The 72,089-nt window shown below is 36.4% G+C and overlaps 2 protein-coding genes and 1 pseudogene across 9 annotated transcripts; all 3 read left to right on the top strand.

Moving 5' to 3' along the window:
- Positions 1-5,589: 5,589 nt before the first annotated feature.
- On the top strand, positions 5,590-33,700 carry LOC6030959. Of its 8 annotated transcripts, none has more exons than XM_038263032.1 (8): positions 5,590-6,046; positions 7,047-7,226; positions 23,829-24,059; positions 26,709-26,827; positions 27,183-27,263; positions 31,588-31,754; positions 31,822-31,995; positions 32,053-33,700. In XM_038263032.1, the coding sequence occupies exons 4-8, from the start codon at positions 26,753-26,755 to the stop codon at positions 33,461-33,463; spliced, it is 1,908 nt and encodes a 635-aa protein (XP_038118960.1). In that variant the 5' UTR covers positions 5,590-6,046; positions 7,047-7,226; positions 23,829-24,059; positions 26,709-26,752; the 3' UTR covers positions 33,464-33,700. The 8 variants fall into 8 exon arrangements, with proteins under 8 accessions (XP_038118960.1, XP_038118959.1, XP_038118958.1 ...); XM_038263031.1 differs by lacking the exon at positions 23,829-24,059 and having other exon boundaries at positions 5,590-5,761; positions 5,857-6,046; XM_038263030.1 differs by lacking the exon at positions 23,829-24,059 and having other exon boundaries at positions 7,062-7,226.
- An 18,373-nt stretch (positions 33,701-52,073) lies between these two features.
- On the top strand, positions 52,074-61,902 carry LOC6030958 (superoxide dismutase [Cu-Zn], chloroplastic). The gene is made up of 3 exons (XM_001841764.2): positions 52,074-52,292; positions 61,182-61,391; positions 61,471-61,902. The coding sequence occupies exons 1-3, from the start codon at positions 52,236-52,238 to the stop codon at positions 61,723-61,725; spliced, it is 522 nt and encodes a 173-aa protein (XP_001841816.1). The 5' UTR covers positions 52,074-52,235; the 3' UTR covers positions 61,726-61,902.
- Positions 61,903-71,214: 9,312 nt separating this feature from the next.
- The window catches only part of LOC119769178, a 1,501-nt pseudogene continuing 626 nt past the window's right edge, over positions 71,215-72,089 (top strand).

The raw sequence follows: 72,089 nt of genomic DNA on the forward strand, positions 1-72,089 counted from the left end.
GAATTTACTAATCACTTAATACTTAATCCGTAGCCTTAAGCGTGGGAAATCTTGTGTGTGTGTGTGTGTGTGTGTGTGTGTGTGTGTGTGTGTGTGTGTGTGTGTGTGTGTGTGTGTGTGTGTGTGTGTGTGTGTGTGTGTGTGTGTGTGTGTGTGTGTGTGTGTGTGTGTGTGTGTGTGTGTGTGTGTGTGTGTGTGTGTGTGTGTGTGTGTGTGTGTGTGTATGTGTGTGTGTGTGTGTGTGTGTGTGTGTGTGTGTGTGTGTGTGTGTGTGTGTGTGTGTGTGTGTGTGTGTGTTTTTTTTTTTTTTTTTTTTTTTTACAAGGTCGGAATCTGCTACCAGACACCTGAGAATTCATTCCTCAGGTAGTGTGGGGTTGGGAAAACAAAAAAAGAGTTTTCCCGACCCACTAAACCAGTCCTTGAACGCCGTGCCCTTGTCCCCCGGGACCACCTTTCAGTATAACTTCGGGGAGGCGTTGCATTTTCTGCACTAGTCTACTTACAGGATCCATGCCGGGTGCTAGAACCATTTCCTGTCCTACATACATATGAGTCCATGCGAGGTTTAACCGCGCCCAAGAATCGCGTTGCTTTTGATCGGCTAGTCATATGCAGCCCTCTCCTTGGACCATCGAGACGTGTACCGATTTGGTAGAGCCAACCGTCATAACGTGCTCTCCTTCACAGCCACACTCGTGGGTTCTCGACTCCTGTGACCATCGAGACGTGTACCGATTTGGTAGAGCCGACCATCATAACGTGCTCTCCTTCACAGCCACACTCGTGGGTTTTCGACTAGGCTCCTAGTCGTTCCTCCTCTGATCGTCTCTCCATTTCCGCTGGAGAGCCGAAGTGATCTGCGTCACCGCTCCGACGACCGCATTCCACTTGGCGATGTCGCTGCACATTCTTCGCACCACATTATCCGGGCTGGTGTCCGCTCCGATAATGGCCAGCATTTCGCTTCGCGCTGCCTCGAAGCGAGGGCAGGCGAACACCACGTGCTCCGGTGTTTCCTCGCAATCGACGCAGTCCGGACAGAGAGGAGACTCTGCATGTCCAAACCTGTGCAGGTACTTCCTGAAGCAGCCATGGCCCGACAGGAACTGTGTGAGGTGGAAGGTGACCTCTCCATGCCTTCTGCTCACCCACGTGGATACGGACGGGATAAGCCGATGCGTCCATCTGCCTTTCTCCGTGGTGTCCCACTCACGTTGCCACCTTGCCAGCGATTCGGCTCTCGCAGCTTCCCGGATACCTCTCGTGCCTCTCCGGGTGTAGCGCACGGTGTCCTCCTCCAGTGTGATGCCGATGGGGATCATTCCGGCTATGACGCCAACTGCTTCCGACGAAATGGTCCTGTACGCGCTTGCAACCCGCATGGCCATCAGTCTCTGCGTTCTGTCGAGCAGCGCTCGATTTCGCTTCGTCCCCAGCGCCGTCCACCATACCGGTCCGCCGTACCTAAGTATGGACGTCGCGACACTTGCCAAGAGGCGGCGCCTACTGCTCCTGGGTCCAGCGTTGTTCGGCATCATCCTCGACAGTGCCATGATCGCCTTAGCCGCCTTCTCGCAGGCGTAATCGACGTGGCTGTTGAAGTTCAGCCGGTCATCCACCATCACCCCGAGGTACTTGAGCGCTCTCTTCGAGTGCACGACGTGTTCTCCAACGTGAATTTGGGCCTGCTGCACCTTCTTGTGGTTACTAACCAGCACCATCTCCGTCTTGTGGTGAGCGATCCGCAGCTTCACCTCGAGCATCCAGTTCTCGATCATTGCGATTGCCTCCATAGCCAGCACTTCGACCTCCTCGACATTTTCGCCGGTTACCGTCAGCACTATGTCGTCTGCAAAGCCCACAATCTCTACGCCGTTGGGTAGTCCCAGTGTCAACACTCCGTCATACATTCCATTCCACAGTGCTGAACCCAGAATGGATCCCTGTGGAACTCCCGCGGTAACAACAACGGTTTTTGTCCATCGGCAGTGTCGTAGACCAGCACGCGGTTCTCGAAGTAGCTCTTCAAGATCATGCACAAATAGTCAGGCACCTTCATTTTGTGCAGCGCTGCTGCTATGGCCGCCCAGCTCGCACTGTTGAACGCGTTCTTGACGTCAATCGTGACTATTGCGCAGCAACGGTTCCCCCTGCGTTTTTCCTCCGCGCTTCGTCGGCTTTCTCGACCACTTTCCGGATGGCGTCCACCGTGGATCTCCCTTTACGGAAGCCGAACTGCCTCGCTGCTAAGCCATGCTCGCTCTCCGTGTACTTGGTCAGCCGGTTAAGGATGATCCGTTCCAGAAGCTTTCCGAGGGTGTCCAGCAAACATATAGGCCTATACGATGATGGGTCCCCCGGTGGTTTGCCTGGCTTCGGCAGCAACACGAGCTTTTGAATCTTCCACGGGTCGGGGAAGTGTCCTTCGTCCAGGCATTCCTGCAGGACTGTTCGAAACCTGTCCGGGAATGCTAGAACCGCCGATTTCAGGGCGAAATTCGGGATTCCATCCGGACCGGGAGCTTTCTTCACCTTCAATCTCTTCGCTACTGCCACAAGTTCCTCGTTGGTGATCAGATGACCTTCGGCGTTGCTACCCCCTTCGTCGTTGTACGGTGTAGGAGGCCATGTCGTTGGGTCATGTCTTGGGAAGAGCCCTTCCACAATGACCTTCAGCTTGTCGGGACACGTTTCAGCCACCATCGATGGGCCTCTGATCTTCGCCATCGCTACACGATATGCGCTCCCCCAAGGGTTTGCATCAGCGTCTTGGCATAACTCCTTGAAGCAGTTTGTCTTGCTGCATTTGATCGCTTTCTTGAGCGCGGCCTTTGCAGACCGGTACTCCTCTCTGCACTCCTCTCTAGTTGCTTCGGATCTTGCTCTCTGGACTCGTCTTCTGGCGCTGAGGCAACTTGCCCGAAGGGTACCGAGTTCTTCATTCCACCAGTAGGCTGGACGACGTGTGTGTGTGTGTGTGTGTGTGTGTGTGTGTGTGTGTGTGTGTAATCCAATCCAATACCCGCTAACCGGTAGCGATATTATGGGAAAGTATAGTTTGTATCAGGCTTTGTATATGCCGAATGCTGATACAACTTATCTCAGTCCCGGGTATTAGGTGGTGATAGCCCTCGCGCTGCTTCCAACGACCCGTTTCAGAATGACAGAGCTCCTTGCGGTCCAATTCCGAGATCGCTGGGCATAGTTCGGCACCGCCTAAACATAGAAGCAAGCATCTGAAGGAAACTCGATCTATATTTAGACTTCCAATCCCGTCAGGCAAATCAGGGATCAGCGCGTATTTAATATGAGAAGATAACATGTTTCAACACTACGGATAAATTCACTGCTAGAGTGTAAACCTTCTGATGGCCGATTGCTTAGCGTCCCAGACCACCAATCCAGAGGTGCGAGTTCGAATCCCACCTGATTCATTTCCGTTTTTGTTCTAATCTAATCTAATCTAATCTAACACAAACGCAGCCAGTCCGATGAAAGCATGCTGGAAAGTCTTGTGATTAGATTACGCCCCAAGCACTTTTCTTGTCATTATTAATAATTACAGTACATCCGAGAACACCCGAAAATGTATTGCAAAAATTAAAGCGGCCAGCCCTACTACGTTGTGTTTACCGCAGAGAGGATTCTGAGAACGGATCACATTTCACAGAATCTACAGGGGAGGAAGGATGCGTGGACATACCGTACCAAACGCTCCTGTTTACAGTTTCATATGTGTTTTGTAAAATGTGTTAAGTGTAAAGTATAGTGTGCTTATATAATCAAATAATTATAATAATGCAATATAATGATCATTTAATATAATCCCTTCACCTATATATATAATAACCACGTACCCAAGCACACAAACAGCGACACAAAAGAAATGAAAATGAACATGCAAAAACAAGACAGCGCGTCCCCGTGGTCAGCGCACTAATGATGCCATTATTTAATTATAATAACTACTCACCCAAGCACACAAACATCGACACAAAAGAAATGAAAATAAGCATGCGAAAACAAGACAGCGCGTCCCCGTGGTCAGCGCACTAATGATGCCATTATTTAATTATAATAACTACTCACCCAAGCACACAAACATCGACACAAAAGAAATGAAAATAAGCATGCAAAAACAAGACAGCGCGTCCCCGTGGTCAGCGCACTAATGATGCCATTATTTAATAATAATAACCACTCACCCAAGCACACAAACATCGACACAAAAGAAATGAAAATAAGCATGCAAAAACAAGACAGCGCGTCCCCGTGGTCAGCGCACTAATGATGCCATTATTTAATTATAATAACTACTCACCCAAGCACACAAACATCGACACAAAAGAAATGAAAATAAGCATGCAAAAACAAGACAGCGCGTCCCCGTTGTCAGCGCACTAATGATACCATTATTTAATTATAATAACCACTCACCCAAGCACACAAACATCGACACAAAAGAAATGAAAATGAGCATGCAAAAACAAAACAGCGCGTCCCCGTGGTCAGCGCACTAATGATGCCATTATTTAATTATAATAACTACTCACCCAAGCACACAAACATCGACACAAAAGAAATGAAAATAAGCATGCAAAAACAAGACAGCGCGTCCCCGTTGTCAGCGCACTAATGATACCATTATTTAATTATAATAACCACTCACCCAAGCACACAAACATCGACACAAAAGAAATGAAAATGAGCATGCAAAAACAAAACAGCGCGTCCCCGTGGTCAGCGCACTAATGATGCCATTATTTAATTATAATAACTACTCACCCAAGCACACAAACATCGACACAAAAGAAATGAAAATAAGCATGCAAAAACAAGACAGCGCGTCCCCGTGGTCAGCGCACTAATGATGCCATTATTTAATCCTGATTCATTTCCGTTTTTGTTCATATTTAAAGTTCAAATTCCTGATTTCAAATTTCAAAGGTACCGGCCGGGATTTGATCCCTGAACCTTCTGCTTATGAGGCAGAATCCGTAACCATTAAGCCACGGAGCCGGTACTCCTATTCACCCGATATGTCCCTATTCTCTTACCTCTTATTTATCTTACCATATATTTTAATCACACATACGATGCTTAAACCATTCCACCCTATACTATGTTTACAAGAAGGAGGAGAGTTTAAATTTCCGTTAAAAATTCGACCTTCTGGGTTGCACCGATGTCGTTCCTCTCAAACTTCTTTTGTTACTAGAATCACGTTTTGAATTTGCTCATTGTCAGTTTTAGTTGTTTATTGCTTCCCATTTTATTAATTACCTTTCCAATTCATCTCTCCCTCTATGAGGAACAACAAAAAATCATCCAAAATTTATGAAGATCAATACAAAAACGAAGACACTTGTCGTAAATCCTGCTCCTCCTAATGAGTTATATTCTCATCCGCGCACGTCAAACGAAAATTTTACCCCTAAAGTCAAACCACCATGACAATCAGTTGAAGCTGAAACTCTGAATCGCCTTTTTCCAGTCCCCTAAAAATATGTACGCCACCACACCACACCACACATTGAGCATTAGAGCAGCTGCAAAGTAGAACCACAATACAAGCAACGCGCCGCTCGAATCGTCAGTTCGTCAGTGGACTTGAATGAGTGCGGTTCGTCGTCGGCGACGTCGTTGCGCGTCCGTTTTGTATCAGTTGTTTATCCCTTCTCGTGCTTGCTTGCTTGCTCGCTTGCTTTATTTCTTTTCTCCGACATCAACGGCAACGGCAGTAACGGTCACAATAATGGTACGGTGTGAGAAAATGCTTCTTACATAAATTTAAGTGTTTACGTGTTTGGATCGCTGCTTGAATCTAGACTGCATACTATACTATTTGCACAGGAGATAAAGAGATACCATCATCATCTTATCGTGTGTTGTTGGGGCTTGGCTTTGTGAATTATTACTATTGTCAGTACAAAGCACGAAAAATGTAATTACGCAACGTCATCAGATCAGTGCAGAGCATAGTGTGATAGTTGGATTTGGTGTTTGTGATGTAATTGAGGCAAAGTATCTAAAACAGCATCTGGTGCGCGCTCGCATATTCGTAGGGGAGAGTGGGGAGACTTGATCCCCTTTTTTTGTATCACACATAACTCTGTCAATTTCTCACAAAACTATGATCTTTTTGCATGAATTGAAAGCTTAAACATTCAACTATGTTTGGCTGATAAGGGTATTTCATCAGATAAACTCTTCGAATAATGCCAAGCCTTTTAAAAAAATATTTTAAACCGGCATTTTCAAAATGTTGGGGGTAATTTGATCCCCCTTTCAACATTTTGAAAAAATCTTAAGCAAAATGTTTCTAATTCATCCAAACTTTTAATTTTCTATAAGATACAGCAATTTCACATTAAACCTGTACGTTTGTGTTCAAAATATAACAAGTTTAGCATGTAAAATATTTAAAAACTTAAAATTTTCTTTTTTAGACCAAAATTGAGCATGTTTACAAAAGCTGGTAATTTTTGTTTACAAAACTTTTGAAAAATGGTTCAAACTGCAGTTAGTTATGTACAACTATACTAAAGGAAACTATGTACGAAAACCAAGCCAAATTATTTATTCTTGAGGCTGATTCCAGTGACTGTAAAAATGCAGGGATCAAGTCTCCCTTAACGCACTTTTTTAAACAATTGATTGTAAAAATAGTATGACGATAAATTTAACGTCAAATGCGTAAGGGTTTTGGAGTTGATATGTTTATCAAACAATTCATGTATAAAAAATATTTTTTTGAATAATTTTTGAGTGTTTTCTATACTTATCAAAACAAAGAAAAAAGATCTGTTGGAAGTTTTTAGCAGCACTTCTTAGAAAAATGTGTGTAACTTAATCCAAACATTTTTTAATTTTTTACTTTGTTTTCTACAATGAGTTTTAGTCAATTTCGCACAACTTTCTAGAACAAAGCTAATTGTTTTACCCATATGCTGACGAGATACAGGCTTGGGATCAAGTGTCCCCGGGGATCAAGTCTCCCCACTCTCCCCTATAGTTTTATGTTGATGATAACGAATTATTAGAAGCGCTCGTCGTAGGTGCAGCAGATGTGCGTTGTAGTGGTGGTGGTGCAAAACCAGTCCCTTCTGTTGCTGCTGTTGCTGGTAGGAAGAGGAACAACATTCTTGAATCGGAGAGAGATGCGGCGGCTATAGAATGACAACAACGATTGTTATCCGTCGTTATGGTGATTAATCTAATAGGTAGGATAACAATCTAATAATACAGTGAGGCAGTTAGTGAAAGCTGGAACCGATCGGTTCATCCGTCGTTTTAATATTTTGATATTTTGTCACCCCCTTCTATTTGTCAAGAAATCCTGGACAGATACGTAGGTTGGGTTTAGAGCCTCCATATCAATGTACAATTTCGAGATTCTTGAACTGAATCATTGTCATTAGGCCGATGCATTTTACTAACAGATTGTGTTATTTCACTTCAATATTTTGCAAAAAAAATATGCAAAATAACTTTTAAAAATAGATGTTGATTTATTTTTATTTGCTAAAAATTAAATTAAATACCAAAAACTAAAAAAAAAACATTAAAATTTAATTGGTCGTTGCATGTTTCTTAAAGTTTAATTTCCTTAACACAAAAATGCAAAAAAATCAATGAGGTATGATAAAATTTATTGAAGCGAAATTTGGATGAAAATCTTTTTAACAAAAATTAACAGTTTTGTGTTGTTGTGCACCTTTATGTGATGCTCCCTGATTTCTTGACTCATTTTCTTAATTTTTTGTTAACAAATTTTTGCAGCAATCTTCATTTTAAAGTAAATCAATTTGCTTTTTTACCCTTTTCTCAAACGAAACTATATCGCTGAAAACTTGTTTTGAAAAAATACATAATTGCTTGCTCAATCATTAATTTAAAAAAAAAAACAATTTTAATCATGTTCCTCAAGTAAAAACTGATTAAAATTTAAATTAATTGTCAGTTCCAGACATTAATCCAAGTTTTTTCATATAGATATTTCAAATTTTTTTTTTTTACTTTTTTTCTTTTGCCATTTTTTTAGTTTACTAAGATAAGAATTACGGTTAGGTCCAGGTGCAGAAGTCATCTCCCTGGGTCCTGCCTCAATGGAGGCGCTAGTAGGCAGTTGGACTAACAATCCAAAGTGCGTCAGTTTTAATCCCAGGGTAGATGGAAGCTAAAGTGTAAAAAGAGGTTTGTAATTCAAGAGTTTTTATCAGATAAAGTTTTTAATACGGATCTGAATGAAATAAAATCTATTATCAAAAAAATTAAAAATATGAAAGCCCCTGGTGAGGATAGATTTTTTTATTTTAATTAAAAATTACCAAAAGCAACTTTAAGTAGCTTGGTCAAAATTTTCAACAAATGTTTTTATTTGGCATATTGTCCCAGTAGTTGGAAAAATGCCGATCTTGAAACCGGACAAAAATCCTGCTGAAGCTTCAAGCTATCGGCCCATTAGTTTGCTTTCATCTATTAGTAAATTATTCGAAAGAATAATTCATATTAGAATGATGACGCATATTAATGAAAATTCAATTTTCGCTGATGAGCAGTTTGGATTTCACCTTGTGCATTCAATTACTCATCAGTTGTTGAGAGTATCAATTTATTTCGAAGCAACAAATCTGAGAGCTATTCTACTGGCACTGCTCTTCTAGACATAAAAAAGCATTTGACAGTGTTTGGCATAAAGCAGGGGTGCTCAACCTTTTGGCCCTGCGGGCCAGATCTGATTTTTCTGAAGCAGTGGCGGGCCGGAATTAATATTTGATAAAAGTTGAAAAAGTAAACACATTTTTTCAATTATCATATGTGTTCGGTCGGGACCGAACTACGGAGCGTGTGGACTGTAATTTTGGCGACGGCGGACTCTCGGGTGCGGTCACCCTTGGCGGACAACGGAGGAACCACTTTTCGGAGGCGGAATCGGATGGAGGGCGGATCAAACGTATGAATTACTAAACTAAACTTCTATTTCTCTACATAGTTCACAAACGATTCGCGGTCGGGGGTTTGCTTCCTCGGAAGCCGGTTCGGGGTTCGCGTCGGATCGCGTCGAGGTTGGGCGAAACTTGTCCTCGCGTGTCGTACACCTCCTTCTCGGATGGGAGGTGGATCAAGAATGCTGCTGACGTCGTGGTGTGGAGCAAAACTAGCGGTACTTTCTGTTGTCGTTGCACGCGCCGTTTTCCCTCCACTTTGTGTGTGTGGTTTGTTTTGGTTAGCGCTCCCTTCAGCAACGCTCGAGTGCACGCTAAACTCTTTCCGGACGGAACATACTCCCCCCGTTGAAGCATCGATTCAACATTTTTGCTGATCAGGTTGGCGTTGATGTCGAAACGGAGTGTTGAGTTGTTGATCAGATGCGTAGCAACGGGAAGAAGTAGCGGATCGATGTTCTTCGTGGGCGGTCTCCATCGTGAAGGCATGGTTTGAGCATTTCCAGCTGCTTCGGGTGAACCTTCGGTGTTCCCAGGCAATCTGCTGTAGTCGCATTGGCAGATCGATGGTGCGTGTGGAACCATTATCGGGCAGTTCGCACTGCGGTAACTCGGCACAAACCGTACAGGCTTGTTTGATCCAGTGACGATGGTCTCGGTGGAACAGCTTGGTGTGGTCATCGTGTTGAGCGGTTGGCCGCTTTTTGTTCTCCAGCGTGCGTTCGCCAACGGAGCACTTTCGATGGGCTGGTTCGGAATCGTTCATCAGGCTTCGTCCACTGACGTCTTGGATAATCGGTTTGCGGGGGTGGCATCCTCGTGTGTAGTTGGAATCGTCATTGTAGCGCCGATTGCAGCTTCGGAACATCCGCACTGTGGAGTAACTGTACGGCGGGTTGCTCGAAATCTTGCTCCGCTGCCAGCCTTCAAGCAATCGTAGTAGGCGAACTTTTTGGCTGCTCACAACGTGTCGGTTGACCTTGACGGACTGCGGAGCGACGATCTGTTCGCATGGCCCACGGCTGTTCTTCAGGAAACTGGTTTCACGACCGACGAAGTCGTTCTCGTAGTACTTGGCGTGTATGTTGTGGCAAAAAGCAAGCAAAATTGGGAGCATACTCACAAGTGCAGCAACGGTGGTGCTTGAAGTTGTCCAAAGTGATCTGCTTCGTGGGGTTTTGGGTTTCGTTCTGGACTCGACGATGGTGGCTTTCAAGTTGGATGTTAGCTTGGAGCAGCAGAGACTGCCGTTTGTTCGATTAAGCTTCAGGCAGGTCCAGAAAACTACGGCGATAGTGCGCTGTTTCTGCGGCAGGCCGAGTGGTTCGTTCAGGAGTGGTCGATGGTTGAGCGCTTCGCTTGTTGGGGTGCTCTTCTTCGGTGCTGCTCGATGCTGAAGCCGTTTGAGGGCGTGCTTGGAACCACCTTTGCGTTCAGACCGCACGCACGTCTTCGTCAGTTGCTCGGTCTCGGACTTTCGCATCTGTGGAGGTTTCTCTTGGTGGTGTTGGTGTGTCACGTTCACGCGATTGGGTTCCGGAGCTCCTGTGTCTCGCAGATCACCAAAAGTCGAGCTGGTGGGTCGTTGTTCGTGTGGTGTGCCTCGGCAAAGCACTGGGTGTAACGGGTCCGGGAACTTTGGAGAAACGCCGTCCGTCTTTCGTGAACTGGGCTTTGCGGGTTTGTTGACAGCGTGCTTCTTCCGGGTTCCGTGGGTGTCGTTGAGCGGCGGGTTGGGACAGGCTATCGCTAGGCTTCGTTTATCGGGCGCTTTCGCAGCGGTTGGCAGCGGCGGATTTAGTTCTGCTCTGGTCTGGAGGGTTACAGCGTCCCGTTGGATGGTCGTCAGGGAGCTGCCGTGCTCGACACGGAGAGAATTAACCTTTTCGTTCCGTAGGATCACCGCTGGTAGCTGCTCGCGTTCTTTCGTTCGCGCGTCACCGTCCGTGAGCGAACGTTTGGAGTTGAACAGGTTGGGTTCAGGAAAGCTTGGCAGCACTGTTGACATCATCTCGGCTTCGGGTCGGGATCGGCTGTCCTCTGAGCAGCGGTCAGTGTTGAGGAGCGATGTCACCGTCGGCATTGCGTGTACCCTTCTCTCGTCGGTTTCGACTTGTGGTTCGATGCCGTTGTCTGTTGCGATCAGACTTGCTTCGTGGTTCAGGACACTGTCGGGAGTTGGCGCACCAGTCATGTGGGTACCGTCGTCCGGGAGGACACGGCCGGTTCCGGATTCGTTGGGCTTTCCTTGTGCCGCTTCGAGAGGCACGCATTTGACACTGGTTTCGGTGGCTTTGCTGGAGATTGCGGACACTGGGAGGTCCGTTGGATTGGCATCGGTTGCCGGTTGAAGCTGGTCACGCATGACCACTTCGGTGTCCAAGACATCGCTCGCGGATGTGGGCTTGGATGGGCGGATTGGATCGATCTTTGGCGGCATACGACTTCGCAAAGCCGTATCCGCTTCCAGGGTTTGGGACCTGGACTGGGTTTCGGGTGGTGAGCTTGTGTAGCTCGTCGACGGAGAGTGATTTCGCAAAATCACTTCCGTGTCCAGGTTTTCGGGCCTGGATCGTAGGTTCGAGTTGGCGGTTTGTCCTGAGAGCTCCGGATGGGCGGACTCACAGGCCATCATCGGGGTGTCCCAGTAGTTGCTTTCGTAGATCGTCGGCGTTGACATCGTCCAGAGCTTCTGCTGGTGTGCAACGTAGTCCATTGCACTCGTTTTCGGGTTGGCGTTCGTCAGCGCAATGAACTTCTCCTCCAATGGCACGCTGACTGCATCGAAGAGTTGATCGAAGGCGTCGTATTCCACTTCTTGCTGGGCGAGGTCGTCATCCGGAACATTGCCGACGATGCAGCTGTGTGCTCGGCCGTACTCGTCGTACAACGCCCAAAGGGTTTTACGCAGCTTTGTCAGCTGCGCTAGCGTCGGATTCTGCAGATCGAGGACGACATCCCGGAGCTTCGCGATCTTCTGCATGGCATGTACTCGCTGTTGGAACGCATCCTCCAGCTTTATCGTAAACATTGCCTTCCACATGATGAAATTGGGAATCAGGGGGCAACAGGATCGAGGCGGAACGCTGCAGCTCGCCTACAGCGTTGGCAGCGGAATGTGGTTTCCGCGAGAGGGATGTTTGTCTTCTCAAACGACGGGTTTGTTTCACTTTTCGCACTGTTCTGCCGCAACAGGAAGGATCTTCTTGTTCTTCTGTTTTGCACTGTACTGCCGCAGCAGGAAGGTTCTTTTTCTGGGTTCACTTAAGGACCCCACTCAGCAAGCAGCCAAAGGTTCCGGAGCGTTTTGGTGATGGTACGGCTCAGGGAGCTCAATCCCAGAGCTTTTCTTCTTGCGCACTTTGTCGGAACTTTCCTTCCGGATGTCCCCGGGTGGCGCGCACACGGAAGTCCAATCCGGGTCGGTAGGACCATATGTTCGGTCGGGACCGAACTACGGAGCGTGTGGACTGTAATTTTGGCGACGGCGGACTCTCGGGTGCGGTCACCCTTGGCGGACAACGGAGGAACCACTTTTCGGAGGCGGAATCAGATGGAGGGCGGATCAAACGTATGAATTACTAAACTAAACTTCTATTTCTCTACATAGTTCACAAACGATTCGCGGTCGGGGGTTTGCTTCCTCGGAAGCCGGTTCGGGGTTCGCGTCGGATCGCGTCGAGGTTGGGCGAAACTTGTCCTCGCGTGTCGTACACCTCCTTCTCGGATGGGAGGTGGATCAAGAATGCTGCTGACGTCGTGGTGTGGAGCAAAACTAGCGGTACTTTCTGTTGTCGTTGCACGCGCCGTTTTCCCTCCACTTTGTGTGTGTGGTTTGTTTTGGTTAGCGCTCCCTTCAGCAACGCTCGAGTGCACGCTAAACTCTTTCCGGACGGAACAATATGATTGGGCTCTTTTAAAGCAAATACATAAAAGAACTAGTGTTGCAAATATGATTCAAAAAGCAAAGCAATCCACTTTAACGACCCCCGGGTCTTTTGTGGGCTCTGTTGCAAGTTTCTGCTCATTTCTAGGCGTCCGAAGGTTAGGGGAAGGTGGGGCAAGACAACCATATGGGGCAAGAGGAACAATCACTCCTACGGCCGTAATTTTTACAATTTCGATTATTTCCAGTATGAGGAATTGTTGCTAGCAATGCACTTAGCTGATTCTACTACCACATAACCGCCAAAATGACGTAAACGCCACGGGGCATAAGATTTAATGAAGTTTTTTTCAAAACCTTTGTTTTCTTATAATATTTGGAAAGTACAAAATAAGGCTTAGGGTTCGTTTTAAGGCTCATTTTATCAAAATGCTATTTTTCCTAGATCAGTAGTGTCCCTACAAATGACATGCCACTATTACAAAGTATGATTTAACTTTTGGTTATTTTTGGACCTGACAACCCTATCAAAGGTTATAACCACTTAAGTGCTATTTATACACTTTCTGGAAGAAGAAATTTTCTTCTTCTTTTCTTCCTCTTCCCTCTCTCTCATATGTCTTCCAGAAAATTTGGGGGAGGGCTTCAGCCCGAAGTCCACCCCCTGGCTACGGGCCTGGCATTGAACCAGGCCTGCCCAACGTCCGGCCCGCGGGCCGGGTCCGGCCCGTGAAGCTATTTCATCCGGCCCGCGACGGCTTTTTAAAATATTTCTATGACCGGTTCTTAAGGCTGTTCATGAGGTATTAAAAAAATAAAATTATTGTATGAATTAAAAAAAAAATAAGCATGAGATCGAATTTTAACATATTTTAAGAACATTCTTCATGTTTGAATTTGAATCTTATAATTTTTATATTGATATTTTCTAACTGAAAAAAATGTGCAGGAAAACAATATTATCCATTTCGTAAAATTGTGAAATTAATGAAAAAAACTAACTTAATCCACCTATGTGGTTGGTGCCTTCCTCACTCTTTTCCAACAATGGGTGATATGTAATATGATGGATTTGGACACAAATTTGATCAAAAAAAAAACACACATATCACTCAAGGGCTCATAAGTGGTCAGAACTCGAGGCAGGGTTGCCAGATATTCAATGTTGTGGACTCGTTGGAAAGGTATCTCGATTACCTAATCAACGATGGGTCGGATGCCCGAGCAGGGGTAAATAACACGGGAATACCAAATTTTGGTATTACTTGGGCAAATAACAGCGACCAAAATGTGCCCTTGGTTGCCCAGTAATAGATGGTAAAATACCATGAAATCATACCAAAGTCTTGTATGTGGAAAGGCACAACAATACCAAACCATGTTATTCCAAGGGTAAAATAATACCTCAAAATAGAACCATTTCAATACCAAGTTGAGGTCTTCTGGATTTTTGAACATTGCTTGAATACCAAAACTTGGTATTGCCATGGTTTTATTTTTAGGTATTCCCGCGCCCTTGGAAAATCAGATTTTGGTATTCCTGTGGTCTTCCAAATACATGATTTTGGTATGATTTCATGGTATTTTACCATCTATTACTGGGCAACCAAGAGCACATTTTGGTCGCTGGTATTTGCACAAGTAATACCAAAATTTGGTATTTTCATACCATTTTTAGTGCAGCAGTTGCAGTTAGTGAAAAAACGGAAATGATCCATATGCAACAGCCAAATCTACTCACATGATGATTCCATGTTGTTATTAGTGATATTCTTCACCACACCGAATGCATTTGTCATTGATGAACGGCCTGTGCTTGAAGTTCTTGAAGCTTCTGAAAAATAACAAGATTGAAAAATAAGTATTATTAAAATGAAACTGAATTGAAATTCACCAAAATTCAATAATCTGTCGATTGACTCGTTTTTCAAAGTATTTGGTTATCCCGACTTAGAGATATTTCAACGTTTTTGAAAAAAATATTAGTGGGTATATCACACTTTTTTTAAAAATCATCTTTAACATTTTTGGGTTTCAAGTCATTTTAGCGCAAAATTAATTAACTCGTAAATTTTTTTTAACAAATTTCCCATAGTTTCAGAGAAAATTGATGAAACCTTTCAATATTCAAATAATACCAAAATGTGTCATCCTGACTTAGAAAATTTTCCACAATTTCAAGTCATTTCTGTAGGGGGTATATCAAAAATGTTTAAAATCAAGTTTGAAATTTCCGGTTTTGAATGAAGGCATTCGCTTTGAGACATCATTTTAGCGCAAAATTAATTATTTTGTCAAAACTGGTCAAAATTTTCCCATAGTTTCAGAGGAATTTGATAAAACACTTAAATACCAAAATAATACCAAAATGTGCCATCCTGACTTAGAAAATTTTCCACAATTTCAAGTCATTTCTATAGGGGGTATATCAAAAATGTTAAAAATAAAGTTTGAAATTTCCGGTTTTGAATGAAAGCATTCGCTTTGAGACATGATTTTAGCGCAAAATTAATTATTTTGTCAAAACTGGTCAAAATTTTCCCATAGTTTCAGAGGAATTTGATAAAACACTTTAATACCAAAATAATACCAAAATGTGCCATCCTGACTTAGAAAATTTTCCACAATTTCAAGTCATTTTTGTAGGGGGTATATCAAAAATGTTAAAAATAAAGTTTGAAATTTCCGGTTTTGAATGAAGTCATTCGCTTTGAGACATCATTTTAGCGCAAAATTAATTATTTTGTCAAAATTGGTCAAAATTTTCCCATAGTTGCAGAGGAATTTGATAAAACACTGTAATACCAAAAGAATACCAAAATGTGGTGTTCGATCATTGACAAATTCTGCAATTTTGCAATATCAAAACAATACTTTAAATTGGTATGATACCACATTTTGCTCTTGCATAATCCTTAAGACAAATTTTAAAGGGTCCAGGAATACCAAAATTTGGTATTGATACCAGAGAAAGGTATTATTAAGCATTTCCCTTGTTATTTACCCATGCTCGGGTGATGGATCCGGACATTGTTTACATACATTTAAGTGAGATCCGGCTGCAAAAAAAGTACATAAATATCACTTAAGTGGTCAGAACTCGAGACAGGGTTGCCAGATCTTTAATGTTTAAGACTCGTTGGAAAGGTCATTTAATTACCTAACCAAAGATGGGTCGGATGATGGATCCGGACATTGTTTACATACATTTAAGTGAGATCCGGCTACAAAAAAGTACATGAATATCACTTAAGTGGTCATAACTCGAGACAGGGTTGCCAGATCTTCAATGTTGAGGACTCGTTGGAAAGGTCTTTGATTACCTAACCAACGATGGGTCGGATGATGGATCCGGACATTGTTTACATACATTTAAGTGAGATCCGGCTACAAAAAAGTACATAAATATCACTTCAGTGGTCAGAACTCGAGACAGGGTTGCCAGATCTTAAATGTTTTGGACTCGTTGGAAAGGTCTTTCAATTACCTAACCAACGATGGGTCGGATGATGGATCCGGACATCGTTTACATACATTTAAGTGAGATCCGGCTTCTAAAAAGTACATAAATATCACTTAAGTGGTCAGAACTCGAGACAGGGTTGCCAGATCTTCAATGTTGTGGACTCGTTGGAAAGGTCTCTCGATTACCTAATCAACGATGGGTCGGATGATGGATACGGACATTGTTTACATACATTTAAATGAAATCCGGCTACAAAAAAAGTACATAAATATCACTTAAGTGGTTATAACTCGAGACAGCGTTGCCAGATCTTCAATGTTGTAGATTCGTTGGAAAGTTCTTTTGATTACCTAACCAACGATGGGTCGGATGATGGATCCGGACATTGTTTACATACATTTAAATGAGATCCGGCTACAAAAAAGTACATAAATATCACTTAAGTGGTCAGAACTCGAGACAGGGTTGCCAGATCTTTAATGTTTAAGACTCGTTGGAAAGGTCATTTAATTACCTAACCAAAGATGGGTCGGATGATGGATCCGGACATTGTTTACATACATTTAAGTGAGATCCGGCTACAAAAAAGTACATGAATATCACTTAAGTGGTCATAACTCGAGACAGGGTTGCCAGATCTTCAATGTTGAGGACTCGTTGGAAAGGTCTTTTGATTACCTAACCAACGATGGGTCGGATGATGGATCCGGACATTGTTTACATACATTTAAGTGAGATCCGGCTACAAAAAAGTACATAAATATCACTTCAGTGGTCAGAACTCGAGACAGGGTTGCCAGATCTTAAATGTTTTGGACTCGTTGGAAAGGTCTTTCAATTACCTAACCAACGATGGGTCGGATGATGGATCCGGACATCGTTTACATACATTTAAGTGAGATCCGGCTTCTAAAAAGTACATAAATATCACTTAAGTGGTCAGAACTCGAGACAGGGTTGCCAGATCTTCAATGTTGTGGACTCGTTGGAAAGGTCTCTCGATTACCTAATCAACGATGGGTCGGATGATGGATACGGACATTGTTTACATACATTTAAATGAAATCCGGCTACAAAAAAAGTACATAAATATCACTTAAGTGGTTATAACTCGAGACAGCGTTGCCAGATCTTCAATGTTGTAGATTCGTTGGAAAGTTCTTTTGATTACCTAACCAACGATGGGTCGGATGATGGATCCGGACATTGTTTACATACATTTAAATGAGATCCGGCTACAAAAAAGTACATAAATATCACTTAAGTGGTTATAACTCTAGACAGGGTTGCCAGATCTTCAATGTTGTGGACTCGTTGGAAAGGTCTTTCAATTACCTAAATAACGATGTATAACATGATGATGTTTGGTTCAGTTTACTGCCATTTATTCATCTTCCGAAAATATGCGAAAACACATTTTTATACATAACTTTTGAACTACTTATCGAAACTTCAAACAATTCAATAGCACCGTATGGGACCCTAAACCAAGTCGAATGCGACTAGTTTGGTCAAAATCGGTTCAGCCAGTGCTGAGAAAACTGAGTGACATTATTGGTCACATACACACACACATACACACACACATACACACACACATACACACAGACATTTGTTCAGTTTTCGATTCTGAGTCGATATGTATACATCAAGGTGGGTTTTCGAGCTTTTAATAAAAAGTTCAATTTTAGAGCAGGATTATAGCCTTACCTCAGTGAGGAAGGCAAAATTGGATTGCTGTCTTAAAATTTACAAAAATAGACTAAATGTTATTTCTTTCAGTTTTGACTGTGTTTACTTCAATTTGAAGTTATTTCTATTTTCTTTTTTTTAATAAATAAGCAAGCAAAACCAATGTCTTGTTCCAGAACAACTTTTTAGTGATAAAGTTTTTTTTTTTAAAAAAAAAGCTTAAAAATCAAATTATTCATGGGTAATTCTCTACCAACTCACACGAAATCGGGAAAAGTTGCCCCGACCCCTCTTCGATTTGCGTGAAACTTTGTCCTAAGGGGTAACTTTTGTCCCTGATCACGAATCCGAGGTCCGTTTTTTTGATATCTCGTGACGGAGGGGCGATACGACCCCTTCCATTTTTGAACATGAGAAAAAAGAGGTGTTTTTCAATAATTTGCAGCCTGAAACGGTGATGAGATAGAAATTTGGTGTCAAAGGGACTTTTATGTAAAAATTCTCCCATTTTCCGTTACTCGACTGTAAAAAATTTTGCAACATGTCATTTTATGGGAAATTTATTTTTTTTTTTCAAAACTACATTGATGCAGAAGGGTCATTTTTTTATTTAGAACAAAATTTTGTGTTTTTTTCTAACTTTGCAGGGTTATTTTTTAGACTGTAACAATGTTCTTCAAAGTTGTAGAGCAGACAATTACAAAAATTTTGATATATAGACATAAGGGGTTTGCTCATAAACATCACGAGTTATCGCGATTTTACGAAAAAAAAGTTTTGAAAAAGTTACTTTTTGCGTTTCTCTTTGTTTCGTCGTCCGTGTCTGTCGCGAGTGACCATGAACGGCCATGATCGATGACGACCAACTTTTTCAAAACTTTTTTTCGTAAAATCGCGACAACTCGTGATGTTTATGAGCAAACCCCTTATGTCTATGTATCAAAATTTTTGTAATTGTCTGCTCTACAACATTGTTACACTCTAAAAAATAACCCTACAAAGTTAGAAAAAAACACGAAATTTTAAAATGAAAAATTTTGTTCTAAATGAAAAAATGACCCTTCTGGATCAATGTAGATTCAAAAAAAAACATTAAATTTCCCATAAAATGACATGTTCCAATTTTTTTTTACAGTCGAGTAACGGAAAATGGGAGAATTTTTAAAACTTTTTTAGTGTTTTTTTCGATGAAAAATACGTTTTTTCGGAATTCTGAGTACGCCATCAAATGGGGCGTCTAAATTTACATAAAAGTCCCTTTAACACCAAATTTCTATCTCATCACCGTTTCAGGCTGCAAAATCGCATGTTCAAAAATGGAAGGGGTCGTACCGCCCCTCCGTCACGAGATATCAAAAAACGGACCTCGGATTTGTGATCAGGGACAAAAGTTACCCCTTAGGACAAAGTTTCACGCAAATCGAAGAGGGGTCGGGGCAACTGCTGTGTGAGTTGGCGGAGAATTACCCTCATACTGAAAATAGATCGCTGAATATTGAAAAATTTAACAAAAACTTCAAAAGTTGCAACGATCATTGAAATTTGAATGTTTTTTTTTTTTAATAAAAAAAAGTACAATTTTAAACAAGCAAAAATAAAAATAAGTCAAATAAACACATTTTTGAATATAATCTTTGTTTTTCATTTTTTAAATCAAGGTATATGAATCATATTTGCAACACTAGTTCTTTTACAGTATGTAAAAAAAGTATTTACACCCCTTGAGCACTATGCACATATTGTGATGAAACATCTAAACAATTTAATGTTGACAGAAACCTAGTACTACGTTTTGTTCAGAAACTCATGCCAGACATTTTGCTACAAAAAGCTCATGAAAAGATGATTTCTATAAAAAGTTATATAACAAATACTATTACGAAACTAAAAAAGGTGCAAAAAAAGTTTGTACACCTTTCGAAAAATTAACATAAATAATGTTATTTGTTGACAAATCACCATAAATCCAGTCTTCCAACTTCAAATAGGCATCCTTGACTGATTTATAAAATAATTTGGATTGAATATAAAGTTTACTAACAACTTAGTATAAAAGTTTATATAACTCTGGAAATTCTATATAAAACTTATCTAAACTTAATTTTGCAAACTTTTAATTCAACTAAATGTCAATATATTACCATATAATTGCTAAATAAACATTTTGGAGTGGGTATAACACCGTTTTGGGGGTATTTGTATCGATAGAATAGATTTTTCGTTGGAATTTCGTACCAACCCGGAATTACGTCGTCGGAAAATCGGCCGGCATCCGAACCGGTCCACAATTCTTAAGTCAACCTATGTGGCATCGAAAAGGGCATAAAATTTCCGATCTTTTGATACCCATACATCTAGGTTTTCTATAAAACCCACGATTTTAAATACCTAGGTAAAAACGTTGTTATGGTTTTGTTTGAGCAATCTGCCAAAAATGTATGGAATTTCGTAATTTTTGTTCTCGTGGATCAAACTTACTTTTTGCCCAGGTATTTAAAAACGTGGGTTTTATAGAAAACCTAGATGTATGGGTATCAAAAGATCGGAAATTTTATGCCCTTTTCGATGCCACATAGGTTGACTTAAGAATTATGGACCGGTTCGAATGCCGGCGGATTTTCCGACGACGTAATTCCGGGTTGGTACGAAATTCCAACGAAAAATCTATTCTATCGATACAAATACCCCCAAAACGGTGTTATACCCACTCCAAAATGTTTATTTAGCAATTCTATGGTAATATATTGACATTTAGTTGAATTAAAAGTTTGCAAAATTAAGTTTAGATAAGTTTTATATAGAATTTCCAGAGTTATATAAACTTTTATACTAAGTAGTTAGTAAACTTTATATTCAATCCAAATCATTTTTAATCAGTCAAGGATGCCTATTTGGAGTTGGGAGACTGGATTTATGGTGATTTGTCAACAAATAACATTATTTATGTTAATTTTTCGAAAGGTGTACAAACTTTTTTTGCACCTTTTTATTTTCGTAATAGTATTTGTTATATAACTTTTTATAGAAATCATCTTTTCATGAGCTGTTTGTAGCAAAATGTTTGGCATGAGTTTCTGAACAAAACGTAGTACTAGGTTCCTGTCAAACTTAAAATTCTTTACATGTTTCATCACAAAATGTGCATAGTGCTCAAGGGGTGTAAATACTTTTTTTACATACTGTATGTATTTGCTTTAAAAGAGCCCAATCATATGATAATTGAAAAAATGTGTTTACTTTTTCAACTTTTATCAAATATTAATTCCGGCCCGCCACTGCTTCAGAAAAATCAGATCTGGCCCGCAGGGTCAAAAGGTTGAGCACCCCTGCATTAAACAATGGTAAACTTAGAGTATTTCGTTTAAAAACTGTTTATTACCCAAAATTATTCATTCAATCCTCTCCATATTGAATCATTATAGTTTAGAACAATTTTGGAATCAATCAAATTTTACAGAACAGTTTCCTTAGAAAAAAATTTATGTTTTGGTCCAATATAGGCAGAGATATGCCCAATTTCTTAAAATAGAAAATTACTTTCTCCAACATTTCTGCATTTAATTCCCTTTCACATTATGAAAATTTTGATGGCAACTTTTCGAGTTCATAATATTAAGAGCGAGTCCACGAGCAAATCATTCCCATCTCGTATTGACCTTACCAATCTGAACGCTTTGGGTAAGGCAGTTTAACGAATTAAATAGACACTTTAACTCTTAGTGAATTTTTTGATTGTAAATTATTGCTCGGGGACCCCTTAGATCTAATTTTCTCATATTCGTATTCCTGAGACAATTCCACAATAGAAACATTCATAATAATGATTGTTTTCATCCATTTTAACCCTTTAAAAAATTAAAGTTAAAAAAATCTTCGATTAACAATTATTGAAAATCAAGTTCGTTTCCAAGGATACTAGATGACACCAGAAAAAGCAGCTTCTTAATTTTTTTAACTTTCATTTTTTAAAGGGGTAATTCTCCGCCAACTCACACAGCAGTTGCCCCGACCCCTCTTCGATTTGCGTGAAACTTTGTCCTAAGGGGTAACTTTTGTCCCTGATCACGAATCCGAGGTCCGTTTTTTGATATCTCGTGACGGAGGGGCGGTACGACCCCTTCCATTTTTGAACATGTGAAAAAAGAGGTGTTTTTCAATAATTTGCAGCCTGAAACGGTGATGAGATAGAAATTTGGTGTCAAAGGGACTTTATGTAAAATTAGACGCCCGATTTGATGGCGTACTCAGAATTCCGAAAAAAAAACGTATTTTTCATCGAAAAAAACACTAAAAAAGTTTTAAAAATTCTCCCATTTTCCGTTACTCGACTGTAAAAATTTTGGAACATGTCATTTTATGGGAAATTTAATGTACTTTTCGAATCTACATTGTCCCAGAAGGGTCATTTTTCATCTAGAACAAAATTTTTCATTTTAAAATTTCGTGTTTTTCTAACTTTGCAGGGTTATTTTTAGAGTGTAACAATGTTCTACAAAGTTGTAGAGCAGACAATTACAAAAATTTTGATGTATAGACATAAGGGGTTTGCTAATAAACATCACGAGTTATCGCGATTCTACGAAAAAAAGTTTTGAAAAAGTTGGTCGTCATCGATCATGGCCGTTCATGGTCACCCGCGACAGACACGGACGACGAAACAAAGAGAAACGCAAAAAGTAACTTTTTCAAAACTTTTTTTCGTAAAATCGCGATAACTCGTGATGTTTATTAGCAAACCCCTTATGTCTATATATCAAAATTTTTGTAATTGTCTGCTCTATAACTTTGTAAAACATTGTTACACTCTAAAAAATAACCCTGCAAAGTTAGAAAAAACACGAAATTTTAAAATGAAAAATTTTGTTCTAAATGAAAAAATGACCCTTCTGGGACAATGTAGATTCGAAAAGTACATTAAATTTCCCATAAAATGACATGTTCCAAAATTTTTTACAGTCGAGTAACGGAAAATGGGAGAATTTTAAAACTTTTTAGTGTTTTTTCGATGAAAATACGTTTTTCGAATTCTGAGTACGCCATCAAATCGGGCGTCTAATTTTACATAAAGTCCCTTTGACACCAAATTTCTATCTCATCACCGTTTCAGGCTGCAAATTATTGAAAAACACCTCTTTTTCGCATGTTCAAAAATGGAAGGGTCGTACCGCCCCTCCGTCACGAGATATCAAAAACGGACCTCGGATTCGTGATCAGGGACAAAAGTTACCCCTTAGGACAAAGTTTCACGCAAATCGAAGAGGGGTCGGGGCAACTTTTCCCGATTTCGTGTGAGTTGGTAGAGAATTACCCAAAGGGTTAAACGGATGAAAATAAACATTTGTATGCATGTTTCTATTGTGAAATTGTCTCAGAAACACGAATGTGATAAAATTGTCATCAGAAAATGGGATCTAAGGAGACCCCGAGCAAAAATTGACATTCAAAAAATTCACTAAAAGTAAAAGTGTCTGTTTAATATGTTAAACTGCCTTACCCAAAGCGTTCTCAGTCGCGGATGGTAGTCCCAGATGTCCCCTACAAGCTGCAGGTCGAACCGAGTTGATAACGACGTCTCATACAAAGGGGTATCCCGTGTTCGTGGACTCGCTCTTAAACTTTTTCTTAAATCAGACGACCGTTTTCAAGGTTTCTGTCTAATGTCTTAAAAAGTCAAGCATTATATTTTCTGTCTTCAGATTGAATGCAAGTCACAAGTTATAATGTATTACATAACTGTAAGCCCATTTTCATTCCACAGTAAATTTGTTTATTTTTGTCATGGAAACACTCACTTTGAAATAAAATTCATATACCTACTTTATATCTCCGCTAGGTGCCAACCCTCAGGTACGCCCCTGTAATATCCCATCCAGCAGTATATCTTACCCAAAACCTATCGTCACCCGCTAGTTCACACAAGAAAATGAAACGCGCGGCAAAACTGAAACCGGAAAAAAATCAACTGGATTGACAGAAACCAAAAACATACGCGTCCCATTTGTTCGACGGAGTGGCGGACTGTTGGGTTGTGGCTGCGCTGAGCTCACGGAGCGATTTTTGAGATGTATGTTTGTATGTATTCGACCATAATTATCATTTGATTTTCTCATCACCCATGGATGGTGGACCAATTTCGATGCTTTTGGAACGATTCGATCCGGTTTGGTTTCACATATATGAAATCATTCCGAAATAGTTTTTTAATTGTATCATTTGTTCAAACAGCCATGCAACGCTACACAGAAAAAAATAATGTAAATTTGGAAGCTGTAATTTTGGAAGGTTGAATATTACCTCTTTTATGATGTAATTTTACCTCAATTTAGACTGAAAAAATGACATTACACCAGAATAGTGGTAAAATTACACATTTCCAGAGGTAAAATTACACCTTTTTTCTGACATAAAAGATGTACCCCTTCCCAGATGTAATATTACCATGATTTTTTTATTCTGTGTACGTACTTTTTTGCATAAAACCGGAAGTGGCTAAACGGTAGAAGAGTATTTAAGAGAGAGCTTATGAGGTGACTAAAGTGGTTCTAAATCATTTGTTTACTGACCCGCAAAACCCTTTTAGCCCAGTGACTGACTGAATGCCAAAAGTCATAGTTTCATGGCTTCGTTTCGATTAACAATTATAGTATGTTTTCTATGTCGAAAGATATCAAGAGCGCATCATGTTGTTCGTTTGTTTTTCTTGTTTCTTCTGATTCCTAAAAACAATTCTAGAACCAATGACCAGAAACCAAATTGTAATATGTAATGGTTAAAATTGTTCGTTTGTATGGAAAATCGTGTCTCTTTTAAACTATATTTTTCAATGTTTCCAGCAAAAAACGTTTTACAAAAATATAGATAGTGGCCAGGCAATAGGTGGACTAAGCTCATTTTTACAAATGTTTGCGAGATGAAGCTTTTGTTTGTTTGGTCTGGTTGTTTTCCAAACACTACTGAAAAGGCGTAGGGTCAAGTCTCTCCTTACTATTTTTGTAGGTTTTGCAGCAATTATGAGCGCTGAGAAAAGCGAAAAAAAAGAAGCTGAATGAAACAAGAGAACGAACGCATCAAAATCGCGGCAATTGTTCGATTTATTGCCACAAGATGAAAAGCTTGAAGCAGATTGCTCCAGTTATCAACTTGAACGACGGCGAAAAAGCGCGGCCACTTCAGCAATGTGCAACCATTGAATGAGCGAATTTTGCGGCAAACCAGTGTAGCTTTAGGTTAGTGTATTTGTACCACAGAATGATGCTCCAAATTTTATCAGACAACCTCTAATTCGCTGAGGTTTTTTTTTTTTTGCAAAATGCATGTCATTTTACTTTTTTATGTTGAAATTAATATTGATGCAATTGGCATGACATTTTTGAGTCATTTTTGAAGACAATAAACGCTTAATTTCATTGCTTTAAGTTTTGGTATTTCGTTACCATTTGGATGAAATGGTAAGACTTTGACAACATGTGTTTACATTGGCAAACCTTGAAAATGCCTAGAAACGATAAGGCAATCTTCCAGTTCACTTAGTAAACGTAAACCTGCACCATTCTTTTATGGTCCCAAATGATAGACCACTTGAGAAAAATGCTTGAGCAGAATAATTGAGCCTAGTATATAGAGGAGTCTCCATGGTTCGCTGGCTGCGGTCTCAGACAATATTTTCCGAACTGGCCTTGCTATGCTCGCCTGCCTGTGCAAAGACCCGTATAACGTATTTTTTAATCCACCCAACAACCGGGAACAATGGGTTGAGCTGTCTGTGCCCACCGGTGCGTATCGCCAACGACGCTGTTCTTTCGAAGTTCGTCTTATGTACTCTTACAGAAATTTGTAGTTGCAATTTTTATCTTCTGATGTGTACGTCCTGTTTTAAGCAGGGGCCTTTGATATGGAACAAGGTGTTTGTAGCTGTATTGGCTCAACCATGTAGATATTAGGATGGCTCGATACTTCAGAACATGTTTTTTCGGTTGCTAAACAACTGCCCAATAGGGTGCCCAGAATATGGGACTTTTTTCAAAACCTCGCTCCACAAGCTGAATATTGTTCCTTGAGCTATTTTAGGACTCTGGGCCAAACATGAGCAAAATCGTTCAACCTTATCCATTGATACTCGAAGATTTGTATGGGAAAAATTTAAAAAATGTATGGAAAGTCCAACTTTCTTACGGTTTGGTCTCTACGGCGCGCTACTTCTATCAAAATATTCCCAAACGTGAGATTCTCATTGAAAATTAAATAATCTACAAATTTGTAGAACATACCAAAGCTGTAAAACTTGAACCTGAAAAGTTATTAGCGATTTAAAAAAAAGTCATTTTTGTATGAAAAACATTTTTTTCAGCAACTTTAGGCTCGGGTATCAATGGGTTAATCTTATCCAATTTCGCTCAAAATTTGCACAGATGCTTAAAATAACCCAAAAAACTGTTTTCCGCTTTTGGAGCAGGGGGTCATTTTTACTGTGCACACTAATACCCATACGGTTTTTTTGAATTGCAAAAAAAGCTTCGCAGGATCTTAAGCTTAAAAAACATAATTTTATAACTAGTAGCATAAACTACTACTTTTAAACTAGGTCTCGTGTGTTAGGGAGTAAAAATCAAATATATTTATAGTACAATCTATATTTATTGTTTAAACATATCTCAATCCAAAAAATCATGGAATGGTCAATTCAACAAAATTGTACTTTTTAAACTTATTGCAGGTTCATTAGGCGCAAGATTTTCTGTGATGCATCATGATTAAGTAATGGAAAAGGAAACTACCGCCAGCGAGTCACCCTACGGTACAAGAGGGTTTTCCTCTGAAAGATCTGCCTCGATGGTAAGAATACAATATCAGAATGAACTGATCAATTTTAGCCTCAACTAAGATGCACCCATATTTAGATCATTGTGCAAAATTTCAAGCAAGTTTATTGCTCAGCTGCGCACATTCGCTTGTTTTAATTGGTCTTTCTCACAAGAACTTATGCAAGACCGTGACGATGAAGCACTCACAGCACTGTTTCTGTTTCCAGTTCGATGGATTTTAAGATAACATAGCAGCAGAAGTTACGATTCTTCCTATTTACCTTGCTGAAGGTTTTTATAAAATCCTTCCCCGAGTCATTTACAATTCTACGATAAACAATAAACGTTACGAGCATTGTTACTCACTGAATCATTCTTGTTTTTAGACTGTTCTATCGCCTCAAGGAAAAGTGCACCAAAGGCAACATAAACCGAGAGTGTCTCAGTTGGAGACATTGGAAGCAAAGGTAAGACAATTTAATGTAATAAAGATCGTCAACTTCTAATGATTCTAATGATATCTTAGGCTAAATAAGTTACTTTGAGCCACTTTTTGCAAAACAACAAGTGATTTGTAAATAATATGTTGATAAGTAAGAAAAATTGGTCGTAATTACCAGTGTGCAGAATATACATACACATTTAGGGGCATATTAATAAAAGCTTTTCATTTCACAGTCATGATGATAATGTCCTTTACAGTATCAGATCGACGTCGTCGTGCTATCATGTCGCACCTGCCATTTTAACGTTCCGAGAAAAACGCGTTCCCGTTTTAATGTTTGACCTAGAATATACAAAAACGAAAGCACGCAATGTAAACAATAACAAACACGTTTTGTTTGGCTGACCATTCTGTGCATTGTCCCGATGTTTGGTTGAAGTTGGTTGCTGGAGTCCCGAGTTATAATTAAAAATGTTTACGGTACCCAAGTAACAATTCAAATGCTGTATATTCTTATATGGTTTTAAAACAGTTTTATTGGATGCAACAATGTTTTTTAAAAACGTTTATCAAAGCCAACAGGTTATCATCTAGCGCAGGGGTGACCAAAGTAAGGCCCGCGGGCCAAACGTGGCCCGCGAGGTTATTTTTTGTGGCCCGCGGACCCATTTTGGATGATCATGTAAAATGGCCCTTTGACGCATCTTTAAGGTGAAGCCGTTGATCATTTTCAAAGAAAATTGATCATCACTCTAAAATGCTCTGTATTGAATTCAATTTTACGAATTTCTGCACCAAAATAAATCAGCATGTGCCGGTTGTTACCTTCTTGAAGCTACTGAAAGAACTTTTGATCAAAATAAAATTATTATTATTAGTTTTATTAAAGACACTTTACCATTGCAATGGCATTAATATATTGCATAATATATTGTTGTGCTACAATCACTGACGTCCTCGTTGGCAATCATTGATTAATGACGATTTCCATAACTTTGCAAGGATAAACGTTACCAAAAGGAATCAGCAAGTGTAGCGCACTATTCTAAACAACTTGTAGAAGGAATTTTGTCAAAATATTGATAGGGACGCAAAATTTATATCTTTGGACAAAAAATCATGGCAATGAAGGAAGTCTTCACGGTAAAAAAATATATTTAAAAAATAAATAAAAAAAATCAATTTAAATACAACTTTCAAATTTTGATTATATTTGTAAAATCACGATTTCAACAATCGTGATTTCACAAATATAACGAAAGTTGCAAAGAAAAGCAGATGAATAATGTTTATGTTGGTATTATTTTTTAAATTTCTAATTTTAATAAAAAAAAAAACAAATTTATTGGAATTGTTTGTTTTTTTTTTTGTTTTCTAATATTTTGTTTTTAGTTTTATAGAATTAAATTTAAAAAAATCATTTTTTCTCATATGGCCCGCAAGCTCATGCGAGCATCAAATTTGGCCCGCCATTGAACAACTTTGAGCACCCCTGATCTAGCGTAACCTTCAACATACTTACAAGGTTTCTTCCAGACTTGATTAGGAATTCTACTTGGGTAATTCTCTACCAACTCACACGAAATCGGGAAAAGTTGCCCTGACCCCTCTTCGATTTGCGTGAAACTTTGTCCTAAGGGGTAACTTTTGTCCCTGATCACGAAAAACGGTGATGAGATAGAAATTTGGTGTCAAAGGGACTTTTATGTAAAATTAGACGCCCGATTTGATGGCGTACTCAGAATTCCGAAAAAACGTATTTTTCAACGAAAAAAACACTAAAAACGTTTTAAAAATTCTCCCATTTTCCGTTACTCGACTGTAAAAAAATTTGGAACGTGTCATTTTATGGGAAATTTAATGTTCTGTAACCGTAATAAATCACTATTAAAACAAGTTATTCCTAGTCAGTTTTGAGAAAGAGCATTTAAAGAAGAAATGAATTTAAAACAGTTTCAAACAAGAATAAGTACATTTAATAAATTTCGCCATTATGCCTAAAGAATAATGTTACTGAAAAGCGTAGCCATGTTGAATTCTTGAGCAATGACCTTGCTCAAATTATTTTTTTAGGTAAAATTACAAACTCTTTCTAATGATTTCAGAAGGCGCGTGCCATTTTTTCGAACTATCTCAAAAAAATGTTCGATGATTTTTTTCGGCATTACCGTTACAGTGAATTACATGAGAGATTTGATCACTGATATTTATGGCTTTAATATTATTGACTTGTGAATTATTGTCAACCAGAAGTATTTTCTGATTCCATTTAGAAGAAGAATCATTGCCTTCAATAAAATAATTATGCATGCTTTTCAGTCTACGATACAGGCTTTAGGTTTCCTTGCAGAGTAATTGAAAATGCATTATGTTCTGTTATTAGAATTTAAGAATTCTTTCAGGCTACAACAAAACTTATTTCCCAGCTAGACAGCATTATTCGTATCTTGTAGAGCTCTTTAAAGCATCAATAAAGCATACAATAAAATTATTCTGTCTTATGAAACTCTTCATTTTTGCTCTGGCTAACCTCCTAAAATGGTCTATTTTGGCTTTATTGCTTATTTAACTCGTATTTAACTCAGCATGTGGGACTAAAAAGCATCTCTCAAACATTTTCCGAAGTATTCTGTACAACCTCTTCAAATCTACAACAAAACTAAAATTGTTACCTGGGGTAGTCTAACTTGTACGTGCGTCAAACGCATTCTGACCTGAAATCCCTTTGCCCTTTGTCGCACATACATCGATTTTCAGGGAGTGACAAGATAGCACGACAGGATTGAAACTTCTTTTGAGTGACAAAAATTTTCGGAGCTTTTTTGGTTTTCATTGAATATCTCAGGATTGAAATCAAATTTTGGGTATCTGTGAAGGTCAAAAGATGAGGCATTATGAGCTGCACAAAATGGCGTTCTTAACTCAATTTGGCCAAAAATGCACGTACGACAAGTTAGCACGGCGGCGACGAGATACAAATATTGGGGTTTTGTGTATTTTTATTTTATCCATCTGAATGCAAAAACCGATGGCCGTCTAACCCCCGCGAGAGGAGGAAGGGTTTTTGAAATGTATAAAAAGTAAAAGAAGTTTATTTTAAAGATACCAAGTTCTGCCATTTCTTTGAAGGAGAAGTCCAACTAGGGTCTGTACAAAGTTGGAGTTTATAATAACAATTGGGTCCTAAAATGAAGCTCAGATTGCTGATATTATTGTTTACAACGATAAAGCTTATTTTTCTGAGTACAATGACCCTTTGTGCGACCACAAAGAGTTTAAAATGATTTTTCAAATCAATTTAAAAAAATTAACCTTGCGGTCCTTCTTGACATAAAAGGTCCTACTTGACAGCTCTTTCCAAGGGGACAATAGTTGATCCATAGAAAAAATGTTGTCTGGTCAACTTTTTTTTTTTGCATTAAAATAAAAAAAAAAAGAGATCGGAAATGGTTTGAAACGTGTTTTTATAGTTGTACATCAAAATTTACAGAGGGCTTTAGGACCCTATTTATTTTTCGTCGCTTGAGAAACGTCTGCTGTTGAAACGATAGAACGGATTACAAGATAGCACACAAGTGACGATATTACTTGACGCAATGCAGTTGTGTTGTTGTTGTTGTTGTTTTTGTGAGAAATTTAATACGTTCAGTGGAGGTGACTATGGGCCAAAAAACGATACACCTGTCGTTATTTCTTAATAACAAAAACAATTTAAATAACATCGAACATTTTTTATCGTAAATTATTCTTAGATAGTTTACTAACATTTTCCCAAAATATGGTGTAATTTGATGGACTCTACCTTAAAAGGCAATCGTTTGTAAATTGACCGAATCTCACCCCTAAGAGGGAGTGACATTGGGTCAAATGAAACTAAGATGATGCTCAAATACAAATATATGGTAAAAACAAGTCATCCAACAATGTTTCTTGTTCGAGGGAATCGTATTGACATGCTAAAATGTTTGAAACGTACCTCAACTTTAGACAACTGCTAAAACGACAGAATTTTGTTTCATTGAGAACTAACTGAGAAATGCTAAAATCCGTAAAAAAATAGTTTGACCCAATCTCACCCCCAGACCCAATGTCACCCCCACTGACGGTATTCTAAACTACGGGGATTAGAATCGTTTCAGAAAGACATGATTAGATCGAATTTACGATGAATTTACATGTTGTTCCATAGTAACTTCATTAATTTCTGTTTATTTTACAGCCTAAAGTTTTGTTAAAACTATTTTCTGAACAAAACATTTCTTTAAAAAAATTGAATTTACTTTCAGACTTGTTTCATTTAATTGAAAAAAAAACAATTTAGATAAAAGACTGATTTTTTCGCATAGATGGCCAGCATAGAAGTTTCGTTGAGTACGGCAACGCCACGTCGTCGCAAGGGAACTTCCTTGGGAGGTGGTTCACTATCAGCCAGATCATCACCGCGACCTGATTCGGCACCTAGTAGGGAACCACACCATTCGGCACTGCAAGATCGGGAAACAGTGTTTCAAAAGTAAGATTTTACAACATTCACGTATGTACGGCGCTCTTGACACATTTTGTTTTCCTCATTCTTACAGCTTACGAGTACAACTGGGCCTAGGGAAGCTTCCGCGCCCCACCGGGCCTGCGTTTGACGATGCGGAACGTCCTGGAGCAGAGCAAAGACTCGCGAAACTACGCACCGATGCAGAAAACAAAAAAATAGCCATTAGTAATCTGAAGAGCACTTTGGAGAAGCTTGATATTACAGAGTAAGTGATAGATCGCTACATTCTGATTGATTGCATTTACAAATTGTTTCATTTTAGTAACATTGATACGCGGATAAAACAAGCCGAGCTAGAATATGCTTTGGGACGGGAAGAGCTTCAGCTGTTATCTTTAGTTGAGGAGGCACGAGCTCTACAGGCGCGTTTGGACAAATCTAGACCGGAAGCAAACTCGCTGTATGGAATGCTACAAGCTGGAATGAACCTTACGCTGCACGCCGTTCAAGCGACACCCGGTCGGTGGAATGCAAACATGAAACCAGATTTTCCTGGATTTTGGGTAGATTGGGTGCTTGAGGGTGAGGGATTGCATCGTGGAGATCGTCTAATCGAAATAAATGGAAAAATGGTACTTGGAAAAACGCGCGAAGAGCTACAGCACCTTATTAACACTTCATGCAAGTGTGAAATAGTTGTTTTAAGAAGAAAGACTTTACCCTCATCACAACAGCAGCTTCAGCAATCTCAAGCCAACAATGTACTACTGCAACATCGCATATCATATCTCGAGGATCAAGTGAAGGAGCTGTTGGCAGCCCGAGAACAAAACTCCGATAGTGGCAGCTCACAGACCAGCGTCGTCAACGGCGGAGGTGGCGCTCATGTAACTAGTATTAGCATAAGTTCGCCTCCATCAACTCCACCCGAAACTAAGCCACAAACTTATCAGCGTGGCTCGTACGTGACCACCATTATTGATGGCAAGCCAAAAAAGATCCTACCGCATACGAACGATGGTGCAAAATCTCACCATGGTCACGTTACGACGACCACTATCATCAAAGAGTGTGATAAAATAAATGGTGAGTTGACGAGCGGCAATGTGCTGAAGCACAACCTCAGGAATTCTATGTCATCCTCGAAAATTTCCATCAACACAGACACAAGTAACAGTACAATCCAATATTATCAGAAAAAGGAGCGAGACAAACGTGAGCGCGAAGCCCGCCGGTTAGAACGCGAAAGATACATGCAACAGTTCGGCTCAAAACTCCAAAGAAGTACCAACGATCTGGACAGCGACACCGAACGTCGCCGGCTCCACTACCATCGAGGGCACGCACGAAGCGTAGAATATCTAAACGGATCGCTAGACAAGCGCAAATTGGCTCTTGTCTCCGTTCCATCCAGTAGCTCCCGGCGAGACATGAGAAGTGTCAAGAGTTTAGACTTTGAAAGTGATAACAATGAACAGTACGCTTCAGAACCCTCTGGACCAACGAAAACAAGACCAGCTCCACCAAAGAAACCGCTACGACTCTCATTGCAGCGTACCCAAAGCCTGCAAACCGTTGAGGGAATATTGATAGACGTTGTTGGCAATGACAAAAAGCGCGCCATGAAACGTTCCCACCGAAGTGGACCGAAGAGTTCCGAAAGGGCAACGCATTACATTGAAAACCATGTTCCTCTGCAGACTGCGTCTCTAGGGCGGCAAAAGTATATTTAAGTTAAGCCTCGACAGGGATACTTTTGTGAATCTTGGGAGAAAAAGTACTATGGATATTCTGTATAATTTTGATTGGTGTAACATAATTTTGTTGAAAAATGATTTATACATACATAGGCAATCATTTCTGATACATGTGCATTATTGTGTGTTTTAAAATAAATATGAGCTAGTATTTTTTTATATGTCCAATATTTTGTAATAAATTATAAACAACTATGAAATCTTGCATTGCAACAAAACGTTTTTTAGTGTATTAGAATTTGATTTTATTTTAGGAGTACACCCTACAAAGTTTTATAATTTAATTTAAAAAAAGGCGTTGAAACAACTGATGACAGATGCGCTGTCGCATAAATGCAAAAACAGCATGCTGAGAAAAACGCATTTGAAGCTTGTCTCAGTGACAATGTCTCACACATAAGGCTATGTGTTGGGTCATTCCATCTGAAACGGAACAGCATTTGAAAATTACCCTCTTCGATCCTGCTCAAATTTGGCAGGGCTGTTGATACTATCAAAACATGCAAGAATCCCGAATTTCATCCAAATCGGACCACCCTCCATTTTTGTACCTCCCAAAAAATCGACTTTTGGCGATTTTTGAGCAAACCTCCTAGTTTCAAACGACGATTACTCAGGAAGCACAAATCTTAGAGGGTCGGTCTTAGACTCAATTTTGAAGGAAATTGGACGTAGAATCCAATTCCAGTTATTGATCAGCCAGCCTGTGTGCTTCTAGCAGATGTGGCGAATGAAGCTGATGTAGGTTATCTCGAAAATACAAATCTTTAAAACTCGATATCTCTGGAACGAAACATATTCATTTCCGTCGATAAGTGATTCTTATGTAAAATTGGCCGGGGAACACGATGGTGAGGTCAAATAAAAAAAAATAAGTTGGGGTGTTTTGAGGTACGGCCGTTTAAAGTTTTCAATTGCGCAATGCAGGTAGAAACAATAAATTAATCAACATTTTGATCACGGAAATGGATTCTACGCCCAATTTCCTTCAAAATTGAGTTTAAGACCGACCCTCTAAGATTTGTGGTTCCTGAGTTATCGTCGTTTGAAACTAGGAGGTTTGCTCAAAAATCGCCAAAAAGTCGATTTTTTGGGGAGGTACAAAAATGGAGGGGGTGGTCCGATTTGGATGAAATTCGGTATTCTTGCATGTTTTGATAGTATCAACAGCTCTGCCAAATTTGAGCAGGATCGGAGAGGGTAATTTTCAAATTTGCACTTGGAATGACCCTTATGTTTTCGCGAAAAAAAACGGGATTTCCAGAACAAAGTACAGTCATGCCTCGGTTTTGCACGCCTCGGTTTTGCACTGCCCCGGTTTTGCACCGTTCAGCTGCCTCGGTTAAGCACGGCCCAGTGCTTAACTGAAGCACAGAGCTTATGGGTATTTGGCTATATGGGAGACATTGGCTTTAATCGTATGAAAAATCATGCAAACATCAAAAAGTTATAGTGTTTTGGAATCGGGATGATGTCAGCTATCCATTAAAATTATTATTTCATGAAAATTTTCTCAAAAATACGTATTTTTCCTGTATTTCGAAAATGCATTTTTTTCTCTAAAGAATCCAAAAATATATTATTATTGCAATATGGGTATCAAATGATCAGGTTTTTTCATACATTTCGGATGTAATAACAACATTTTTTGAAAATACTTCAAATTTTCACAAAACAACGTTTTTTCGAAAAAAAAAATACTCAAAATTAAAATTTTTACAATATAAGTATCAAACGATCAAGATTTTTTCATACATTTCGAATGTAATAACAACATTTTTAGAAAATACTCAAAATTTTCACAAAACTACGTCTTTTCGAAAAAAATACTCAAAATTTCCGTTTTTGCAATGTGGGTATCAAACGATCGGGTTTTTTCATACATTTCGAATATACTAACAATTTTTTTTAATATTCAAAATTTTCACAAAACTACGTCTTTTTGCAAAAAAAATACTCAAAATTTCAATTTTTACAATATGGGTATCGTTTAGATCGGGATTTTTCATACATTTCGAATATAATAACAACAATTTAAAAAAAAACTCAAAGTTTTCACAAAACTACGTATTTTCGAACAAAATACTCAAAATTTCCGTTTTTACAATGTGGCTATCGAACGATCGGGATTTTTTCATACATTTCGAATGTAATAACAACATTTTTTGAAAATACTCAAAAATTTCACAAAACTACGTATTGTCGAAAAAAAAAAAATACTCAAAATTTCAGTTTTCACAACGGTATCAAACGATCGAGATTTGTTCATACATTTCGAATGTAATAACAACATTTCGTCAGTTGTGTGCTATCTTGTGACAACGACCATTGAGTACTTTTTGAAAATACTCAACATTTTCACAAAACTACGTATTTTCGAAAAAAAATACTCAAAATTTCCGTTTTCACAATGTGCGTATCAAACGATCGGGATTTTTTCATACATTTCGAATGTAATAACAATTTTTTTTGAAAATACTTAAAATTTTCACGAAACTACGAATTTTTGTAAAACTTTTCAAAATTTATTTTTTTACAATATGGGTATCAAATAATCGGGATTTTTTCATACATTTCGAATGCAATAGCAACATTTTTTGAAAATACTAACAATTTTCACAAAACTACGTATTTTTGAAAAACTTTTCAAAATTTCAGTTTTTACAATGTGGGTATCAAACGATCGAGATTTTTTTCATAAAAAATTGAGTATTATTTCGAAAATACGTAGTTTTGTGAAAATTTTGAGTATTTTCAAAAAATGTTATTACATTCGAAATGTATGAAAAAATCCCGATTATTTGATACCCATATTGTAAAAACAGAAATTTTAAAAAAAATTTACAAAAATATGTAGTTTTGTGAAAATTTTGAGTATTTTCAAAAATATTGTTATTACATTCGAAATGTATGAAAAAATCCCGATCGTTTGATACCCACATCGTAAAAACGGAAATTTTGAGTTTTTTTCCAAAATAAGTAGTTTTGTGAAAATTTTGTGTATTTTCTAAAAATGTTGTTATTACATTCGAAATGTATGAAAAAATCCCGATTATTTTATACTCATGTGTGTGTGTGTGTGTGCAACCAACCAAACGGGACCACGTGGCCCCGTTTATTTGATTATTTGATACCCATATTGAAAAAACTAAAATTTTGAAAAGTTTTACAAAAAATACGTAGTTTTGTGAAAATTTTGAGTATTTTCTTAAAATGTTGTCATTACATTCGAAATGTATGAAAAAATCCCGATTATTTGATACCCATATTGTAAAAACAAAAATTTTGAAAAGTTTTGCAAAAATACGTAGTTTTGTGAAAATTTTTAGTATTTTCAAAAAATATTGTTATTACATTCGGAATGTATGAAAAAATCCCGATCGTTTGATACCCACATCGTAAAAACGGAAATTTTGAGTTTTTTTCCAAAATACGTAGTTTTGTGAAAATTTTGTGTATTTTCTAAAAATGTTGTTATTACATTCAAAATGTATGAAAAAAAAACCGATCGTTTGATACCCATATAGTAAAAATTGAAATTTTGAGTATTTTTTTCGAAAAGACGTAGTTTTGTGAAAATTTTAAGTATTTTCAAATAATGTTGTTATTACATCCAGAATGTATGAAAAAAAACCTGATCATTTGATTTCATTTCATTTCATTTTCTTTATTAGGAGGTGGACAAAAGCCCCCTTGAGATGTGTCTAGCATATTCCAAGACACTCTCTCAAAGAGGCACAAAACCACCTCGTCTTTTCGCATCAACAAGTACACAAAACTCAAATGATACAAGACGGGTTACTTTAAAACTAACTCAATAAATTAACAAAAATATCACAGTGTTCTAATATCTACGTGTGTATTGTCAGGGAAGGGACTTGAGGAAATTAAGGAAACGGATTTTGATTTTGTCGCGGGACAGGTCAAAGTCGAAATGGTCAGAGCACAAGTTAAAAATACGACACATACTAGAAACTGGTTCGTTATGTCCGTAATTAGTCAGAGCTCGGCGAACCGTCAAAAAAGAGTGGTTGCGAAGTACACGCCGGCGGGTGTTAATATTGATCAGTTGCAAAACAGCGGGACAATCAATGGACGACTGCAGGAGGTCAGCTACAAACACTGCCTTTGCAACATCACGTCTTACCGAGAGAGGATCAAGGTTTAGCATTTTGCAACGCTCAGCATAGCTCGGAGGGTTTAAAGGATCAGGCCAGGTGATGTGACGTTGGGCATATTTGACGAACTTTCGCTGCACCGACTCCACGCGTTGAATGGCGTTCTGGTAGAAGGGAGCCCAAACCGTGGAACAGTACTCGAGCGTAGAACGAACCAGCGAGCAATAAAGAGCTTTGAGACAGCCTAAATCTCGAAAATGCTTAGCTATCCTAAAGACGAATCCTAATGTTTTGGAAGCTTTGGAAACCATATACGTAATATGGTCAGTAAACGTCATTTTGCTATCCAGCATCACGCCTAAATCTTTTACACAGGACGTCCGAGGTATGGTGGTGTTTGAAAGAGTATAGTCAAAGGAAATTTTGTTGCGTTTGCGGGTGAAAGTGATTGCATACCCATATTGCAATAACAATATATTTTAGGTTTCTTTAGAGAAAAAAAATACATTTTCGGAATACAGGAAAAATGCGTATTTTTGTGAAAACTTTCATGACATAATAATTTTAATGGATAGCTGAAACTATATCCGAAACACTATAATTTTTTGATGTTTGCATGATTTTTCGTACGATTAAAGCCAATGTCTCCCATATAGCCAAAATCCCATAAGCTCTGTGCCTCGGTTATGCACGCCTCGGTTTTGCATCCCCCATATGCGGTGCTAAACCGAGGCATGACTGTACCGGTTGTTGTATGCTTTTCGGAATGAGTACACGATTTTGAACCAAACTGCATCTATTAATTCTTTCAATGAAAAGTTCCGGCGACAAAAAGCAAATGAACACCGTGAAAACAGACTCGGGGTGCATTGGGGTTAAATGATTATTTCGTCATTCGGTTTAATTAGAAAATAGTTAATTTTTCGTAAATATCGCTATTTTGAAGCGATGAAATTTATTTATTTATTGCGCAATTCTCACTAACTTGGACTTCGCACTAAATTATTGCTATCGATCGCACTATTGCGACTTGTCAAGCTGGCTTGGGAAATTTTAATCTTCTCAAAAAATTATGAGCCGATGTTGCTCACCTGTCAATCGCAATTTTAAAGTGCGAATGTCCAGTTTGGTGGAAACTGCGACTGGAAATGTAAATAAAGAACTGCCGGTTGCCTAGTTTTAGGACATTTTATTGTCAAAAGTGCGAGATAAAAGTGCGGGTCAAATCCAAGTTACAGTGCAAGGATCAATATTGCTTTTCGTATTTTTTTTTTTTTTTGATAATCTTATTTTTGAATTCAATAAGATCTGGTTAAGGTACAGTCATCCCTCATATTCGGAACAGTTTACAGATCGATCAATGTTCAAAAATCATAGCAAATCAATAATTGAACTTAAAGATTCGCTTTTAACTTCATTTGAAAGCTTTTCTTGCAATCTTTCAAATTCAATTTAAAAAAAAACTCAAAGTTTTCACAAAACTACGTATTTTCGAACAAAATACTCAAAATTTCCGTTTTTACAATGTGGCTATCGAACGATCGGGATTTTTTCATACATTTCGAATGTAATAACAACATTTTTTGAAAATACTCAAAAATTTCACAAAACTACGTATTGTCGAAAAAAAAAAATACTCAAAATTTCAGTTTTCACAACGGTATCAAACGATCGAGATTTGTTCATACATTTCGAATGTAATAACAACATTTCGTCAGTTGTGTGCTATCTTGTGACAACGACCATTGAGTACTTTTTGAAAATACTCAACATTTTCACAAAACTACGTATTTTCGAAAAAAAAAATACTCAAAATTTCCGTTTTCACAATGTGCGTATCAAACGATCGGGATTTTTTCATACATTTCGAATGTAATAACAATTTTTTTTGAAAATACTTAAAATTTTCACGAAACTACGAATTTTTGTAAAACTTTTCAAAATTTATTTTTTTACAATATGGGTATCAAATAATCGGGATTTTTTCATACATTTCGAATGCAATAGCAACATTTTTTGAAAATACTAACAATTTTCACAAAACTACGTATTTTGAAAAACTTTTCAAAATTTCAGTTTTTACAATGTGGGTATCAAACGATCGAGATTTTTTTCATAAAAAATTGAGTATTATTTCGAAAATACGTAGTTTTGTGAAAATTTTGAGTATTTTCAAAAAATGTTATTACATTCGAAATGTATGAAAAAATCCCGATGTTCAAAAATCATAGCAAATCAATAATTGAACTTAAAGATTCGCTTTTAACTTCATTTGAAAGCTTTTCTTGCAATCTTTCAAATTCTGTATCGAACAACTGCAACTATTAACTTTTATAACAAGTTTTTGGAGAAAACTTTTGACCCTTGAAATCCACAAATTCGGATCACTTTTTTCTTACGGATGTAAACAAACTTTGGTTCTCTCCATGAGTACACATTTTTTACAAAATTCTGACTTCACGCACTGAAACCAACGTAATTCAAGCTCAGTTATGTTTTATGAATGGTCTGATAACTTTTTTTGTGTGAAAATATCAGTTAAATTCAGGTGTTCCACAATTGTGGGAGGCACAACAACATCCCACAATTATGGAACATGCAATTTGAAGGCAGTGTTTTGCTGCTCGGAATGAAATAGTTTTGAGATGCAGTTTTTTGTTTTAAAAGTACTACTTTTACAAGTGAACCCAGTCACGGCGTTCTAGCAGGATTCTAGCAGAGTTCTAACAGAGGTGGATATTCTAACAGCATTCTAGCAGAAACGTTCCATGGTTCTAGCAGGATTCTGACAGAACCAGCTCTGCTAGAATATTTCGTGACTGGGAAATAGCAAGAGAATGTCCAAATAAAGGTCCTAAAAAAAGTAGGGTCGACAGAAAAGATGCATTTGGCATGCTACTGACAAATTATCACAAAAGTGTTCCAAATTTGTGGGTGTTCCGAATATGTGGGATGACTGTACGTTTGGTTTTCTTCAAGAGCTGTTCCATTTATATCTTGATTTATTTCAGTCGCTAAGAAGTCTTCCAGGATACTTCAAATCCATTTATCATGTACACGAGATTTATTTAAGTCAGCAAGAGTCTTTGAAGACATTGATCAAACTTATTTGCTAGATTATATCGTTTTAAAACATCCTTCAAAATTGATCTTCATTACCTCCTAAAATGGCTCACTTTACACTTAACTCAGCATTAACTCGTGTTTAATACAGCATGCAGGACTAAAATGTTTTATAACCATTTTTGGCCAACGACTTTTAATAATCTCCTATAGACCGTTTTAAAACTTAAATTGTTACTTGGGATAGGTCACCCAGGAACTCCTGGAAGTGATGACATGATTATCTACCTGATCAATGGGGCTCTACATGGGTGTATTACCATCGGTATAACTTAAGGTAACTTTAGTGGACAACGATGTGTACTCTGCAGCTAGTTGGAATGTTTTGGGTTATCCAGAAATTCGTCATGGCCTGGCTGTCTACTTAGACCAGGGAGTTCGTTAAGTCATGGTTTATTGAAGTTACTTGAAGCTGTAAACCGATGGTTAATTCACCCATATAAACCGCCGGAACCGTGTAAAAAAAGATTGATGATGACCATATCAAAAGTTATGAACATTCAAAAGCTCCTACATAAACCAACTGACACTCAAATTGTATTTTTTTTTTTTTTGAAATTTTCCATGATTTGCCGAGTTCGAGCATGGGGAAATATTTCACAGGTTTAGAGGTTGCCTATCTTCGGGCGCTTTTCGATTTCTCTTATGGGATTGAAATAAAAACAATCATAGTTTAGCATAAATTAACAACACGGCGCTATTTTTATTGATTAAAATACTCGCAAAACTCAGACATTTATAAAAAACGATACTTAATCCACCTTTAGGTGGTTGGTGCCTTCCTCACATTCATTAAGTCAATACATTCAGTAAAAATAGCAACATTCCCTTAACATGTTTAACAAATCAATTTTATTACTGATTTCTTTTGATGGGGTTCGCAGACCTTCAATTTTTCTGGCTCATCGGCAAGGTCTGATAAAAAAACCTTTCCAACGAAAGTTCACATGGAAGATTCAGACAATATTTTTATCACAATATCTCAGATCCGGCTTCCGAAAAGTATATAAATAACACTTAAGTGCCAATAACTTTTGATAGGGTTGTCAGATCCTTGATGTTTTAGGCTCATTTGAAAGGTCTTTCAATTATCTAACTAACGATGGATCACATGATGGACCCGGACATCATTTTTACTGAAATATCTGAGATCCGGCCTCCAAAAAGTGTATAAATAACACTTAAGTGCTAATAACTTTTGATAGAGTAGTCAGATCTTCAATGTTTTGGGCTCATTGGAAAGGTCTTTTTAAAACCTTTCTGAAAATGTATAACATGATAGGGTTTCTTGCACCCTTTTTACAATCTTCCGAACATACGCCAAAATCGTTTTTAGCATAACTTTTGAAGTACTTAACTAAACTTGGTGATTTTAAATAGAGACCTATGGGACCCCAAGACGGATAGAATGAGACTAATACGGTCAAAATCCGTTCATCCAGTCCGGAGATAATCGAGTGACAATTTTTTTGTCCACCCACCTACACACATCCACACAGACATTTGCTCAGAACATGATTCTGAGTCGATAGGTATACGTGAAGGTGGGTCTACGAGGTCGAATTAAAGTTCATTTTTCGAGTGATTTTATAGCCTTTCCTCAGTAAGGTGAGGAAGGCAAAAAGTATGGATTTTGGAGTTAATGTTAATCGCCTCCTTTTAATGCTGCACCGGGATCGCGTGTCTCCGCTGAGAATATTAGGTTCGGTGATAAAGGCCGGAAGCACGATGACGACAACATGCGAGTTTCGGTTACCAGTTCCACTTCCTGTGTGTAGTTTAACGCAAGCAAGCGAGGCACAATTCTGCAGCTGTGACGATGGAGAACAGTACGTTTCGGGACCACCGAATGGGACAGCAAACGGCCGGCAGTTCCTGCTGCAGCAGCAAATGCAAACGCCTCATCGTCGAATTCCCTCTGTCAAATTGCGAGCGTTGCTCCAGCGTCCTTGACCTGCTAGAACTTTTACTGCTCGTAATCGCGCAACTTGCGGTAATCCTCGGCCGAGGTCACATCCAGCTGGGCTTCGGCGGCTCGAACGGGCCACGACACGAGATCGGCCCGCAGTAACCGTGCAGCGTAAACTGCAGCTGGTCGTAGTTGTAATCCTTTCTGCTAGGTAGCATAATTTTGAGTCCTTCAGCACACAAGCGAATGGAAGCTCGTAAAGCACCAGATTTGATAAACCCGGTCAGCCACTTTCGCACCGAATCCGATGACGATGTTTTCATGTTCAAATTCTTTCTTCTCGCTCACGTCCACAGGGAGGGTAGCGAACTGGTTTTCAGACGAATTTTGAGCGTCTTTGCTCAAACTGCTTAGTTTGCAGGTAGCGCATCGACATTATTTAGCTTCTTCAAATCTGCTGATCCTGCTGGTAAGGACAGCCTCTTTTTCTTGCCGATTTTTGCACTTTTTAGCACTTGTTTGGTGTTGCCCGAGCAGACGGAAATGACTTGGGAAGGTCAGTTTTTGATATTGTGAGAATATCGAAATATGTTGGGATGATCGGATTAGTTGTTAAAATAACAAAAATTAATAACAAAGATTTGTGTTATTTGTAATTTGCAAATAAACCTGCAGTTGCCATAACTCCTCTGTACTAGTCAGGGCTGCAGAGTCGGGTACCTCCAAGAGACTTTGAATCCATACTTTGAAGACAACTTCGACTCTGGATGCAGGATATGACGCCAACGACGACTTCAGCTCTCCAAAAATACCCGACTTCACAGATTCCGACTCCAAGTAAAAGTTGCTGAATCAGATGCAGTCTCCGAGGTCTAACTCCAGCTCGAACTTCAACGTCAGCTCCGACTTCCTGGCACAGTGAAATTAATAACAGTTTTTGTAATTCACACTTCAAAAATTCTCAATAAATAAATCAATTCCGTTAGGGAATATAACAAAATTTAAAAAAAATGAACTCTCAAAACTTAATTTTATCGGATTAATTTTAGCTTGAAACCCCATTTCATTGTGAAATAAATGACCCCGATAAAATTGGTCAAAATTATTTCATAGTTCTAGCCAATTCTAGTAAAATCCCTTAGGGGGTATATCAATTAATTAAAAAAAACAATTTTCAACTTTTTAGAATAATTTTAGCTTAATTACCCCATTCCATGGCCAAAATAATTACCCCGACGAAATTGGTCAAAATTATCCCATATTTCTAGCCAATTTTAGCAAAGTCCCTTAGGGGATATATCAAATAATTAAAAAAAATCAACTTCCAAAATTTTAACTTTTCAGAATAATTTTAGCTTAAGGACCCCATTTCATGGCCAAAATAATGACCCTGACGAAATTGGTCAAAATTATCCAATAGTTCTAACCATTTTAAACAAAGTCCTTTAGGGGGTATGTCAAATAATAAAAAAAAAATCAACTTTCAAAATTTCAGCTTTTTAGAATAATTTTAGCTTAAGTACTCCATTTCATGGCCAAAATAATGACCCCGACGAAATTGGTCAAAATTATCTCATAGTTCTAGCCAATTTTAGCTAAGTCCCTTAGGGGGTATATCAAATAATTAAAAAAATCAACTTTCAAAATTTCAACTTTTTAGAATAATTTTAGCTTAAGGAGGTTTCATGGCCAAAATAATGACCCTGACGAAATTGGTCAAAATTATCCCAAAGATCTAAACATAGTTAGCAAAAGAAAAAATAATAACAGATTGTGTTATGGACACTTAGAAACTTTTCCATTTGTGCGATTTATGGTAATTTTATTTCTAAGTCAGTATACCGAACGAATAACAAATTTTGATATTAGGAGAGTTTTTGAAATGTATAACATTTCCTCTTATTAACGTGTTATTAAACATTTTCAATATAGGGTAATTCTCCGCCAACTCACACAGCAGTTGCCCCGACCCCTCTTCGATTTGCGTGAAACTTTGTCCTATGGGGTAACTTTTATCCCTGATCATGAATCCGAGGTCCGTTTTTTGATATCTCGTGATGGAGGGGCGGTACGACCCCTTCCATTTTCGAACATGCGAAAAAAGAGGTGTTTTTCAATAATTTGCAGCCTGAAACGGTGATGAGATAGAAATTTGGTGTCAAAGGGACTTTTATGTAAAATTAGACGCCCGATTTGATGGCGTACTCAGAATTCCGAAAAAACGTATTTTTCATCGAAAAAAACACTAAAAAAGTTTTAAAAATTCTCCCATTTTCCGTTACTCGATTGTAAAAAATTTTGGAACATGTCATTTTATGGGAAATTTAATTTTTTTTTCGAATCTACATTGTCCCAGAAGGGTCATTTTTTCATTTAGAACAAAAGTTTTCATTTTAAAATTTCGTGTTTTTTTTCTTTTTCTTACTTTGCAGGGTTATTTTTTAGAGTGTAACAATGTTCTACAAAGTTGTAGAGCAGACAATTACAAAAAAAATGATATATAGACATAAGGGGTTTGCTTATAAACATCACGAGTTATCGCGATTTTACGAAAAAAAAGTTTTGAAAAAGTTGGTCGTCATCGATCATGGCCGTTCATGGTCACCCGCGACAGACACGGACGACGAAACGAAAAAAAAAAACGCAAAAAGTAACTTTTTCAAAACTTTTTTTTCGTAAAATCGCGATAACTCGTGATGTTTATAAGCAAACCCCTTATGTCTATATATCATTTTTTTTGTAATTGTCTGCTCTACAACTTTGTAGAACATTGTTACACTCTAAAAAAGTTAGAAAAAAACACGAAATTTTAAAATGAAAAATTTTGTTCTAAATGAAAAAATGACCCTTCTGTGTCAATGTAGATTCGAAAAGTACATTAAATTTCCCATAAAATAACATGTTCCAAAATTTTTTACAGTCGAGTAACGGAAAATGGGAGAATTTATAAAACTTTTTTAGTGTTTTTTTCGATGAAAAATACGTTTTTTCGGAATTCTGAGTACGCCATCAAATCGGACGTCTAATTTTACATAAAAGTCCCTTTGACACCAAATTTCTATCTCATCACCGTTTCAGGCTGCAAATTATTGAAAAACACCTCTTTTTTCGCATGTTCAAAAATGGAAGGGGTCGTACCGCCCCTCCGTCACGAGATATCAAAAAACGGACCTCGGATTCGTGATCAGCGACAAAAGTTACCCCTAAGGACAAAGTTTCACGCAAATCGAAGAGGGGTCGGGGCAACTTTTCCCGATTTCGTGTGAGTTGGTAGAGAATTACCCTATAATATCACTTCAATACCAAATTTTGTTATTTTATCAGAAGCTGTTATTATTTTTTCTTCTTGAAGTTGAACTTCAGGATAAAATAATAACACTTTTTGTTATTTTAACAGGATTTGTTATTGAAATATTATTTATTTTGTTATTACCGTCTGCGCGGGTTTAGGGATGCACGTCTGACTCGCTGCTGTGCTAATCGCAGACTCGTGTTTGACCTTAAACACTGTTCTGTTTGAAACAGGGTTCGTCGGGTTTGCCGAACAATTGTATAAGCAATACACGAGCTTTGATTTAGCTTTGACAAGTTATTTTGTTAGAACCCATGTAATTTTTTTGACAAAAAATGTTTTTAGCCGAGAAAACCGTGCAAACCAAACAATTAATGCCACCAGAGTTCAAACCCAAAGTCACCAAAGTTTGCAACTCAACGTGAACTTTGGTTTGTGTTCGAGCATCCGCACAAAAGAGAATCGGAAAAGACAGTGTTGAGATATCGTGGCACTCGTTTTTTGAAACTGCTAACTTGAAATTGCTATATCTCGGCAATGATGCAACCAAATATCTTCAAATGTGTTTTGTTAGTAGGTGAAAATGTGTATTTTAATGCCTAGAAAAAATAATAAAAAAAAGTTGAAGTGTGTGCTCATACTATCCTCTGACTTTTTTGCCAATATACATGTTAAAGAAAATAACAATCAGATGGGTTACACTAACTTTGAATTTTTGTAATGATATAAGTAAAAAGTGATAAGAAGTGTTGTGCCTGGAGTAGTTTCTGATAACCTACAGCATTTTTTTCCCAACGTCTCGTTTATTATCCTCTGTATGATTTTAATACGGAAATCGCAATGACCTCTCATCGAACTAAACGGCTCTACTAAATGAGAATAATAAAATGAAGGTCGCCAACGTTTGCTCTAGACCCGCTCTCTCCGCCCCTCTCTGTTCATTTCACTATATACTGAACCGTAATCTGAGGTTAATCGGGACATATGGCCGAATTGGGACAGCTTTTTCAACCTTGTTCTTGCACTATGTTTTGATATTTTCGATTGGTTTCGGTAAGAACACATATCCACAGACCAACACCAACAAGATTTTTATTTTGAAACGTTGATGTGTCTTGAAACGGTTTCCCTATTCAGCCTGTAGTCTTGATTGGCGGTAGTTAGAATTTGAGTAATAAAGGTTTTTAAGTAAAAGTTCGTCTAGAAGACAAGTTCATATGAACCAGTATGACATTGCATCCCCTGACGGTATTTGTTGATATCGCAGTGTTCGCCGATTACTTGCAGCAGGTTGAGCGAGAGCAAAGACCTAGGCGAGGTCTACAAGTTTGTCATGTGATGATGCTGAGTCTACTTCTAAAACAGAACTGTTGTACATGCGAGTATGTGACCCAGTATATTATCTAGGGTGCCTAGAAAAGGTTTCCAGTTAGGGGAAAGTGGGCAAGTGTAAAAATCTTAAGAAATGTTCGTTCGAACCCACTGAAAACGTAAAAAAAATCTGTCGGATTTTTTTTAACACCATCTTATTCCAGGTCTTGACAAATACTTTGATATTACAAGTTTTGAAAAAATCCTGTTTTAAGGAAAAAGGAAAGGAAAAAAAAAGATTTTAAAATTTTTGATTTTCCGTACGTTCTACTCACCTAGTGGAGCAAGACCAACAACCTGTTGGGGCAGGAGAAACAATGCATGAATCAAATCAAATCAAACCATCCACATTAACGACCCCCGGGTCTTTTGTGTTCTCTATTGCAAGTTTCTGCTCGAACCTAGGAGTCCGAAGGCTTGAATGGGGAGGGCACCCAAACCTCTTTTACTCCAAGGAACTTTCCACCCCAGTGTTTGAACTGACGACCTTTGGATTGTGAGTCCAACCGCCGCCAGCGATTCCACCGGAGTAGGCTTGGTTTGGTGTGTTGTTTGTACTTATGGCATGGAGACGACTCCTACACCTGGAATGACTTAGCGGCCTAACAACCAAGGCCGGGACCGACATTTTACTTCCTCATCCGATGGAAGGTTGGAGCAGATGTGAATCGAACCCAGAATCATCCGCTTACAAAGCGGACAGCGTAACCATTCGGCCACGCACTGCCACAACAATGCATGAAACAACATGTTAATTTGCTAACAATAGAACTGTTATCACTTAGACACATCAGATTAGAATGTATTAGAAACGTTTCTTTCATTTTTATATTAAACAAGCCTTACCCGTTCTGCCTTTTTCACGTTTGTTAACGTTTTTTGCTTTTTGCTTATCCATTTGATCAATTTGATCGTTTTCATGAAAATAATAATTACATAGATGTTAAATAGTAAATTTTCATAATATCACTATATCTTCTATGGATATTGTTTTAACAACTGTTTATCAGCTTTTCAGTACCCTTATGTATTTTTTTTCCCAATAAAATATGTTGTTGCAGCAATTCGTATTTTTTCCATACTTAAAATCCAAAACTTGACCCGCCTTAACAAGATTTTTTAAAAGCTCTCAAAATGCAAAATGCTAACCACTAGGCCATCACGGATTGATGAGCTATGACTGGAATTAGTAATACTGTTACTATCAACTCTATACGCGCTTGGTCCTTGTCCATTTTACAAGGGTTCGGAAGTTCTAAAAAAGGTTTGAATTCGATTGGTGCAAACGTTCTTCAGGGCGAGGCTTGTCGATTCAAGCTGAGGTACCTCGCGCTTGGCTAGCCACCCGGGCAGACGGTAATAACAAAGTTAATAATATTTTAATAACAAATTCTGTTAAAATAACAAAAAGGGTTATTATTTTATCCTGAAGTTCAACTTCAAGAAGAAAAAAATAATAACAGTTTCTGATAAAATAACAAAATTTTGTATTGAAGTGATATTATATTGAAAATGTTTAATAACACGCTAATAAGAGGAAATGTTATACATTTCAAAAACTCTCCCAATAACAAAATTTGTTATTCATTCGGTATACTGACTTAGAAATAAAATTACCATAAATCGCACAAATGGAAAAGTTTTTAAGTGTCCATAACACAATCTGTTATTATTTTTTCTTTTGTTAAATATGTTTAGATCTTTGGGATAATTTTGTCTCATTTCGTCGGGGTCATTATTTTGGCCATGCAATGGGGTCCTTAAGCTAAAATTATTCTAAAAAGTTGAAATTTTTAAAGTTGATTTTTTAATTATTTGATATACCCCCTAAGGGACTTAGCTAAAATTGGCTAGAACTATGGGATAATTTTGACCAATTTCGTCAGGGTCATTATTTTGGCCATGAAATGGAGTACTTAAGCTAAAATTATTCTAAAAAGTTGAAATTTTGAAAGTTGATTTTTTAATTATTCGATGTACCCCCTAAGGGACTTTGCTAAAATTGGCTAGATCTATGGGATAATTTTGACCAATTTTGAAGTTGATTTTTTTAATTATTTGATATACCCCCTAATTGGCTAGAACTATGGGATAATTTTGACCAACTTCGTCGGGGTCATTATTTTGGCCATGAAATGGGGTCCTTAAGCTTTAATTATTCTAAAAAGTTTAAATTTTGAAAGTTGATTATTTAATTATTTGATATACCCCCTAATTGGCTAGAACTATGGGATAATTTTGACCAATTTCGTCGGGGTCATTATTTTGGCCATGAAATGGGGTCCTTAAGCTAAAATTATTCTAAAAAGTTGAAATTTTGAAAGTTGATTTTTTAATTATTCGATATACCCCCTAAGGGATTTTACTAAAATTGGCTAGAACTTTGGAATAATTTTGACCAATTTCATCGGGGTCATTTATTTCACAATGAAATGGGGTTTCAAGCTAAAATTAATCCGATTAAAAATAACTTTTGAGAGGTATTTATTTTAAATTTTGTTATATTCCCTAACGGAATTGATTTATTTATTGAGAATTTTTGAAGTGTGAATAACAAAAATTGTTATTATTTTTACATACCCAGGAAGTCGGAGCTGACGTTGAAGTTCGAGCTGGAGTGAAACCTCGGAGACTGCATCGGATTCAGCTAATTTTCAGCAACTTTTACTTGGAGTCGGAATCTGTGAAGTCGGGTATTTTTGGAGAGCTGAAGTCGTCGTTGGCGTCATATCCTGCATACAGAGTCGGAGTTGTCTTCAAAGTATGGATTCAAAGTCGCTTGGAGGTACCCGACTCTGCAGCCCTGACTACCCGAGCAGACGGAAATAACTTGGGAATAACATTTTTTGATATTTGAAAATACTAGGCCAATAACATTTTATGTTATTTATAACAGGATTTGTTATTCGTCGTTATGATTTTTTTGTTATTGGATTGTTATTGTAATAACAGACTAATAACATTTTTAGTTATTCTTCGAACAAATCTTTGTTATTATTTTTTGTTATTTTAACAACTAATCCGATCATCCCAATAACGTTTGTAGTTATTCTTCCATAACAAAAAATGTTATTCCAAACTTGTTTTGGCTTTCAGCCAATATCAGACCAATAACAAATTTTGTTATGATAACATAAACTGTTATTCAACTCTTATGCTAAAATTGATTTTTCAAGAAGATTCCATAACACTTTCTGTTATTTTAACAGTATTTGTTATTGAAATGGCATGAATTTTGTTATTACCGTCTGCCCGGGTAGTACAGAGGAGTTATGGCAACTGCAGGTTTATTTGCAAATAACAAATAAACCAAAACAATAACTTTTTGTTATGGAGACATACCAGTTCAATAACATGTTTTGTTATTATGCTGCTCCACCTCTCCGCACAAAATAACAAATCTTGTTATTACTTCATGATACCTTCTGTGTTATTGGTTTGTTATTGCAATAACAACATAATAACAGTTTAAGTTATTCTTCGAACAAATCTTTGTTATTGATTTTTGTTATTTTAACAACTAATCCGATCATCCCAATAACATATTTCGATCTTCTCACAATATCAAAAACTGACCTTCCCAAGTTATTTCCGTCTGCTCGGGCAGCGTAGAAATGGATCTCCGAAGCTCGGCAGAGATTACACCTTCCAAATGCCTATGCGACTTATTTGCATGTATAGAATGTAGATCTAAAAATACAAGGAAACAACTCAATTTGTAACAATTTGTCTATTGTGGTCTCTGTTGCAAGTTTCTGCTCGTTTCTAGGCGTCCGAAGGTTATGTGTGGTGAGTCACCCAATACCTCTTTTACGCAAATAGACCGACGATTTACTTCCTCATCCGATAGAAGGCGTGATCAGGCAAATCTCGTCTCGAAAAATGCCACCGGGTCCGTCTGGGATGAGTTCACTGGTCTTACTGGGGTGAGAAGCTACCACGCTAACCACTACCGGACCCGGCCAGACATATATTCCTACAATCCCAAAAAATAAAATAAAAAATCTTAAGGCCGTTCATTTTTATTTGTACCTGAAATAAACTGAAATATCTCATCGATTTAAAAAAATCTTCTTTTGACACCTCTATATGTATGACTGTTAGGGTCGTAATTCACCTTGCTATGGATATAAGTTATATGTTGCTGTTGTTGTTGTTGTTGTTGTTGTTGTTGTTGTTATTGTTGTTGTTTTAATATATTATGGTGAATTTAACCGAAATCCAATAGATTTTTTATGAGTTGTAAGAAAAACAACGGAAACCATAAAATGATTTCACTGTATGAAGAAAGAGAATATAATTCCATTCGACATTCCTCAAAAGTTGTTGATGCCTTAAAATCTACTCGTCTTTTTGAAGCATTTTCCATATTTTATTTTAAATGCATTTTCAATTATTATGCTTTTAATGTTATTGCTCCAATTTGATAATAATATTGGATAGATTATGCATAAAATGGGCAATAAGACATTGTTTATTACCAGATGTCGCTAAATTGATATAGGTAAGTCTGGTAATTTAGAGTCAACTGTGTATGATCCAAGTTGGCCATCGAGAAGTGCGGCAGACAGTGCCGGAAATGTGGGATCAAAGATCACGACGCTCCGTAGCGTTGACTGGTCGGCGACTTGTCGTGGGAATCTTGCCCAGTTTCTCTCATAGCGCTATCATCGGTCTGTATCGCTGTCTCGTTTCGCCTCCCACCTTCAATACGAACGCAAATCCATTTTTGCTTGCTGTATAGGTATCGAGCCGGCAGTACGAAAGATCACGAGATACAACATTGGCGCGATTAAATTGAATTCACACTCAGCCTCGGTTTGGCATTTTAAACCAATCCCGTTCCAGACTCCGAAGTGTTCAGTTGTGTACTTCATTTTTAACACATCTAGTGTATTTTTTCTGTTTAACTATTGTGTTCAAACTATTGTAAACATGAAGGTGCTGATTGTTTTGGCGATATTTGGGTGCTCGACGCTGCTGGTAAACGCTGTGAGTTTTGAGAAAACGTTTGTCGATGACCAATAGGTGTATAATTTAAAGCAATTTCAAGGTCAGCTAACTGTGTTAAATGTATTGATCATTGGCGAAAATGTGGTAATTGGCAAACAAATATGATTTATGTGCTGAAAAATCTTGCCCTTATTCAGTGACCAATATCGTCGTCAACTTTTCCTTCCATTGGTCTCACTCCTACCAAGTAGCAAAACGCGAACAATGTGCGACCAAATTGGCTCAATTGAAGCTCTGTAAACAAACGCCAGATTCGGTGTATGCAATTTCCGACTGTGTCTGTATTCAAATGAACATTTGCAGTAGAATTAGCAAGGGACACTGGGCGAAATGGATCTGAGAGAAAAAAAAAAATGTTAGGGTAAACGGCTTCCCAATGTTATCATGGTTGATTGATGGATAGATTTCAAAATAGTTAACGAATGTTTTGTAACATTGGCGGCTATTTATTTTTAAATGAGTTCCGAGTTTTATGTTGCTGTGTTTAAAATCATAACAATCACTGTCCAAATTTTAATAACCGAAAACTAATGGCGACTGTGATATTAACTTAAAAAAAAAACAATTTCCGTTCTCAAGTTTTTTTTTTACTTTTTTTCCTTTATAATAGCTTCTCTCCGAACAAGGCAATCATATCACACTCTGGTTAACATGGAGTAGTTTTATTTAGGCTGATGGGAAAAGCCGATTTGAGTTGAAAACACTCGTTTCTTTTCATAAACCTTACAAACGAAGTACAGTGAAATAGATACATAGTTCACAGATTCAACCGAAAAATCCTAATTTTTGTATATACAATTTAATTTTATAAATACATAAAATTTTCAATAAGACTTCTTTTAAACAATTTCTTAACAAATTCATCACAATTCGAAATAAATAACTTAAGAATGCATGAATTTATAAATAACTCAACATATCGTCACCGTCATGCTAACTTGTCGTACGTGCATTTAGGGCCAAATTGAGTTAAGAACGCCATCTTGTGCAGCTCACAATGCCTCATCTTTTGACCTTCACAGATCCCCTAAATTCGATTTCAATCCTGAGATATTCAATGACAACCAAAAAAGCTCCGAAAATTTTTGTCACTTGTCATGTAAAAGTAGTTTCAATCTTGTCGTGCTATCTTGTCACTCCCTGAAAATTGATGTAAGTGCGACAACTGGCCAAAAAGATTTCAGGTCAGAATGCGTTTGACGCACGTACAAGTTAGACTACCGTAAACACTCCAGCAACCATATTCAACCAAACTTCGGGGCAAAGCACAGAATGGTCAACTAAACTAAACGTGTTTTTCATTAATTACATTGCGTGCTCTCGTTTTTGTTTATTCAAGGTCAAACATTTAAACGTGTTTTTCTTGGAACGTCGAAATGGCGGGTGCGACAAGATAGCACGACGACGTCGATATCTACTTTGGAACTTTTTTTTGTTGGTTTAGGGGAAGGTGGGGCAAGACGACCATATGGGGCAAGAGGAACAATCGCTCCTACGGCCGTAATTTGTACAATTTTGATTATTTCCAGTATGAGGAATTGTTGCTAGCAATGCAATTAGCTGATTATACTACCACATAACCGGCAAAATTACGTAAACGCCACGGGGCATAAGATTTAATGAAGTTTTTTTCGAAACCATTGTTTTCTTATAATATTTGGAAAGTACAAAATAAGGCTTAGGGTTCGTTTTAAGGCTCATTTTATCAAAATGCTATTTTTCCTAGATCAGTAGTGTCCCTACAAATGACATGCACCTATTACAAAGTATGATTTAACTTTTGGTTATTTTTGTTGAGAGCTTTTAAAAAATCTTGTTCAGGTGGGGCAAGTGTACCATATGGATTTTTAGTATGGAAAAATTACGAATTGCTGCAACAACATATTTTATTGGGAAATAAATACATGAAAGTACTTAAAAACTGATAAACAATCGTTAAAAAAAATTGTACATACAAAGTATAGTAATATTATGAAAATTTACTATTTATCATCGAAGTAGTATTTTTTCGTAAAAACGATAAAAATTTAGTAAAATATTATTATTTAATCTAAAAATGTAAGAAACCATTCAAATACATTCTAATCTGATGTATCTAAGTGATAACAGTTCAATTGTTAGCAAATTACCATATTTTTTCATGCATTGTTCCTCTTGCCCCAACGGGTTGCTCGTCTTGCCCCACTAGTTGAGTAGAACGTACGAAAAATCAAAAATTTCAAAATCAATTTTTCACATTAAAAAACAAGATTTTTAAAAAACTTGTTTAAACAAAGTCTTAGTCAAGACCTAGAATAAGATGATTATAATAAAATCCGACAGATTTTTTAACTTTTTAATGGGTTATAACGAGCATTTCCTTAGCTTGTTACACTTCCCAAGCAACACACTTTGTCAGATAAACGTGTTTCTCAACTGGTTGTATAACCGAACGGCCTCGTTACCACAACTTGTTCTACAACTCCTGTGCATTGGAAAAAGCGCACTTTTTTCTGTTGTATAACTTGCCAGAATAAGATGCAAGTTATCAGAGTAAGTTGTACAAATGTATCTGACAACACTGTGCTAGCTAACAAGAGATTCAACGAAAAAAGGGGGCGTGGTTAACGGCTGTGCTGTCAAATCAAAGCGCACACTGAAAAGGAAAGATAGATTGGAAACAGTTGTCTAACCGTTACCCAACTTACATGTAAACAAACAGTTCTTATCAGAATTTCAATCAAAGACGAAGCCAATATGAATAGTATCTCTGACTATTTTCGTACGCTTGTTTCTGCCCGATTTATTTAGAAAAAAAATTAAATTGCATGAAAAAAAGCAATCCTTTCGCGCTCTCTAACTGTGATTCTTGTGAAACCCTCTTCATGGCGAACTTTTAGATTTTCATTTTTTTGATGAACTTTGTCTTTCCCAAGATTCGAACCGATGACTTCGACGACTTGTTGTTATCTCCACGGCAGGTCCAGGCGCGCTTTCACATCTCTCCACGAGGCTTCATAGTAAACAAGCTGGCCTAAACGTCAATAAGAAGGCTGCTGTCAGCTTTGTTATACTGCAGTGAGCTATACAACTTAACTCCAGAATAGGCTGTCATTGGAAATAAAGTTACATAAGTTTGTTTCAAGTCAGTTGTTATAACTCCATTGTGTAACTTTGTTATAACAAACCGTTTCAACTGTCATTTCGATTACCGTACCACGGAGTAACATTGAAAATTGGTGTGATTTTAATTTGTTGTTTTCTCTATCATGAATTCCGTAAGCTGATATTTTTTGTAGCTTTTACCGGCGATATTTTTATAAATCATCGGTCAACAATTAAAATTATTGCAATCTTCGATAAATAAACATTATTGAAACTCTAAATACCTCACGTACAAATTTACACCACCTCACAACACGCAATGTCAAGTTGAATATGTTTGTTGAATATCAGTTATATAACCTGTTCTCCGATAACATTTGTGTAACAAAGCGAGAAAACCTAAGGTTATTTATAGAATGGTTGGCCACGCCCATTTTTCAGAAGATGCCGTCACATGACAATGTTAGATAAGCAGTGAAACAAACAGTGCAATATTATTCTTATTCAACAAACTGTTTTCGAGGAATACAATGCAGATGAGGGAACAGCATCATGGCATATCAGGATTTTGACGTTTAATTACAGCTCATAAAAAGCGTTTTCGACTGAAATCAAGTGATAAATACCTCAAACGGAAGTGAGCAAGCAAGTTTCTATCGAAGGTGTTCTAAAATAAGTTGTTTAAACAGTGTAAATCAGCAAATTTAATGGAACCCTCCAAATAGGTGAGAATTTTTCCTATGTTGTGTTTTGTTGGAAAAGAGTGAATTTGACTTTGTTTTAACACTTTTGTGGCACCAAACACGATAGTTACATAAGTCAGTTATACAAGCAGTGAAACAAACTGTTATTTGAGTTATGTTCAGATTTTTTCTAGTATGTTTATCAAAAACAATTGTCTAACTATTATTCAACAGTCGACAAGTTATGAGTGCTACTTGGGTTGCCCCACTTTCCCCTAATTCATTGATTTTTTTATTCGGTGAAAAAAGCCATCAAAGCGGTAGCACCGAAAACCTAAATTTGAATACAATTTACATATACAGTGAGTCAAATATTTGTCCGTACCCCCCCGTACGGAAAATGTTTGTGATATAAAAGTACATAACATTCGACTAAAGTGCCATGTTTTATACATCAATCGATGCGGCAGAATATCCTCTTTAAGACACTGTCATGGGATTTGCAAAAAAAAATTTCTTAAAAATACAAAAATAGTTTACTGAAAAAAGTGAAAAAAGAGGTCAAATAATTGTCCGTACACCTAGTAAAAGTACAAAATCTGATCGATTCAAGTGAATTTATTTATGAAATGTTGTTTCTGTGTCAAATACTAGTACCTCTAGCCAGTTTGTGACAACTTTGAACTTCTGATAACTTTGTTTAGTTAGTTTATATTAAAAATTGGTTTAAATTCAGTATTTTTAAGTAAAACTTATCAAAACATAAGTTTATAAACAACTATTTTTATAAAATTGCTATTTTATGTTGTAAGAGTCTCTATTGAACAAGTTTCAACAAAATTTGTTCAAAATATACATTGTTTTCATATTTTTTATTGACATTTTTCGATCAAAAATACTGTTTCGGAACAATACCGTTAACCCTTTCAGGCCTGATGGGTCATATATGACCCATACCGAAATTCGGTTGTATAAAATCACACAATGCTCAAAACATATAACATTGTTCAGCAAAGTTGTAATTTATGAGTTTCTCTATCTAGGAAAAAATGTTTGAGTGGTTGTTAATGGCCATTTTGACGACCTAGAACATCCTGAAAACCTGAAATTTGGAAACTTCAGAAAATGTTGAAGATAATTCAGGTTTACAACGATTTTTCAAAGCAAATGAAGTTTAGTTATTACCAGTCACATCCTCATGACCATTTGGGACCACTTCGATCCCTTTGGATCTCTTTTGGGATGATCTAGGTCCTCCAAAGTGTCCTGGAATACAGATCTTGGAGTCTACCGCCGTAACAACACGATTCTACCAAGTTTCCGATTATGGATCATATTCAGTGATGTCCCTGGGACCCTTTGGCAACCCTTTGAGCTATGTGGGTCACTTTTGGGATGTTCTGGGTCCTCCAAAGTGTCCTAGAATACAGATCTTGGAGTCTACCGCCGTAACAACACGATTCTACCAAGTTTCCGATCATGGTTCATATTCAGTGATGTCCCTGGGACCCTTTGGCAACACTATGAGCTATGTGGATCACTTTTGGGATGATCTGGGTCCTCCAAAGTGTCCTGGAATACAGATCTTGGAGTCTACCGCCGTAACAACACGATTCTACCAAGTTTCCGATCATGGTTCATATTCAGTGATGTCCCTGGGACCCTTTGGCAACACTATGAGCTATGTGGATCACTTTTGGGATGTTCTGGGTCCTCCAAAGTGTCCTAGAATACAGATCTTGGAGTCTACCGCCGTAACAACACGATTCTACCAAGTTTCCGATCATGGTTCATATTCAGTGATGTCCCTGGGACCCTTTGGCAACACCATGAGCTATGTGGATCACTTTTGGGATGTTCTGGGTCCTCCAAAGTGTCCTGGAATACAGATCTTGGAGTCTACCGCCGTAACAACACGATTCTACCAAGTTTCAATTATGGTTCATATTCAGTGATGTCCCTGGGACCCATTGGAAACACTATGAGCTATGTGGATCACTTTTGGGATGATCTGGGTCCTCCAAAGTGTCCTAGAATACAGATCTTGGAGTCTACCGCCGTAACAACACGATTCTACCAAGTTTCCGATCATGGTTCATATTCAGTGATGTCCCTGGGACCCTTTGGCAACACTATGAGCTATGTGGATCACTTTTGGGATGTCCTGGGTCATCCAAAGTGTCCAGGAATACAGATCTTGAGTCTACCGCCGTAACAACACGATTCTACCAAGTTTCCGATTATGGTTCATATTCAGTGATGTCCCTGGAACCTTTTGGCAACCTTCTGAGCTATGTGGATCACTTTTGGGATGATCTGGGTCCTCCAAAGTGTCCTGGAATACAGATCTTGGAGTCTACCGCCGTAACAACAAGAGTCTACCAAGTTTCGATTAGGTTCATATTCAGTGATGTCCCTGGGACCCGTTGGAAACACTATGAGCTATGTGGATCATTTTTGGGATGTTCTGGGTCCTCCAAAGTGTCCTGGAATACAGATCTTGGAGTATACCTCCGTAACAACACGATTGTACCAAGTTTCCGATCATGGTTATGAACCATAATCGGAAACTTGGTAAAATCGTGTTGTTACGGCGGTAGACTCCAAGATCTGTATTCCAGGACACTTTGGAGGGCCCAGATCATCCCAAAAGTGATCCACATAGCTCATAGTGTTGCCAAAGGGTCCCAGGGACATCACTGAATATGAACCATAATTGGAAACTTGGTAGAATCGTGTTGTTACGGCGGTAGACTCCAAGATCTGTATTCTAGGACACTTTGGAGGACCCAGAACATCCCAAAAGTGATCCACATAGCTCATAGTGTTGCCAAAGGGTCCCAGGGACATCACTGAATATGAACCATGATCGGAAACTTGGTAGAATCGTGTTGTTACGGCGGTAGACTCCAAGATCTGTATTCCTGGACACTTTGGATGACCCAGGACATCCCAAAAGTGATCCACATAGCTCATAGTGTTGCCAAAGGGTCCCAGGGACATCACTGAATATGAACCATGATCGGAAACTTGGTAGAATCGTGTTGTTACGGCGGTAGACTCCAAGATCTGTATTCCAAGACACTTTGGAGGACCCAGATCATCCCAAAAGTGATCCACATAGCTCATAGTGTTGCCAAAGGGTCCCAGGGACATCACTGAATATGAACCATAATCGGAAACTTGGTAGAATCGTGTTGTTACGGCGGTAGACTCCAAGATCTGTATTCTAGGACACTTTGGAGGACCCAGAACATCCCAAAAGTGATCCACATAGCTCATAGTGTTGCCAAAGGGTCCCAGGGACATCACTGAATATGAACCATAATCGGAAACTTGGTAGAATCGTGTTGTTACGGCGGTAGACTCCAAGATCTATATTCCAGGACACTTTGGAGGACCCAGAACGTCCAATAATGAAATGTAACTTTTTTTGCCTGTTTCTGTTTACTCATGAAAAAAATGAACTACTGGTACCAAAATTGTAGATTAACACAGCTCAGAAAAATTCAGGCCTGAAAGGGTTAACCCTTTCAGGCCTGAATCCGGATTGTCCGGATTGACCGGACAATCCGGATTGTCCCGGAACCGGTAAAACCCCTCGGTGGGAAAATTTGTGGTGGTCAGATAGAGGACAAAAAAACCCACCTCTTGCAATTTGAAGCATCCAATTTCATCCACTACAGCCCGATTGCGAGTCCCTAGCCTGAAAATTTTAATTTTCACTTTCCGTGCTGAGAATTTCTGTACCGTCCTGGGTCAGAATGTTTTGCTTGAGGAATTTGAAAATTTCAAATTTCAGACTAGGGACTCGTAATCGGGCTGTAGTGGACGAAATTGGATGCTTCAAATTGCAAGAGGTGGGTTTTTTTGTCCTCTATCTGACCACCACAAAATTTCCCACCGAGGGGTTATACCGGTTCCGGGACAATCCGGATTGTTTAACGGTATTGTTCCGAAACAGTATTTTTGATCGAAAATGTCAATAAAAATATGAAAACAATGTATATTTTGAACAAACATTGTTGAAACTTGTTCAATAGAGACTCTTACAACATAAAATAGCAATTTTATAAAAATAGTTGTTTATAAACTTATGTTTTGATAAGTTTTACTTAAAAATACTAAATTTAAACCAATTTTTAATATAAACTAACTAAACAAAGTTATCAGAAGTTCAAAGTTGTCACAAACTGGCTAGAGGTACTAGTATTTGACACAGAAACAACATTTCATAAATAAATTCACTTGAATCGATCAGATTTTATACTTTAACTAGGAGTACGGACAATTATTTGACCTCTTTTTTGACTTTTTTCAGTAAACTATTTTTGTATTTTTTAAGAAAAAGTTTTTTTGCAAATCCAATGACAGTGTCTTAAAGAGGGCATTCTGCCGCGTCGATTGATGTACAAAACATGGCACTTTAGTCGAATGTTATGTACTTTTATATCACAAACATTTTCCGTACGGGGGGGTACGGACAAATATTTGACTCACTGTACAGTTTGTGTAACAATGATTATTTTAGAGTATTTGGTCAAATTCTATTGGTTTGCACCTGTGAATGAGTTTGGTTTATAATACTACAAAATTACTTAAATGTTGGTATTGAGAATGAGAACAAATCTTCGAATAGAAATCATTCTGTCATCACGTTCAATGGAACGTGTAGTTATGCAAGTATAATAAACTGACAGTGTATTAAATACTTTTCAACGAGGATAAAAGTTTTTATACGTTTTCTGCAACTCAATAGTTTCAACAAGGTCGCCTTATACTTTAACTTTAAAGAAATTTCGCCCGTGATATTCGTTTTGAATAATGCCACATTTGATTGACCAGAACTTTGAAAACGTGCAGGAAGTTATGCAACCCAAGTAACATTTTAGGTTTTAAGTAGGCCATAAAAGCCTATTTAGGCCGTATGAGGGTTTCCAGAACCATGATAAAACCTGTAAGTTTAAAAATTTTACTAGGGAAATTTGATATCCTTAAACTTAACTTTAGTGCTTGCAGTCTTGCATAAATAAAAGACCAATCTGCACGCGTAACTGGTTTCCCAAATTCTTAAAATCCGTTTGATTTTACTTTTTTTCAGGATCAAGCAAAGAAAGCAATAGTTTTCCTGCAAAGCACAGCTGGAGTGGTAGGAAATGTGACTTTGTCGCAGCCCTCGTGCACGGAGCCCGTTTTCATAGAAGTCAGCGTGATCGGATTGACGCCCGGAAAGCACGGATTCCATATCCACGAGAAGGGAGATCTTAGCGATGGCTGTGCCAGCACTGGTGGCCACTACAACCCCGACAAAGTAGGGCAGCAACATCAGTGCAAGCAAAAATATCGATGAAAATAACGCTTTTTTTTGTTTGGTCTGGATCATTCTACAGGTGTCACATGGTGCCCCCAACGATCAGGTGCGTCACGTAGGAGATCTTGGAAATATTTTGGCCGATGAGCACGGCATTGCGAAAACTTCCTTCTCCGATACGGTCGTCTCCCTGTACGGCTCCCGCTCTGTCCTTGGCCGTGGCATCGTGATTCATGCTGAAATTGATGATCTGGGCAAAACAAACCACCCTGACTCGCTCAAGACTGGAAACGCCGGTGGACGGGTGGCCTGTGGAGTTATTGGAGTGTTGTAGAGCCGAGTTTTGTTTACTTATTGTTTGATTTTTTTTTATACAAAAAAAGCAAGCGGTTTGTGACAGTGATTTGAGTTTTTGCTGTTATTTTGACGCCTTTATGGAGGTGGTTTCCGATTCGTGATGTGTTGTTTGTTCAAATGGTAGCATTAAATAATAGCCACAAACCTCACTTAACCAGTATTTCTTTGATTGCTCAATCATATCACAGGTGAAACCGGTTTTTGTATTGCAGGAAGGAATAATCTGGATTTCAATCACATTCACAGCTTTTTTTGCGTCGTAGGTGTATTTTGTGGCATGGTGAAACTCTCATCAGTCCTAAAAATTCACTGGAGAGTCATAAAAATTGAATAATAATATTAATGCAACGCGATATCATAGATATAACGAATTTTACAAATTTGATAATTATATATTTTAGACAGGTACATTATTCAGGATTTTTGTTATGTTTTTATTTCTCGTCCATACTTTTTTTTCGTTACATTCATCTTCCATCACTGGTTTATTTACTATTTCGCTTCGCTAGGAGACGATGATTTTAGCGGATTGCAGACTGGATTTTCGCCATGTGCTGTGATGATTGTCTAAACCCAAGTTGCCTAGGAATCGATAATTGGGAATAGAATCAATTCCACCTGAACCTGATTTTCACCACCATGGCAGCCGTCCATTGCCGGCCGCCCCCATCTCCACCGTGTACCAGGGACAAGGAAAGGGATTTCTAAGACGGGAAGCGTTGATGCTTCAGAGTATTAAGGGAAAATCTCCACGGTATCCTCAAGTAAGTTTCGCTTGTAGTTGGACGGTTGAATGGTCTAAGGAGCCACCCTAGGCGAGTGGTAACGACCATTTGCATTGTTGTTTTGAATTCTTCTTGTGTTCTCATTTCTAAAAAAAGCTATCAATTCTTCTCATATCTTATTGGATGAATTCTATAAGTCGCCCAAACTATTTTTAGCGAGGTAATTTTAAATTCAATTTCAACTGCGCCTGCAATCTTGCATGCAATCTTGTTATAGTTCTGAAATTCAACTTGTCCGATTCTTTTATTCAACTATATCAGTCTAAGTCCTCCTCAAGCTACCAATGCTCCACGGTATAGTGGAAAAGTGCCTGCCAATCTTAAGGACAGGGGATCGAACGCCACCGGGTGATCTTTTCATGTTTTTCATTAATTCCAAATTCAATGAGTTAATCAACCTAAGGCATTTTCCAGGATGCCCTCGAAAGACTGGCTGCGATAGGGTTAGATTAGATTAGAAGGCTTCATCTGATATTAGGCAAATGGGACACGCACACACGCTATTGTTGAGCAAGTGTGTCGAGCGATCCAAAGCCGTAACATTGCCGCCGAAGAGGTTTGAATGTTTTTTCCTTCCACTTTGGTTCTGCCTTTTCCACTTTGTACTGTCCAAATGTATCGCTAGAACCGAAGTGCACATTTACGTTTTACTCATACCCAGCCCCTCTTTAGAATCTGGTTTCTGAAAACTCGTGAAACTCTGCAGATGCAAATCTGGAGTTGTTTTTGAAAAGGTCCTTTAAACATATGAAAGACAATAGCTTATTGATCCTTTAAAAAAAAAAACTTTAGAAATATACAAAGAACAGTTTGGTCCTTGTACATGTGAAGAGTAGTGGAGAAAGCACTTGCCAAGCCATGTGGGTTTGAAACCACGATCTTCCTCTAATCTAATCTAATCAGACCCTACACAGAAAAAAAATCATGGTAATATTACATCTGGGAAGGAGTACATCTTTTATGTCAGAAAAAAGGTGTAATTTTACCTCGAGAAATATGCAATTTTACCACTTTTCTGGTGTAATGTAACTTTTTCAGTCTAAATTGAGGTAAATTTACATCAGAAAAGAGGTAATATTTAACCTTCCAAAATTACAGCTTCCAAATTTACATTATTTTTTGCTGTGTAGCACAGCCAATCTTTCGAAGGGATCCTGGAGAGTGCCTTAGGTTAGATGACGCCTAGCACTCTTCTTGTCATTTGTTAACATTTGTAGTGCGCCATTGCATTAGAATGCATTGAAACATCACAAGCGTTTAACCAGCCAGGCCTACTGCGTAAAGCCGTATCGCAGAGATGACTCGTAGTTGGGTTGAGTTTGAGCACTGAGTGTTCGAACCCCCAATTCTGAATCAAAAGGAGGGAGGAAGAAGCGTGGGGACACACCACCATACGCTCCGAGATTTGGTTGTATTCGTTGGGAGCACCATGCTAAGAAGGTTTGGTACTCCGGGACCCTCTGGGATGGGACATTGTATTTCCACGAATGCCCTGGACACTATTTGCCGTGGTTATAGCGCCACAACTCGCTCTCTGTAACAGTATTCCTAATTCCAGTTCAAGCTAATCAAGTCATGATGGCCTAGTGATTAGCATTTTTGCTTATCAATCCAAAAGACGGAGGATCGAACCCCGCCTCCGAGCGACTTAGATTTTTCGTTCAATTTCAAATTTTATATGATCTTAACTTTCTTGTTGGGAGCAGATGGGCATCGAACCCAGATCCATTCGCTTACATAGCGAACACCGTAACCAGTCAGCCACGGCCGCTCCAAAGGGTTTGAAACCACGATCTTCCACTCATAAAGCGAAACCTGTAACCATAAGACCACAGGAGCTCGGTCTATCCGTTTAGAAATTGTTCTGAATTTGTGGATTTCATGTTGCAATGTTTTTTTTTTAACTTGTACATCAATCGATAGATCACAAGGTAAAAGTGAATCATTATGTTCAATAATCGATTTTCTATGATTTTTTGAAAAAAAAAAAACAAAATTGAAAAATAGTTTACATTTTTTTTTTACAAAATGAACCATTTGTAAGTTCTTAATAGTCACACGGATAGAAATCCTGTCCGGGAAATCGACAACATTGTTCTCGATTCGTTCTGAAATTCGTTTCAGAATGTTGTCGATCAGTCGTCCGGTAACATTTGCAACAAAATCGAGAACAATGTTGTCGATTTTGAGTGGTAACGGTTGGTGACGCCTGATTCAAAACAAAACGCACGCAGCCATCCCGAACGGTTTAATCGGTTTTTGAATTGACCGTTGGTTTTGGTTTTTGAATTGACCGTTGGATATTTCTTTGGTTCAGTAAAACAGTTGATTCGTTTTATTTATTTATTGAGGCAAATAATACATAATTAATTTAATAACTAATCTTTGTGTGAGTGTGTGTGTGTGTGTGTGTGTGTGTGTGTGTGTGTGTGTGTGTGTGTGTGTGTGTGTTAAGAATTTTGGAATTTGTGAATTTGTGAATTTGGGATTTTGGGAATCTGGGAATCTGGGAATTTGAGAATTTAGGAATTTAGGAAATTGGGAATTTGGGAATTTAGGAATATATTTGGGAATTGGAAAATTTAAGAACTTGGGAATTTAAGAATTTGAGAATTGAGGAATTTCGGAATTTAGGAATTTGAGAATTTAGGAATTAAGGAATTTGGGAATTTGAGAGTTTGGGAATTTGGGAATTTAAGAATTTGGGAATTGGGGAATTTGTGATTTTGGGAATATGGAAATTTGGGAATTGGGGAATTTGTGATTTTGGGAATTTAGGAATTTAAGAATTTGGGAATTTGTGAATTTGTGAATTTGGGATTTGGGATTTTGGGAATCTGGGAATTTGAGAATTTGGGAATTTAAGAATTGGGAATTTGGGAATTCAGGAATTTAGGAATTTAGGAAATTATGAATTTAGGATTTTGGGAATTTAAGAATTTAGTAATTTAGGAATTTAGGAATTTATGAATATGGGAATTTGAGAATTTGGGAATTTAGGAATTTGGGAATTTGGGAATTTAAGAATTTGGGAATTTGGGAAATTAAGAATTTGAGAATTGAGGAATTTGTGAATTTGGGAATTTAGGAATTTAGGAATTTAGGAATTTAGGAATTTAGGAATTTAGGAATTTAGGAATTAAGGAATTTAGGAATTTAGAAATTTAGGAATTAAGGAATTAAGGAATTTAGGAATTTATGAATTTGGGAATTTGGAAATTTGGGAATTTGGGAATTTGGGAATTTGGGAATTTAGGAATTTAGGAATTTAGGAATTTTGGAATTTAGGAATTTTGGAACTTAGGAATTCAGGAATTTAGGAACTTAGGAATTTAGGAATTAAGGAATTTAGGAATTCAGGAATTTAGGAATTCAGGAATTTAGGAATTTAGGAATTTAGGAATTTAGGAATTTAGGAATTTAGGAATCTAGGAATTTAGGAATTTAGGAATTTAGGAATTTAGACATTTAGGAATTTAGGAATTAAGGAATTAAGGAATTTAGGAACTTAGGAACTTAGGAATTTAGGAATTTAGGAATTTAGGAATTAAGTAATTTAGGAATTTAGGAATTTAGGAATTAAGGAATTTAGAAATTAAGGAATTAAGGAATTAAGGAATTTAGGAATTTGGGCATTTAGGAATTTAGGAATTAAGGAATGAAGGAATTAAGGAATTAAGGAATTTAGGAATTAAGGAATTTAGGAACTTAGGAATTTAGGAATTTACGAATTAAGGAATTAAGAAATTTAGGAATTTAGGAATTTTGGAATTAAGGAATTTAGCAATTTAGGAATTTAGGAATTTAGGAATTTAGGAATTTATAAATTTAGGAATTTGGGCATTTAGGAATTTAGGAATCAAGGAATTTAGGAATTTAGGAACATAGGAACTTAGGAACTTAGGAATTTAGGAATTTAGGAATTAAGAAATTTAGGAATTTAGGAATTTAGGAATTTAGAAATTAAGGAATTAAGGAATTAAGGAATTTAGGAATTTAGGAATTTAGGAATTAAGGAATTTAGGAATTAAGGAATTTAGGAATTTAGGAATTTAGGAATTTAGGAATTTAGGAATTTAGGAATTTAGGAATTTAGGAATTAAGGAATTTAGGAATTTAGGATTATAGGAATTGAGAAATAAAGGAATTTTGAATTTTTTGAATAATTGAAGTTTTGAATTGTTAAATTATTGAATTTCTAAATTTTGAATTTTGAATTTTGAAATTTTGAATTTTGAATTTTAGATTTTTGATTTTATTTTTAAGGAATATAGAGATTTGAGAATTCAGGAATTTGGGAATTTGGGAATTTAAATTTGAGAATTTGGGAAATTAAGAATTTGAGAATTTAGGAATTTGTGAATTTGGGAATTTAGGAATTTGATAATATAGGAATTTAGAATTTGAGAATTTGAGAGTTTGGCAATTTGGGAATTTAAGAATTTGAAAATTTGGGAATTTGGGATTTTGGGAACTTAAGAATTTAGGAATTTGGGAATTAAAGAATTAGGGAATTTGAGATTTTGGGAATTTGAGAATAACGGACTTTGGGAATTTTGGAATTTCAGAATTTTAGAATTTTAGAATTTTAGAATTTTAGAATTTTATTATTTTATAATTTTAGGATTTTTGAATTTTTGAATTTTAGAATTTTAGAATTTTAGAATTTTAGAATTTTAAAATTTTAGAATTTTAGAATTTTAGAATTTTAGAATTTTAGAATTTTAGAATTTTAGAATTTTAGAATTTTAGAATTTAGAATTTTAGAATTTTAGAATTTTAGAATTTTAGAATTTTAGAATTTTAAATTTTAGAATTTTAAATTTTAGAATTTTAAATTTTAAATTTTAGAATTTTAAATTTTAAATTTTAGAATTTTAAATTTTAGAATTTTAAATTTTAGAATTTTAAATTTTAGAATTTTAGAATTTTAGAATTTTAGAATTTTAGAATTTTAAATTTTAGAATTTTAGAATTTTAGAATTTTAAATTTTAGAATTTTAAATTTTAGAATTTTAAATTTTAGAATTTTAAATTTTAGAATTTTAGAATTTTAGAATTTTAAATTTTAGATTTTAAATTTTAAATTTTAAATTTTAAATTTTAGAATTTTAAATTTTAAATTTTAAATTTTAAATTTTAGAATTTTAAATTTTAGAATTTTAAATTTTAAATTTTAAATTTTAGAATTTTAGAATTTTAAATTTTAAATTTTAAATTTTAGAATTTTAAATTTTAAATTTTAGAATTTTAAATTTTAAATTTTAAATTTTAGAATTTTAAATTTTAGAATTTTAGAATTTTAAATTTTAAATTTTAGAATTTTAAATTTTAGAATTTTAAATTTTAAATTTTAGAATTTTAGAATTTTAGAATTTTAAATTTTAGAATTTTAGAATTTTAGAATTTTAAATTTTAGAATTTTAAATTTTAGAATTTTAAATTTTAGAATTTTAGAATTTTAAATTTTAAATTTTAAATTTTAGAATTTTAGAATTTTAAATTTTAGAATTTTAGAATTTTAGAATTTTAAATTTTAAATTTTAAATTTTAGAATTTTAAATTTTAGAATTTTAGAATTTTAGAATTTTAAATTTTAAATTTTAGAATTTTAGAATTTTAGAATTTTAGAATTTTAGAATTTTAGAATTTTAGAATTTTAGAATTTTAGAATTTTAGAATTTTCAGATTTTAAATTTTAGAATTTTAAATTTTAGAATTTTAGAATTTTAGAATTTTAGAATTTTAGAATTTTAAATTTTAAATTTTAAATTTTAAATTTTAGAATTTTAAATTTTAGAATTTTAAATTTTAGAATTTTAAATTTTAGAATTTTAGAATTTTAAATTTTAAATTTTAAATTTTAGAATTTTAGAATTTTAGAATTTTAAATTTTAAATTTTAAATTTTAAATTTTAGAATTTTAGAATTTTAGAATTTTAGAATTTTAGAATTTTAGAATTTTAGAATTTTAGAATTTTAAATTTTAAATTTTAGAATTTTAAATTTTAGAATTTTAGAATTTTAGAATTTTAGAATTTTAGAATTTTAGAATTTTAAATTTTAGAATTTTAGAATTTTAGAATTTTAGAATTTTAAATTTTAAATTTTAAATTTTAGAATTTTAAATTTTAAATTTTAGAATTTTAAATTTTAAATTTTAAATTTTAAATTTTAAATTTTAAATTTTAGAATTTTAAATTTTAAATTTTAGAATTTTAGAATTTTAAATTTTAAATTTTAAATTTTAAATTTTAAATTTTAAATTTTAAATTTTAAATTTTAGAATTTTAGAATTTTAAATTTTAGAATTTTAGAATTTTAGAATTTTAGATTTTAAATTTTAGAATTTTAAAATTTTAAATTTTAAATTTTAGAATTTTAGAATTTTAGAATTTTAGAATTTTAAATTTTAAATTTTAGAATTTTAAATTTTAGAATTTTAGAATTTTAGAATTTTAAATTTTAAATTTTAGAATTTTAGAATTTTAAATTTTAGAATTTTAAATTTTAAATTTTAAATTTTAAATTTTAAATTTTAAATTTTAGAATTTTAAATTTTAGAATTTTAGAATTTTAGAATTTTAAATTTTAAATTTTAAATTTTAAATTTTAAATTTTAGAATTTTAGAATTTTAAATTTTAGAATTTTAGAATTTTAGAATTTTAGAATTTTAAATTTTAAATTTTAGAATTTAAATTTTAGAATTTTAGAATTTTAAATTTTAAATTTTAGAATTTTAAATTTTAGAATTTTAGAATTTTAGAATTTTAGAATTTTAAATTTTAAATTTTAAATTTTAAATTTTAGAATTTTAAATTTTAAATTTTAGAATTTTAAATTTTAAATTTTAGAATTTTAAATTTTAAATTTTAAATTTTAAATTTTAAATTTTAGAATTTTAGAATTTTAGAATTTTAGAATTTTAAATTTTAGAATTTTAAATTTTAAATTTTAGAATTTTAGAATTTTAGAATTTTAGAATTTTAGAATTTTAGAATTTTAGAATTTTAGAATTTTAGAATTTTAAATTTTAAATTTTAAATTTTAGAATTTTAGAATTTTAGAATTTTAAATTTTAAATTTTAAATTTTAAATTTTAGAATTTTAGAATTTTAGAATTTTAAATTTTAGAATTTTAGAATTTTAGAATTTTAGAATTTTAGAATTTTAAATTTTAAATTTTAGAATTTTAAATTTTAAATTTTAAATTTTAGAATTTTAAATTTTAAATTTTAGAATTTTAAATTTTAGAATTTTAGAATTTTAGAATTTTAGAATTTTAAATTTTAAATTTTAGAATTTTAGAATTTTAGAATTTTAAATTTTAGAATTTTAAATTTTAGAATTTAGAATTTTAAATTTTAAATTTTAGAATTTTAGATTTTAGATTTTTAGAATTTTAAATTTTAGAATTTTAGAATTTTAAATTTTAGAATTTTAGAATTTTAAATTTTAGAATTTTAGAATTTTAGAATTTTAGAATTTTAAATTTTAAATTTTAAATTTTAAAATTTTAAATTTTAAATTTTAAATTTTAAATTTTAGAATTTTAGAATTTTAGATTTTAGAATTTAGAATTTTAGAATTTTAAATTTTAAATTAGAATTTTAGAATTTTAAATTTTAAATTTTAAATTTTAAATTTTAAATTTTAAATTTTAAATTTTAGAATTTTAAATTTTAAATTTTAAATTTTAGAATTTTAAATTTTAGAATTTTAGAATTTTAGAATTTTAAATTTTAAATTTTAAATTTTAGAATTTTAGAATTTTAAATTTTAGAATTTTAGAATTTTAAATTTTAAATTTTAGAATTTTAGAATTTTAGAATTTTAGAATTTTAAATTTTAAATTTTAAATTTTAAATTTTAAATTTTAGAATTTTAAATTTTAAATTTTAGAATTTTAGAATTTTAGAATTTTAAATTTTAAATTTTAGAATTTTAGAATTTTAAATTTTAAATTTTAAATTTTAAATTTTAGAATTTTAGAATTTTAGAATTTTAGAATTTTAAATTTTAGAATTTTAAATTTTAGAATTTTAAATTTTAAATTTTAGAATTTTAAATTTTAAATTTTAAATTTTAGAATTTTAGAATTTTAGAATTTTAGAATTTTAGAATTTTAAATTTTAAATTTTCAATTTTAGAATTTTAAATTTTAAATTTTAGAATTTTAAATTTTAGAATTTTAAATTTTAAATTTTAAATTTTAGGATTTTAGAATTTTAGAATTTTAAATTTTAAATTTTAAATTTTAAATTTTAGAATTTTAAATTTTAGAATTTTAGAATTTTAGAATTTTAGAATTTTAGAATTTTAGAATTTTAGAATTTTGGAATTTAGAATTTTAGAATTTTAGAATTTTAGAATTTTAGATTTTTACGAGGGGTGCGTCACTTCCGCGCTAGCCGAGCGATAAAGCTTCCTTTTCAAACCTTTGCAGCGTTCATTTTCACCTTTCCGCTTTAACTTGCTTTAACGCGCGTTAACCGCGATAACTTGCTTTTTGGCTTACCTTTTTATGCGTTCACACATCAGACTGCTCGAATTTATTGACAGCGAGAACTGTCACGAGCGAATGACAGTTCTCGTTGTCAAATCATTCGAGCAGTTTGTTTTGATAGTCGAATAAAGCTTGACCGGTTGAAGAATTCCGACTGGCTGCTGTAATCGTTGATGGACCATATTTGAGCCCAGAAATGGAACCGGTTTCACCGTTCCGTACTATCCACCTGCATTGGCACCACCGGTCCAGAATCGTCTTGATCCGGACAGCATGCCCTATTCGATTCAGGAAATAAGCAAGAATCAGCGGTCGTACGGTGGAGGGTCTGCGAGGAACGCGGCCGGACTAGTGCGCCTTTGGTCACCACCAAGTTTATCACTCAGGACCAGAACCAGGGATCCTCTGGACAGTGTTTCATGCGTTCGTCGATGTCCCACTTCCCGGTCAACACGGACATGATAAAGCAGAGTACCGTTCTGTTCGAGTTGATCGTTTCACCGTTTGTCCGTGCCGGCGAGAAGGAACTGGTCCATCCGATCGTCCAATTGGCGAGTTGGGACCGATTCGATGCACGGCCTATATGTCCGTGAATCCAGTTCATCGACGGCGGACGTTGTTCCAGTGCCCGGAACGTACGACTTTGTGATCACCAAGGACTACTGCCGGAATAACACCCCGCCGAAGGTACTGGCGATGGTGTTCGTGATTGACGTGTCGTACAATAAGGTCAAGTCCGGGCTGGTTCATTTGCTGTGCGCGGAGTTCAAGAACAACATTCGTCACTTGCCCGTGGATGAGGGACAGGAGCGTGCCTCGATTAAGGTCCATGAAGCTTCATCACTTACAGCCCCAGATGGTGGTCGTCGGAGATGTCCAGGTAAAGGTTAATTTCTAAAAGCTTACACAGAACCTAACCTTCTCCTCCGATAGGAAATGTTCATGCCCTGCTGTTCACATCCTGCTCGGGCCAGTGCGTGCTTAATCTGAGCCTGAAGACATGCAACCAGTTGGCGGATCTTTTCGCAGTTGGGACCTGGATACGACCA

Source organism: Culex quinquefasciatus, chromosome 3, assembly GCF_015732765.1.
Source record: "Culex quinquefasciatus strain JHB chromosome 3, VPISU_Cqui_1.0_pri_paternal, whole genome shotgun sequence".
Taxonomy (NCBI): domain Eukaryota; kingdom Metazoa; phylum Arthropoda; class Insecta; order Diptera; family Culicidae; genus Culex; species Culex quinquefasciatus.

Bases quoted from the DNA above. Each gene is read 5' to 3' on its own strand.
- LOC6030959 (XM_038263032.1), top strand. From the start codon at position 26,753: ATGGAAAAGGAAACTACCGCCAGCGAGTCACCCTACGGTACAAGAGGG. The intron at 26,828-27,182 runs GTAAGAATACAA...TCTTGTTTTTAG, and splicing joins CTGAAAGATCTGCCTCGATG to ACTGTTCTATCGCCTCAAGG. The intron at 31,996-32,052 runs GTAAGTGATAGA...GTTTCATTTTAG, and splicing joins GAGAAGCTTGATATTACAGA to TAACATTGATACGCGGATAA.
- LOC6030958 (XM_001841764.2), top strand. From the start codon at position 52,236: ATGAAGGTGCTGATTGTTTTGGCGATATTTGGGTGCTCGACGCTGCTG. The intron at 52,293-61,181 runs GTGAGTTTTGAG...ACTTTTTTTCAG, and splicing joins CGACGCTGCTGGTAAACGCT to GATCAAGCAAAGAAAGCAAT. The intron at 61,392-61,470 runs GTAGGGCAGCAA...ATCATTCTACAG, and splicing joins GCCACTACAACCCCGACAAA to GTGTCACATGGTGCCCCCAA.